The sequence below is a fragment of the Bos javanicus genome, chromosome 16 (assembly GCF_032452875.1).
Source record: "Bos javanicus breed banteng chromosome 16, ARS-OSU_banteng_1.0, whole genome shotgun sequence".
NCBI lineage: Eukaryota > Metazoa > Chordata > Mammalia > Artiodactyla > Bovidae > Bos > Bos javanicus.
This window is the reverse complement of record NC_083883.1, coordinates 30,059,996-30,123,303: the sequence shown is the minus strand read 5'-3', so window position 1 is coordinate 30,123,303 and position 63,308 is coordinate 30,059,996. Positions and strand designations below refer to the sequence as shown.

General features: G+C 46.9%; 1 protein-coding gene across 2 annotated transcripts; it reads left to right on the top strand.

Annotated features, from left to right (window-relative positions):
• The first annotated feature begins 17,371 nt into the window (after nucleotides 1–17,371).
• PARP1 (poly(ADP-ribose) polymerase 1) lies at nucleotides 17,372–58,846 on the top strand. 2 transcript variants are annotated; one of them, XM_061382403.1, is made up of 23 exons: nucleotides 17,372–17,685; nucleotides 23,085–23,250; nucleotides 30,152–30,276; nucleotides 31,788–32,002; nucleotides 33,421–33,520; nucleotides 35,364–35,480; nucleotides 36,078–36,254; nucleotides 38,940–39,084; nucleotides 40,849–40,989; nucleotides 41,632–41,874; nucleotides 42,137–42,205; nucleotides 42,323–42,455; nucleotides 44,597–44,792; nucleotides 47,808–47,936; nucleotides 50,764–50,847; nucleotides 52,513–52,635; nucleotides 53,178–53,306; nucleotides 54,751–54,849; nucleotides 55,353–55,505; nucleotides 56,392–56,519; nucleotides 57,280–57,341; nucleotides 57,905–58,019; nucleotides 58,298–58,846. In XM_061382403.1, the coding sequence occupies exons 1-23, from the start codon at nucleotides 17,566–17,568 to the stop codon at nucleotides 58,377–58,379; spliced, it is 3,051 nt and encodes a 1,016-aa protein (XP_061238387.1). In that variant the 5' UTR covers nucleotides 17,372–17,565; the 3' UTR covers nucleotides 58,380–58,846. The 2 variants fall into 2 exon arrangements, with proteins under 2 accessions (XP_061238387.1, XP_061238388.1); XM_061382404.1 differs by having other exon boundaries at nucleotides 17,427–17,685; nucleotides 30,161–30,276.
• Nucleotides 58,847–63,308: the final 4,462 nt, after the last annotated feature.

Below are 63,308 nucleotides of genomic sequence, written 5' to 3'. Positions count from 1 at the left end.
CGGTGGTCATGCAGAGGAATTCTCTCAGTAAAAATCCATCAAGCTGTTTGCTCAAGACATGTGCACTTTACTGTATGTATGTTATTCTTCAACAACATCATTACAAATAAAATCAGAAAATCATTAGAGTCTCAAAATTCAGGGGACTGTACATTTATCCACACATTCACAACTTCCACCAGATATTAGTCTCAAATGCTGCTGGAGGGAGTATAAATCAGTATAGCCTCCTCAAGGAGCAATTTGCCAGATTCTCTAAAAATTTTAAATTCATCATCCCATCTCTAGGACTCTGTCTCAGAAATCATAGCAGAGGTGTACAAAAACAAATGTGTAAGGGTGGAAATGGCAGCACTTTTTTTTCCAGTTCAGTTCAGTTCAGTCGCTCAGTCGTGTCCGACTCTTTGCGACCCCATGAATTGCACCATGCCAGGCCTCCCTGTCCATCACCAACTCCCGGAGTTCACTCAAACTCATGTCCATCCAGTCGGTGATGCCATCCAGCTATCTCATCCTCTGTCGTCCCCTTTTCCTCGTGCCCCCAATCCCTCCCAGCATCAGAGTCTTTTCCAATGAGTCAACTCTTCGCATGAGGGTTTTTTTTAAGAACAACAACAAAAAGTAAGTAACAATCTAGATTTTTATAAAAGCCAAGTAAATTAAGGGGAGAGAGACTGACTGAGCAGCGGATATCATGTAACATCCAACCCACCCCAAATCCCATGAAGCCAGAGAATAAAAAATATTTTTAAATTTATTTGTGTATTTATTTATTTGGCCGTGCTTGGTCTTAGTTGCGGCACTTGGGACCTTCCATCTTCATCGCAGCATGTGAGGTCTTTCTAGTTGCGGCATGTGGAATCTAGTTCCCTGACCAGGGATCAAACCTGGGCTCCCTGCACTAGGAGTCTGCACTAGGTCCAGTGGAGTGTTAGCTACTGGACCACCAGGGAAGTCCCCAGGGAAGAAATATGTTAAAGTAATTAATAAGCCCATAACAGCACAGGAAGACAAGAAAGCGTGCAGTCGGTGTGTTCTGATCACTCCCTCCTCACCCCGTTAGTGAGGGAGTGATCCCTGCCCTAAATAGTAGGACATGACAGCTGACACTGAGCAGATGAGGGTGACGGGAGCTTCTTAGTTACCTGTATCACAGCGTCGGGGGGAGGGCACACACACCAGGAAGGGCCACACCAGGGCTGCACTTGGGAGCAGAGTGAAAAAGCACTGACTGTTGGAGGCAGGCTTTGAGGTGACAAGGAGATGGGCTGACCCTTGGTTTCCATGGTGTGGGGATGTCATTGACTTGTTTGAACAAATGTTCAGGCTGGCAGGAAGGTAAAACCCCTTTGATTGAGGCTGTGGACCAAGAATGTCACCTGCTGTTTCAGTGAACAAGGATGCTGTGGCCTTCAAGTCCTCAGCCACTGCAGTCACCGCTGATGGTGTGTCCTGAGGGAATTCAGAGTGGAGAAAAACAAGATACTGGCCCTAGATAATTAATACACATATCAAAGCATAATTCCATCAAGCCCAGACTTTTGCATCTTCCCGTATATAGAAAAGCTCTACATTCACTGATTTGATATGCTTTTTTAATTACCAGTAATTTTTGATGTTTAACTACCTGTTTTTTGTTTGCTTTTTGTTTGGTTGATTTTTTTTTTTTTGCAAAACCTCCTGGCTCCTTCCTTGTCTCTTTCAAACAGGCCCTCAGAGTTATATGAGAGGCTGCCTCCTGGGCTTAAGTGCTCAGTAATGCAGCAAATAAAACATAAGTCTCAACTTTTCAACAGTGTATTTTTTCCAGTCAATGAGATTCAGGTGGGTAGGGTGCTGTAGCCCAGTTGATACAGGAACTAACCCGTGGGGAGCCTTTCCTAATAGGAGAGGGGCACGCTGGTGAGAGCCAGGGAACACAGGGTTGGGTCCCGTGAGGCCCAGAGATGGGAAGGCAGGACATGGCATCCCAGGTCTTACAACGTATGGTGGGCCAAGACCTCAGAAAACCCCAAACGACAGAGCAGACAGGGTGGGGCGTGTGGGGAAACTCCCAGATAACACCACAGCAGACGGTGCCGCAGGAGCAAGGCTGGGTGTTGGAGGACGGAGGGAATGAAATTTGCCCACTGAACTCAGAAGGCATCTTAAGACTGAAAAAATGAGGCAGGCCACTCCTTACAATCAATGGATCGGTTTATTATAGAGTCACTTACTCACTTGGTGGGAGCATAATCAGGTTGATCCGGAAGAATGTGCAGCTGCTCTCCACACCTGGGACAATTTTATAGTTAATCTAGGAAATGAGGGCAGAGGCTTAGAAACAGCACATGCATTCCTAAGTCAAGACTTACAAATGACTAACTAGTCTCATGGGCACCAGAAATATATCAGCGAAGGTTTCCATCATTGTCTGGGGAATAACAGAGCATAGAGGCTACATGGTCCTAATAATTATTAAACAATATCTACTAATTACAATGCCCTTGACAACAGAGAAATGATTTTCTGCACAGTACAGTCCTGGGTAGGGTCAACAGAAGGATAGGAGAAACTGTAAGTGCCCAAGATGGAGTCAGTTATGCTAATAGCTGACTCCATCAGCTACTAGTGGGTAAGAAAAGCTGCACACCCAGACAACAGCTAAAAGGGGAAGAGGAATTTAGGGGTATTAGTCAAGGCTATGAGGGCACATCCAGGTTAGGTGTGGGAACTGGAGAGCCTCTTGTGGCTCCTGACTTCTGCTGTCTCCAGGAGGGGTAAGAACTCCTGCAGGCAGAATAACCTACCAGCACCCCATTGCAGGAGCATGCACCCACTCTCACCTCCCCACCCTGCTCCCCACAGACTAAATCACCAGCCATGACAAACAAAACCAGAGATGAACACATATATAATCTCTAATACACACATCAGCAGATGACCAAGAACGACTAAAGGTTTAAATCCTGCCAACACTACAAAAGTCACACACAGTAAAACCCAGAGACAACTCTGGTTCAGAGTTCAGGTGATCGGTTACAGTGTGCTTCCTCCCCACGCTTGGTTCTCAAATAGGGGCAAGATAAATTTTATCTTTGGAGGAGACGGAGGGCAGGGCATATATAAAACTCTTTGGAGAAAACATAGAGGAACAGCTTCATGATGCTGGATTTTAACAGCACTTTTTTTTCTTTTTGGATTTGACCAAAAGCATTGGCAACAAAAGTAAAAACAGGTAAGTTAGACTACAAACTAATTAAATGTTAGTCAAAATTTAAAACTTCTGTGGATTAGAAGACATATACAACACAGTGGGAAATCTATAGAATGGGAGAAAATATTTGCAAATCATATATTTGATAAGGAGGATTATGTTAAATATATATATAGAAGTTCTACAACTCAAGAGTAAGAAAACAAACAACTCTACTACAAAATGGCCAGAGGACCTGAGTAGACATTTCTCCAGACGTACAAACACCGACAAGCATGTTAAGAGATGCTCAACCTTACTAATCCTTTCAATTCAGTTCAGTTCAGTCGCTCAGTCGTGACCGACTCTACTAATCATTTAGAGAAATGCAAATCTAAACCACGTTGAGACACCATCTCACGCCCATTAGAATGGCTACTATAAAAAGAAAAGAAGACCACAGAAAATTACAAATATTGGGGAGGATGTGGAAAAACTGAAATACTTAAGCAGTGTAGATGAGCATGTAAAATAGTACAGCTGCTGTGCAATGGTGCCCCACTCTAGCACTCTTGCCTGGAAAATCCCATGGACGGAGGAGCCTGGTAGGCTGCAGTCCATGGGGTCGCTAAGAGTCAGACACGACTGAGCGACTTCACTTCCACCTTTCACTTTCATGCATTGGAGAAGGAAATGGCAACCCACTCCGGTGTTCTTGCCTGGAGAATCCCAGGGATGGCTGAGCCTGGCAGGCTGCCGTCTATGGGGTCGCACAGAGTTGGACACGACTGAGGCGACTTGGCAGCAGCAGCAGCTGTGAAAAGCAGCATGGTGGTTTCTCAAAATTTTTCAAATAGAATTACCATATAATCCAGTAATTCCACTTCTGGATATGTACTCAACATAATTGACCATAGGACCTCAAGTAGAGCTGCATTATTCACAATAGCCAAAAGAAGGAAGCAACCCAAGTGTTCATGGACAGGTTAGTGGATAAAATGTGATATACACATACCATGGAATATTATTCAGTATTAAAAACAAAGGAAATTCTGATACATACTACATTATAACATGGTTGACACTTGAGGACATTATGCTGAGTAAAATAAGCCAGACGCAAAAGGACAAATACTATAAGATTCCACACTTACATGAATACCTAGAACAAACCTCCAATTCATAGACAGAAAGTAGCAGGGTAGGTGCCAGGAGTTAGAGGAAGGAAGAAATGGGGAGTTGTTTCATAAGTATACACTTTGAGTTTTACTGAAAAGAGTTCTGGAAAGCGGTTGCACAACAGCAGTAATGTATTTAACACTACTGTTGAATACATTCTCTTAGAAATGGTTCACACACTTAAAAATGGTTAAGATTATAAATATTATGTGTGTTTTATCATAATTAAAATAAAATTTAAAAAACTTTCGATTAGTTGATATTTTCTATTTTACCTTCTTTCTTATTTCACTGATCACTGATTTCTGCTCTTATTTATTTTATTCTGTCTTTATACTTAGAGTTTATTGTTTTTGTCACTTCCTCTTTTTTACCTATTTTCTTTAAGTTGGAGTATAGGTGATTTATAATATTGTGTTAGTTTTAGGTGTATGGCAAAGTGATTCATGTATATATATATATATTCTTTTTTCAATTAATTTCCATTACAGATTATTAAAGATATTGAACCTAGTACTCTTGTTGCTTATTATCACTTCTTGTTTTAAAAAATTTTTATTGGAGTATAGTTGATTTGCAATTTGTGTTAGTTTCTGCTGTACAGCAAAGTGAATGAATTATATGTATACAAAATGATATATCCACGTCTTTCTAGATTCTTTTCTCATATGGGTCATTGCAGAGTATTGAGTAGAGTTCCCTGTGCTATATATTAGGTCCTTATTAGTTATCTGTTTTATGTATAGCAGTGTGCATATGTCAATCCCAGTATCCCAGATTATCCCTCCACCACCCACTTTCCCCAGTGGTAACCATAAGTGTTTTTTCTATATCCATGACTCTATTTCTGTTTTGTAAATATGTTCATTTGCATCATTTTTTCTTTTCACATATTAGTGATATCATATGATATTTGTCTCTGTCTGACTTATTTCACTTAGTATGGTAATCTCTAGGTCCATCCATGTTGCTGCAAATGGCATTATTTCATTCATTGTTTATGGTTAAGTAATATTCCATTGTGTATATTTTATATATATATATATATATACACACACACATCTTCTTTATCCATTCATTTGAACATTTATTATCACTTCTTAAATACGGACATTAACTCATTTTGAAAAATGGGCTTTCTTCTTTTTTTAATATAAGTAGTTAAGACTATAAATTGCCCTTAGAGGGCCAATCTTGCTGGATTCCATAACTTTGAAGCAAAATGTTTTCGTTATCATTCAGTCCTGGGCATTTTAATTTTTTTATTTTGTCTTTTTTTAAAAAAGAATTACTTTTAAAAAAAAAATCAAGGTATAATTTACACGCAATAAAATACACAGATCTTAAGTATTCAGTTTGGTGAGTTTCAGCAATTGTAAACCCCTAAGTTATTAAAACACAAAATAACAAACAAAACATTTCTATTATCCCACACCTCTTCCAGTCCATAGTCACCCACCCACGCCTGCTGCAATTACCGTTCTGATTTCCATCACCAGCATTAACATTCTGTAGTTGGCTTCTTTTGCGCAATATGATGTTTTAATATTTATCTTTGTTATCAGTAGTTTATTCCTTTGTATTGCTGAGGCATAGTTCTTTGAAAGAATGTAATATAATTGGTTATCTATTATCCTATTGATGGGTGTTTGGATTATTTCTAGTGCTTGGCTATGTAAATAAAGTTGCTATGATTCTTTTCTTTTTACAGAATATGTTTTCATTATTCTTGAGTATCTAGGAATGAAATTCTTGGATCATGGCGTAGATATATACATAATTTTATGAGAAACTGTCAAAGAATTCTCCAAAGTAGTTGTTCCATTTACAATCCCGCCAGCAATGTGAAGGAACTCCACTTCTGCCACATTTTCACCAACACTTGGAATTGTCAGCCTTTTCAATTGTAGCTGTTCTGTTGGGTATGAACTAGTACCTCATTATGGTTTTAATTTGTACTCCTGCTGACTCATGCTCTTGAGTTCCTCGTTTTCTTCCCTGAGATGTCTCTATTCTTTTACATGTCTTTACTAGGTTGCTTTTTTGCTTAATATTAACATATATTGATTTCAAATTCTTTTTCAGGTACACCTGTGCAAACGTAGTCTCAAATTCTATAGCTTACTTATTTAGCATCTTCATAGTGTGTCTTGAGAAGCTCAAGTTTTTCATTTTGATGAAGTACAATTTATCACTTTTCTTTCACAGAAGCTCTCTTTATTGTAGAGACTTATACTCAGCTTTTTAAAAGATAATGCACATTCTTTCTCGCGTGCTTACGCCTCTGTGTTCAGACCGTCCACAAACGCTACCTCAGATGTTTCTCCAGATTGAAGCAGTCTAAATTATGGGTGACTCCTTCAAATTGGTGTTTGCTTTACTAGCATGTGGGGTTTTTAATTATAATAGTATTAGCACAAGAGGAGTTCCTTTGCCAGGCCCATCAAGATGTGCAGTTTTCACTTCCACTGATACCTCAACTTTCTCCCACTCTGTTCTTGCCTCCTTTATTGTGAGACCAAAATGTGGAAGGCATTCTGAGACCTTGCCTGTTTTCTCTCTTAAGGCCTATTTTGTGTCTTTCTCTCTTAAGACCTAGGGGGCTTCCTGGCAGCTCAGTTGGTAAAGAATCTGCCTGCAATGCAGGACACTGTCTGCAATGCAGGAAACCCAGGTTCGATCCCTAGGTTGGGAAGAGCCCCTGGAGAAGGAAATGGCAACCCACTCCAGTATTCTTTGTGTTAATTTTCTAGCTAACCTTGATGTCTTTAGCTTTTCCCATAAAAGATATATTTTCCTCTGGAATCTCTCTGACCAATACTACATGGTTTTGCTGTTGGAAAATCTGGTGGCAAATTGATTCTCGTTCTTTTGCGTGTTCTGCTCTTTCTTTATATAGGTTTTGCCATTTTCTCTTTATTTTTGGTATCCTTACACTTCTGTATGAGTCTATATGTGGGTTTTTCTTTTTCTATCTGAAATTCTATGGATCTTGCAATCAAAGGTTTTTCATGTTTCTTTGTTTGTTTTAATTTTGAGGAAATACCATCAGTATTTCTTGAAATAATTCCTTCTCTCCATTTCTATTCTTCTCTTTCTGAGATAGAGAAGAATAGGGATTTCTATTATTCAGATATTAGGATTTCTATTTCTTGTCTTCAGTTTGGTAAGTGGCAATGCCAGTACTCAAAACAATGCATCTTGGAGAAGGATCAGGGTTGTGGAGAAACCAGAAGAGTTTACTGTCTTTATTTTATTTGCAATTAAGGTATTTATTTATTTATTTTAAATATTTATTTGGCTACGTCGGCTCTTAGTTGCGGCTCTTGGGATCTTTAGTTGCAACATCTGAACTCTCAGTTGTGGCATGTGGGATCTAGTTCCCTGACCAGGGATCGAACCAGGGCCCCCTGCACTGGGAGCATGGAGTCTTTGCCACTGGTTAGTCAGGGAACTTCCCCTAAGGTATTTATTTTATTTTATTCTATTTTCTTGGCCACATGTGTGGCATGTGGCATCTTAGTTCCCCAATAAGGAACTGCAACCCTGTCCCCTGCATTGGAGACACAGAATCTTAACCACTGGATCACTGGGGAAGTCTCTGCAATTAAAGTATTTATGAAAAGTAATAGTATAAACTTTTTCAAAGACAAACAAACAAAAGCACGATATACATACACAATCTGAAGAATATGGAAAAAACATAATTCAGGATAAAGTACAAAGTCTTAAAATACATATTGGAAAGCAATAAAAATCAGTAACAACTTAGGGAGGCAAGAGGTTAGATTATGAAATTGAATTTTCATCTTTTGCTCTGTACACATTTATTTTCTCCAAATCAGCTCTGCCCAAAATAAATATAATGCAAAACGCTTATGTAATTTCAAATTTTAGCCATTAAAAAAAAGCATAAAATTGATTTTAACAATATATTTTATTTAACCCAATATTCCAAAACATTATCATTTCAACATATAATCAATATAAACAAATTACCAGTGAGATATTTTACTTTAGTTTTTTCATACTAAGTCTCCAAAATCCAATGTGCATTTACACGTACGGCACATCTGAATTCAAACTCACCACATTTCAGGTGCTCTGTAGTCACACATGGAAGTGGCTGCTGTGTTGAACACAGCCCTGTGGCTCAGTTGGTAAAGAATCTGCCTGCAGAGCAGGAGACCTGGGTTTGATCCCTGGGTCGGGACGATCCCCTGGAAGAGGAAATGGCAACCCACTCTAGTATTCTTGCCTGAAGAATTCCATGGACAGAGGAGCCTGGCAGGCTATAGTCCATATGTTGAGTCAGATACAACTTAGCAACTAAACCACTAAACCTAAATATTTTACAAAATGGATGTGTCTGTGTGTCATGTGTGAAATATGAAAACTCAGTACAGATAAACATAAGTAACATTAGCATCCCTCCAAACAAACCAACGAAAGTATGGTTCATCTATTTTATAAATGTGCAAGCAGCTGTTGAAAGGAATGGTATCTCTGGGATACTAAAAAATGTAGGGTACAGTATGTATTCAACTCATGCTGTGTGTGTAAAGAATCTTGCAGGTTATAGGCTGAACCATAAACAATGATGAGTGATGACCTCTGAGCTGTGGGAACAGGTGTAGGGACAGCTTGAGAGTAGAAAGGCTTCCATTCTTTATTCTATTCATACCTGTGTTGTTTAATTTATTGTTTGTTTTTGTTGTTTAGTTTTATCAAAGAAAAACCACCATACGTCCCTTAAATTCAGTCTCTCTCACACACATACACCTCTCCCCAAAACAATAATACCTGGGCTCTGAGCTCCTCAGGCATCTCTGGAGGTCCTGAGAGACGGTGAGCAGGTGGAGATGTATTTCCTTGCCCCTGGTCAGTTGCCCATCCCCACATACAACAGGAATTGAGGTTCCTGTGGAGCTAGCTATACAATAAAAAGAAAATTGAGGGTACTTGAAAAATATGGATTTGATTAAATAAACACTTTCTGAAGGCCAGCTAAATGCCAGGCATCTAGCTGTCATACAGAAATAATGTTGAGCAAAAGAAAGTTTCTGCCAAGGAAGAGCTGAAACCTAGTGAGGGGCCAGGTCTGGCCACAGCCGGCTGCAGTACAAGGAAGAGTCTAGAAGACACCGGCGCTTTCATCAGAGAGAGAAGGATGGAGGAGACAGTGGCGTAAACTGTAAATTGAGAGGGAAAGGCAGAGGCTCAGTTCTCTTCCTGGCTTTAATACCAGGTGACCTTGAGCTGTCCATTCTTCTCTGCTTATCCTCATTTTCTTATCTGAAATGAAAACAGCTCCTGGAAAGAATGTAACTTAAAAAGTGAACACATAGCATAGAGACTGAGTCTTCCCTGAGAAGAGAGGGCAGCTGCCATGCTGTGAGGGAGCCCAAATCACAGCGAGGCCATGTGAAGGGGCTTCCGCCTACAGCCCAGCCAAGAGCCAGCTGCAGCCACCAAAGGAAGCCTTCCAGCTGACTGCAACCACCTGAGACCCTGGGTGAGACCCATCTGGTAGAAACCAGCCAACCTCCAGGAACATGGCTGGTAATGACTATTTGAAAAGACCCTGATGCTGGGAAAGATTGAAGGCAAGAGGAGAAGGGGACGACAGAGGATGAGATGGTTGGATGGCATCACTGACTCAATGGACATGCGTTTGAGTAAACTCCAGGAGTTGGTGATGGACAGGGAGGCCTGGCGTGCTGCAGTCCATGGTGTCGCAAAGAGTCGGACATGACTGAGCTACTGAACTGAATGACCATAAGTGACTTTATTGCTTTTCACCTCATAGTTTTGAGTGGTTGATTATGCAGCAATAGATAACAGGGAAGTAGCAAGAGGTGAGAGGACAACGACAATTGAGTACCCCATTTTAAATGAGCAACACCCATTCAGCTCCAGCCAATTTTTGCCACATGAGAATTCGAGATCCAGGGTTCCCACATTTCAAGTTAAAACAGAAATCCAGGCTTTTATGAGAAACATTCAGGTTTTGAAATGTTAACAAACAGTTCAAAACCATCTTAAGCCAATTTAAGACAATGCTGTGGGCCAAATGTGGCCTTCAGGCCACCAGCTGCCTGGGTCTGGTTGGGCAAAGTGGAGTAACTATTGTCTGCCTAGCCCCTTCTTTCTCTGGGAACCCACCCCACCCCACCCCACCCCATCTGAGTAGCTGCTATAGAGAAGCTCCATGTTCTTACGTGACCAGACCTCTGAGTCCCTGTTGATTGGCTCGGGGATAGGCATCTGACCCACACTGTTTTCATCAGAATTCCCACCTGAAATGTCTTATGCAAAACAGAGGGGAAAAGACCCTCCCCCTAATGATACAAGCTATAAAAAAAAGAGAGGTCAAGAGACATCTGGGGCCTTAATCTCTGCTGTATGTAGCAGAAGCCAGTCTTCTATAAGAAACATGTTCTGGAGAAGTGGCAACAAGAAGCGGAGATAGTCCCAGAGGCATCTCAGTCCCTGGATCCCACCGTCTCTATTGCCATCCACATTCCATCCTTCCCAGGTTTGGGTGATTCTTCCTTCTCTTCTTGGGGCTTCCCTGGTGGCTCAGATGGTAATCTGCCTGCAAGGCAGGAGACCCAGGTTCAATCCCTGGGTCAGGAAGATCCCTTGCAGGAGGAAATGACAACCCATTCCAGTATTCTTGCCTAGAGAATTCCATGGACAGAGGAGCCTAGCAGACTACCGTCCATGTGGTCACAAGAGTTGGACAGGACTGAGCAACTAACTTTGACTTTCCTTCTCTTACACAACTACTTCAGTATTCCCTCCCTAAATTGCCCTTCTGATCCATCTTTCTAGCCAGATTTCTGTCACGTATAAGCAAAAAGTATTTTTTTTTTAAATTTCACTATTTATTTTTGGCTGCACTGGGTCTTCATTGCTGCACGCAGGCTTTCTTTAGTTGCAGTGCGCCAGCTTCTCATTGCAGTGGCTTCTCTTGTGGATCACAGGCTTATCTCCCCTGAGGTCTGTGGGATCTTCCAGGACCAGGGATGAAAACCATGTGCCCCTCTTTGGCAGGAAGATTCTTAACCACTGGACCACCAGCGGAGTCCTAGAGTCGAAAAAATAATTTTTTTTTCCTTTTTTTAAAAATGTATTTTTAGTTGGAAGGTAATTGCTTTACAATATTGCATTGGTTGTCAACGTTTTGATACGGAAATTCAAGAGAGGGTTTTGAGCAGAGTAGACATCATGATCAACTTCATTTTTTAAAAAAGTTAACTTTGGAGGTTTGACAGAAAACAGCAAAATTCTGTAAAGCAATTATCCTTCAATAAAAAATAAATTTTAAAAAAAGAATCCAAAAAAAGAGGTGGGGGAGATATGCATAGCTATGGCTGATTCATGTTGACGTTTGACAGAAACCAACACAATTCTGTAAAGCCATTATACTTCAATTAATAATAAATCAATTTTTAAAAAATAAAAAAGACAAATTTGGCAACGGGTGTATTGGAAGAGGGTGAGCAGAATAACACTGAGGGGCAAGGTGGTAAAGATGATGGCAGAGGGAGGCAGAGGAAGGGCCAGGGAGGCAGCAGACAAGGCTTAAATGACCAAGGAATGAGCTGTCACAAGGCCTTTCAGGCTCATGCGCTTATGTGAAAACTGGGACTCAGAAACCCCCGGAGACACTGCTGAGGCAAGTGAGAGTGAGGGGCGCTGAGCGGCTCTGCCTCCCTGAGGCAGGGCAGAGGAGGCCCTGAGAAGCCTGAGGTCAAATGTCATCATAGGCTCTTTGCATAAACTTGCCAGAAGGAGCCCAGGAAAATCCATCCAGATGCTTCAGTCATTCTCAAGTTATTCTTTAAATGCTCAGAAAGGGGACTCCCTGGCAGTCAAGTTAAGACTTCACCTTCCAATGCAGGGGGTACAGGTTGGATCCCTGGTTGGGGAGCTAAGATCCCACATGGCTTATTGCCCAAGAAACCAAAACATAAAACAGAAGCAATATTGTAACAAATTCAATAAAGACTTTAAAAATGGTCCACACCAAGGGGGGGAAAAAAAAATCTTATAAAATGCTCAGAAATGTGGAAAGCCTTGTCTGACGAAGAGAAAGGAAAAAGTCAAGAGTGGACAAGGCCCCTTATCAAACAGATATGAAAACTTTTATTCCTCCCAAAATGGAAACAAAAAGTTCAGGGTTTCCAACCACCCAAAAAGCCTCCTTTGGCCGGTTTCTTGTGTTTGGTGTACCACCCCAAAACCAAAGAGGATCCTGGTCCGTCTAGTGGCAATGATGCAAAGAAACCGGGAGAGATGTGAGAGACAGTGCTGCAGATGGCAGGCAGCCTGAAAAGGAGTCTGCACTGTGGCAGGAAAAGTACCGAAAGGATCTTGCTGCATCCTGAGCCAAAGGAAGGCTGATACGGCAAAAAAAAAAAAAAAAGATGATGTCAAGGCTGATCCAAACAAGAAAAAAAAGAGAGAGAAAGACAATGAAGGAGAGATAAATGAAGAGGAGGAAGATAAAGACAACAAAGTCGAAGATAATGATTAGTGATGAATGAAATAGTTCTAGGGCAGCTTTTATTTTTTTTTCTTCTTTCTTTTCTGTCAAGCAGTTAACCTCCCTGGACACAATTCATTCCTTTTAAATTGAAAAAAAACTGAAATGTAAAACTGTAAGATTTTCTTTTAAACTGCCCCTTTTGGGGGTGGGGGATTATTGTTAACAAGAATTCCCCAATAAGTTTTTAGACAGCCCTGTACTGGTGCTATTTTTTATGGCCACCAACCTCACCTGGTATCACTTTTGGTTGTAAATCAGCATGGGAATTCAAACCAGCTTCATGTTGGCGCCCAGGACAAATTAATTATATAGGTGCATGGTTGTTTTTTCAGTTGTCTCTCATGCAGCTTATAGGAAATAGTTGTTCTGTTACTGAATTGTCCCCTGTAATTGGAGGTAGGGGGAGTTATAACAGTTTCATGACAGTCTAAATGCTTCTAAGTAAATATAATAGTGTATTAATTAAAACAACAAAAAAAAACTTTTATGGCATTATCAGTTCAGTTCAGTTGCTCAGTTGTGTCCGACTCTTTGCGACCCCATGGACTGCAGCACACCAGGCTTCCCTGTCCCTTGCCAATTCCTGGAGTTTACTCAAACTCATGTCATTAAACTCATTAAACAGGTGGGCTCTGCAAAGGAAGTACCAAACGTGCATTCATTCATTCACTCAACCAATATTTTGAGTGCTTGTGCACTCAGGATATTACAACAGGCAAAATCGCTGCCCTAGTGGAGCTTACATTTTGGTAAAGGAGACAGACAATAAACATATACATGTATATGAAATATGCTTAGAAATAATAAGTGCAAAGAACAACATAAGCAGGGCAAGAAGATGAAGATAGCGTACAAATGAAGTATCTTAGCTGGGGTGGTCACAGAGACATGTGAGCAGAGGCTGAATGAAGACAGGGAGTGAGGCTTGTGCTCACTGGTAAAAACTTTTGGGTGGGTGGGGGTGGGCTTGAGGAACATGCAGGAAGCCAGAGTGGCTGGGACAGTGGGAGCCCTCAGGAGATGATGGCAACAAAGTCAGGGAAGCAGCCAGAGCTCAGATTCAGCCATAAGAAGAACTCTGGATTTTATTCCAAGTGTGATGAAAAGCCTTTAGGTTTTGGACGTGGAAGTAACACAGGATGAGATCTAAAGTGACCTCACATGCTTTCATGGGCAGAAAAAGAATGTAAAAGGGCCAGCATGGAAGGAGACTCTCCCAGAACCGCCAAATATGCAGGCGGTCCTGAAACCAGTGCTATGTTGATGGGAAGATACTGAGAGACTGTGGAGGTCAGGAAGTCAACATTCAGCGACGGATCGGATATGGAATAGAAAAAGAATCAAGTCTGACTACGAAGCATTTAGCCTAAGCAATGCAGAGGACCATGGACCATTTGCCGAGGTAGAAAGCACTGGGGGAGGTTTTGGACATTACTGGATGTCCATGTAAGATATCCAAACAGAAATATCGAGTAGAGGGGTAGAATATACCTGGCTTTCCTTAGTGTTCTTGGGCAGGAATTCCTCTCACCTTTTTGTAAATTGAATCAACCCCATGGAGTGCAGCCCACCAGGCTCCCGTGTCCACGGGATTCTCCAGGCGAGAGTACTGGAGTGGGTTGCCATTGCCTTCTCCAATAGTTGATTTACAAAATTGTGCTTATTTCTTCTGTACAGCAAAGTGATTCAGTTATACAAATTTTTTTCATATTCTTTTCCATTAGGGTTTATTACAGGATATTGAATATTGTTCCCTGAGCTATCAGATAAAATCTTGCTATTTATTCAATCTATATATAACAGTTTGCATTTGCAAACTTCCAATCCAACCTCCCACTTGGCAAGCATAATCCCTTCTCTATGTCTGTGAGTCTGTTTCATATGTAAGTTCATTTGCATCATATGTTAAGACTCCACATGTAAGTGATATATGGTATTTGTCTCTCACTTCACTTCATATAATTATCTCTCCAGTATTCTTGCCTGGAGAATCCCATGGACAGAGGAGTCTGGCAGGCTACAGTTCATGGGGTTGCCAAAAGTCGGACACGACTTAGCAACTAAACTACTAAACTACTGCTAGGCCCACTCACGTAGCTGCAAATGGCATTATTTCATCCTTTTTTATGGCTTATACTCCATTCCATTCATCTGTCAATGGATATTTGGGTTGTTTCGACGTCTTGACTATTGTATACAGTTCTGCTACGAACATAGGAGCGCGTGTATCTTTTCAAATTATAGTTTCGTTCAGATATATGTAAGGCAGGGATTCTTAACCTTTGTGTGTGCACCCAAGGCCCATTTGTCAATCCAGTGAAGTCTATGAGCCTCTAATGCAATAGTAGCTTCCAGATACACTATCAGGCAAGTTATCTGAGAAGTCACAGAACAGAAAGCTCCACAGACTAAGATGCTTGAATTGCAGGGCTTATTAAATCAATTTGAAACACCTAATTGACATCTTCTGCAGCAAGGAGAACAACATGGGGTGGACAACATACCCAGGACAGGCTGGAGGAGAGATGGAGCACGTCATCTAAACCTGGGATCTTGCAATGTTCATTTGTTCTGTCTCTCTCTGAGACTGACAGTGGGGTTATGAAGACTGGAATTGAAGATATTCAAAGTTATTCAACAGAGAGTAAGTACCTGGAGCCAACCCACAGTCACCTATCAGAAAGACACAGGGGCAAGCACACCTGGCCGCAGACTTAGCTCGCCAATAACCTGCTGAACAGACGTGGGTTTTATCTGTGGTTCTTGAGCAGAGCACATGGAAGCCAGAATGGGATCACAACATTATTACCAGTGAGTGGCTATTAGGGATGACACACTTGTCAACCCAGAGGTCAGATGATGATGCCTGTTGATTTGGTTACCCTCCAAGTAAAATTCTTTTATTTGTTGCATCGTATATTCCACTTACTCTATTCACATGTAACATATCAAACAGGTCACTACTTAAGCTTCTTGCCTAGGTCTGTCTCACAACCTACTAGCCTACTCAACATCTGCATCTCAAAAACTTCTGGCTTTTTCTTTCTGTATGTTTAACAAGTTTTGTTTCATTCATCTTGTTTATTTTTCTTTTCCTCTATAGAATGGAATATTCTCAAATAGAGCATATTCCATTATAATCATGTTTTAGATGAATAAAATAAAATGCATAGAATTGAAAAAGAAACCAGGTATATACAGTTCTACATTAAATAACAAGACCCAAGGCAATGGCAACCCACTCCAGTACTCTTGCCTGGAAAATCCCATGGACGGAGGTCCATGGGGTTGCTGAGGGTCGGACACGACTGAGCAACTTCACTTTCATTTTTCACTTTCCTGCACTGGAGAAGGAAATGGCAACCCACTCCAGTACTCTTGCCTGGAGAATCCCAGGGATGGGGGAGCCTGGTGGGCTGCCTTCTGTGGGGTCACACAGAGTCGGACACGACTGAAGTGACTTAGCAGGGAGGCAGATCTTTCAGTGACTGAAATTTAAGTAGTGATGAGCTTAATACTGAGTTCTCCCTGTTGACTAAAAAAAGATGTACAACTTGAGAGTTGTGAGTTAAGTTCTATTTGGGGCAAAATGAGGACTGCAGCCTGGGAGGCAGGATCTCAGATAGCTCTGAGACTGCTCCAAAGCAGCAGTGGGGGAAAGTCAATATATAAGGTTTTGGTGAAGGGGGAGTTCACTGCCATGAAACACTCATTTTACAAAGGGTTTTTGTTAGTCATGAGGATCTGATGTCACCATGAAGGGATTTAGTGCTTCTCTAGATATGAGGAGAGGCAAGGACTGAGATCATAAAATCTGTTCCTCAACACATCCAACTATCTAAAGACCTGTCCCATCAGATTCCCTGGAGCACAGAGTGCCTCACTCCACCCTGAACTCCCTCAGGGCTGTTGAAGGTCAATAGCTTTAGCAGCATGGGGTTCAATCTCTGTTGTTGTTGTTGTCATTGGCAATGCTCTTGGTAAGTGCCAATTTGTAGTTTACATCCCCAACAACTGTAAAGTGACATGACAGTGCTGTGATAACTATTGCTGAGACTCCCGAAATTTGTATCCATGCATTAAAATCCATATGAAGGCGATGCTAGACTTCAGTTAGTATTCGGTCCCAATGGTCCGCAGACTGCAGTCAAGCCCAGGCAAAGGCCTGCCCAGGTCCTCTGGCTGCCAAAGGACTTTCCCCAGCTAGTCCAGCCCCTTCCAGATCTGGCTGGAATCAGCTGTGAAAACACTTAAGCCTTCCTGGGGACAAACAGTTAAAGGGGACACATGGTGAAAGGACTGGCACCCCGTCCTTCCCAGGGCTGCAGGCGAAGGGTCTGCCGGGCCTCTGCCTCCAGCATCCCGGGGGCAGGTCGCGCAGCCGCAGGCGCCGGGGAACTACCGCCCCCACCCCCGGCCGGCAGGGGGCGCGCGCGCCGGCGGCCCCGCCCCTGCGCACGGGCGCCGGGGCGTGCCCGCCGCCAGGCATCAGCAATCTATCGGGAGCGGCGGGTGGCCTACGCGGCGTGTTCGGAGGCGGCGGCGGTTCTAGGCGCCTGGCCACCGGGTAGCGGATCGGTGGTTGAGACGGCAGTAGCAGCAGCGGGTCTCCAGGTCGCGGCGTCGGGCTTCCGGAGCTGTGAGCGGTAGAAGGATGGCGGAGTCTTCAGACAAGCTCTACCGGGTCGAGTACGCGAAGAGCGGGCGCGCGTCTTGCAAGAAATGCAAAGAGAGCATCCCCAAGGACTCGATCCGGATGGCCTTCATGGTGCAGGTGCGGGCGGATGGGGCGCTTTGTGCGCGGCCGGGCCTTCGCGCGTCCGAGGAGGGTGGGGGGAGGGCCGGCCCGGAGCCGTGGGCCTGGCCGACCGCTCCCAGCCAGCGCGGGGCCTGCGGGCACAGCTGCTATCGCGGGACAAGCCCGCCGGGTGGACCCTTCTTCCGTCAGGTTTTGCTGATCTTGCAGGAAAAGCCCGGGAAATACGGTCTGGAGCCGGTGGGGCCTTTTACTTTGTGAAAATTGGGAGCCGCTTCTGTCCTTAATTCTGGGTTTATTTTATTGCCATACGTTTCGGGAAGGAAACTGACTCGTGGTTTTTTGAGGCTAGTCTGTCTGGTTTTGACCTACCTTGTTTTGGAAGATATTTGTCCTGCATTGACGGTGGCGACTGGCAAGTGACGATTTGGATTTTTTTAAATCTATTTTTGGCTATCATTTCAACACCCGCTCACTCTTTTTTTTTAATTAATTATGCAAAACTATGCAAGTCGATGTCATTTCAGTACAGTGCGTTCACTTTTGGCTTACGTTATGGTTTAACATTTCCCCCCAAACTTTCCAAGTTCACAGAACGTCGTCTTTGTAGCTATCCGGTTTGAGTAAGAGTGGTTCGTAGTGATTCTCATCTGGGCTTGTTAATAGAGTCAAGATTCCCTCCGGTGGTCCCTAAGGCTTCGGAGCAGGCCAGGAGAGTTGTTGAAGTGAGGTGGTGTGTCTGAAGACCCCTCCCAGGGCAGAGAGATTCCTGCCACTTTCAGCTTCCAAAAAGCTCCCGTCTGTCTGTGTAATTCTAGTTCCCACCTGCCCTGTCCTCCCCACCCCAAGGTAAAGCTTTTGTCCAAGCTTAGTGCTCATGGTCAAGATAGCTTGATTTCCCTCCACCGGTGAGGCAGTAGGTATTTTAGGAATGACTAGGTGGTATTGCTGCATTTGCTGTAGTTAGGTGGTGTAGGGGAATGGGTACCAGTGTGTACTAAGGCTATCTCATTTCATAATATTGTTACCAAGTCCCAGCTCAATTTGCTTACTGCCCGACAGGCTAATTGAAGCAAGGAATACGAACTTCATTATTTGGAAAGTCAACTGACCGAGAAAATGGCAGACTGTTGTCTTAAAGTCAGTTGTCTTGTTGGGATCTGGATGCCAGCTTCTTTTATAGGACACAGAGGGGAAGGAGTTCAGAAAGTAAAGATCATTTTCTTGCAAATCTCTCCTGAAATGGCCAACCTTAGGGAGGGGAAAGAAACTGAAGTTGCTTAGTCGTGTTCAACTCTGCAACCCCATGGACTGTAGCCTGCTGGGCTCCTCTGTCCATGTGATTTTCCAGGCAAGAATACTGGAGTGGGTTGCCATTTCCTTCTCCAGGGGGTCTTCCCGACCCAGGGATCCAACCCTGGTCCCCGGCACTGCAGGCAGATTCTTTACCATCTGAGCCACCAGGGGAGCCCTTAGAGAGGGGATGTATGTGTTAATCCCTTTAGGCAGAGGGACAGGGTGCCCGGAAGCAGATTATTATATATGATTATAGTAACGAACAATGAAAAACGAAGGTTAAAGTCCAATAAACAGATCCTGATCCATCTGGGAGTTAGAATTAGCAACAGTATGTCACTTCTCAGGTGGCACTAGTGGTAAAGAACCTGTCTGCCAATGCAGGAGACCTGAGAGATGCAGGTTTAATCCCTGGGTCTGGAAGATCCCCTGAAGAAGAAAATGGGAACCCACTGCAGTATTCTTGCCCGGGAAATTACATGGACAGAGGAGCCTGACAGGCTCCAACAATATGACAGGGGTTGGCATTGTCATCTTAGTATCATTCTCAGGGCCACCTAGCTCACTACTGAACACTTATCACTTAGTAAACACTCACTGAGCACCAGTTAGATTCTAGGCATGGTGTTAAGTACCAGGGGCACAAGGACAGACTCCATTTCCGGGAGCTCCCAATTTGGTTAAAGGGGTGATGACTGGTAAACATTGCTGTGCTGGGGTGAGTGCCACCTGATGGGTGCCCTTGGCATGGTGGGTACCAAATTGGAGCTCACCACAGAAGTGGCAGAAAGTTGAGGATGGAGGAGTAGACAAGGCCTCCTGTTTGAGGAGCCTTATCTCCCCCAGAGCGTCTTTTCATTTCATCCTAACGTTTGGGTGGCTTGCTGATCTTGTGAAGTCCCCATTAATGCAGGGGCTCTTAACCTGGAGTCTGTGGGATGGCACGTAGAACTCAAGAGGTCCATGAGTTTCAATGAGAAAAGATTGCTGTCTTCCCTGGACTTCGGTTACAATTCATTACTTTCTGCAGTTATGAATGTAAGCCCCAAAGCAAAGGCACAGTGACAGTAACTGCGGTTTCTGTCATCAGCAGTAGTTATTTTCATATCATTTACAGATGTTGGGGATTTTTAAAAATAATCATTTATACTCATCTCAGCAAGATTGTGGGCTTCCCTGGTGGCTCAGACGGTAAAGAATCCACCTGCAGTGCAGGAAACCTGGGTTCGATCCGTGGGTTGGGAAGATCCCCTGGAGGAGGGCATGGCAACCCATTCCAGTATTCTTGCCTGGAGAATCCTCATGGACAGAGGAGCCTGGCAGCCTACAGTCTGTCGGGTCACAGAGTCGGACATGACTGAACAACTAAGCGTGGCATAACATGGCAACAAGATTACAGTAGTTGTTAGCAATAAGATTATAGTAGTAATTAAAGCGGTACTGTATCTTGTTATTTAATGCTTTAAAGTTTGTGGTGAAGGACAGGGAAGCCTGGTGTGCTACAGTCCATGGGGTTGCAAAGAGTTGGACTGAGCGACTTGTAGATTACTGTATCCCAGTAAACTTTTTAAATGTTTTCATAATTATTTTAATACCATTGATTTCCTTTGTGAACTTACGTATTTTATTGTGCATTTTAAAATGTTAGTCAGAGAAAGGGACATCCATAGGCTTCACTGGACCGTCAGAGAGGACCCTGTTCTACTGGGACATGGGTGAGGAGTGAAGAGGCTGGTTGGCTCTAGTCCAGAGGGTTCCACTGAGTAAACACTTCTAAACTAAACAAAGTGTAACATTCTGGGCTCTCCTGTTTACTTTTAGTGAAGGAATTAAAATTAAGTGTGATTTTTTTTTCTCTAATGGTAATTGAGGGTGGAGTTTTAACACAAATGTTTTGTAGGTCCTGTAGGCTGAGCTGGTGAAGGCCAGAAAAAAGAAGCCTTTCTTCCCCCACCCCCACCCCCTTTGGATTTAAATACCTTCTTTTACATTTGTGTGGGAGGATTGTTTGCGGAGGAGTATCCAATACCTGATACTTTAGCTGGCAGGCCCTGGGGCAGCCTGGAGGGGAATGAACCGGACCTTGCTGTTCTTGGGAGGGCCTGCAGGAAACCCTGCTGACTTTCTTCCTGGTAACAGTGGTTCTGCACTCTCTGGGGTAGCCTGGCCCTGGTGTGGCCTCTTTTTTATAGCCCATTTCTCAGGAAGCAGCCTGAGGTGGCTGGGTAAGGACCCTGGTGCGTGGTGGGCCCTCATGTTTGCTGAGTCTACAGCCAAGGATTCTGCTCCTTACAGCAGCCGGGCGGCTGCCTGGTGAGGCAGTAGTCTTGTGACCTTGGTCTGGTTAGTTTCTTGCCATCTCATCCTCAGTCCTGAGTTCTTAAGTATAAAGCTTTGTGTTGATCAAGGGTTCTTTCCTCTGGAGGGAGACCAGCGGCCTCAGCAGTCCCAGAGTTTGTGCCATGAGTATATCCTGGTGGAGACTTTTTATGTTTGGCACTGTGCCGGTGGCTGGGGACACAGCACTCAGGCCAAAGTTAAAGGAGCAAGTGTGGGGGCCTCAGAGAGCCAGGAAGAAATTGTGGCCGTAGGTTCCGGGGTGGGGAGGCGGTGGGCAGAGCCATGAGTTAGGGCCCTCCCTCTGCACTTAGAGGAGGCTTAAAGAGGGGTTCCAGGGCATGCAGAGCCAAGTCAAGGCCACTGCAGATGCTGTAACAAGACGTCCGGTTGCTTAAGGATATGCTGGCTGCCTTGGTGAACGTTTGAGAGCCAGGACACGAGTCTGTTCTCTGAAATGCCATTTGTTGACTGGGTGTGGATGGGGAGGGCTGTCTTGGAGTGAGCATCTTTCCCACAGCAGGAGTTCCTCCATCCTTCCTTTCTTCCTCTTCCCTCCAGACCTGGGGCACCCCGCAAACGTTCTGAGTGCCTGCCATGACTGTGCTGGCAAGACAGGCGTTGCATAGCGCCTCTCTGGCAGCTCCTGACCCGATGCAGGGCACAGACCTTGATCAAATAATAGCCCAAATGGATCTTAACTCTGGGGAGCTATGGGAAGGGGCATCTGTCATGGGACCTGAGGAAGTGCTGTTGGCTCTGGTTAGAGCTGGGAAGCCCAGAGGACAGCCATTGCTGCTGTAAACCCAAGCTGCGCGACCCTGAGTCCTGTGCCCCAGCCATTATCCCTGTATTTTATTCAGTGCTGTCTATAAAACCCAGAGAGAGGCTGCTCACCTAGTAGGAGAGGGCCAGTTGGGAGAGCTCATCCCTGCTTTTCCCGAGCACTTTCTGTGTCCGCATAACTCCATCCTAAACGTTTTGCTTGGTGTTTATTTTTAATGCTGTTTTATGCCATCTGCTTGACATTTAGATTTATGTCCTATCAAAGCAGATGTTTGGGGTAGTCAGTCAGAAGAACCGTTTGTGTATTTTTAAGTACCTCTTCCTGCCAAGAGACGTAGAGCAGCGTAGTGGAAAGAACGGGGGCTGAATCACCTGCTGCATGTCTGACCGCACCCCCATGAGACTGTGAAATGAGGGTGCTGGTTCCTCAGACAGCTGTGGGGTGTCCCATGGTGGGTGGTGGGCAGCAGGGTCACTCCAGCTCCTGGGGGTGGGGCGCCCCTCAGCCGGTCCCTTTGAGTCTCCCTCATGGAAGTCCTTCATTCCGTGCACATCTGCGTGGCTGCTGCCAGCATGACACTTCTCTGACACATCTGCTCAGCCTGGCGCTTATCAGGGACTCATTCCCCATTGTCCTAGGTGCACAGAGCCCTGGGGGCTGTGCAGGCCCTGGCGGTGACGGGGCCTCTTCCGCTTGGGGGGGCCCAGGATGCAGGACTGGCATCTCCTGTGCCTTCACCGAGTTCTGAGCTGAGTTTGCGACTGAAACGCAGTGGCAAGTTTGGTATCTGCGCTCAGGGCTGAACTCTAAGCTGAAGTGCCGGTCAGCCCCACGGGATGGCCTGGTGCCTGTCCCATGGCAGGCAAGGCAGCTTCCTCAGCTGAGGGGTGGGTGCCGTCCTCTGTTGACAGATAAGCAAGGGGGTTTGGGATGTCTGGTGCTGAGGGCCGCACCTGAGGCTCACGGCTCTTTTCTGCTTCTGATTCCGCCCTTCTAGTCGCCCATGTTCGATGGGAAAATCCCGCACTGGTACCACCTCTCCTGCTTCTGGAAGGTCGGCTTCTCCATCTGGCACCCTGATGTCGAGGTGGAGGGGTTCTCTGAGCTCCGCTGGGATGACCAGCAGACGATCAAGAAGATGGCCGAGACTGGCGGAGCGACAGGTGTGTGCGCAGTGGGGAGGCGCGGGGGTCGCCCCAACCCTGGAGCTTCCTGGGTAGGGGCCCGCTCTGTGAGAGCAAAGAGTAGGTCCTTCAGCTCACTCTCCCGTTACTCCAGCAGCATTCAGTGACCCAGACTTGTCCTGTTGGGTGCGGGATATGTTCCTTCTAGATGCTTGAAATGTAGCCTTTAAATTTGCTGTGGTTGTTATCTTACTAGACCCTCTTTTAGAGTAGTTTCAGGTTCACAGCACAATTAAGCAAAAAGTATGGAAAGTGGAGAGTTTCCACAGAGGTGTGACCTCTTCCACCATCAACTTGCCCCAGCAGCTGAAGTTACATTGACACATCGGTTCAGCCAAAGTCCAGAGTTTATATTAGCCATCAGTCGTGGTGGTGTACATCTTTCCTGTAAGGGTTTGAGCAAATGTATAATGACAGATATCCATCATCATAATGTCATACAGAGTATTTCCATTACTCTATAAAATTCCTCTGCATTCTACCTGTTTGTCGCTCTGTCTCCCAACCCCTGGCAACCACTGATGTTTTTCCTATCTCCATAGTTTCATCTGTTCTAGAATATTGTGTCATTAGACTCACACAGTATGTAACCTTTTCACATTGGCTTATCTCACTGGGTAATACACACGTAAGGCTCCTGTGTATGTTGTCACAGGTGGATAACATTTCTTTGGGGCACCGAATATTCCACTGTCTGGAAGCACCAGTTTATCCATTCGCCTAGTGAAGGACACCTCAAGTGCAGCCCGTTCTAGCAATTATGAATAAAACTATGTCCCCGTGCAGGGTTGTGTGTGGACATAAGTTTTTTAGTCATTGGATAAATACTAAATACCAAGGCACACAGTTGCTGGATTGTATGGTAAGAGTATCTTTAGATAGCAAGCTGTCTTGCTTGACCATTACATTCCTACCAGTAATGAATCAGAGTTCCTATTACTCCACGTCCTTACCAATGTTTGTTACCAGTGTTTTGGATTCTGGCAAACTAATAGATTTGTAGTGGTATCTTACTTTAATTTGCAATTCCCTAGTACCATATGGGCAAAGCTAACACAATTCTGCTAAGAGAACGCACTGGTCATAGCAGACACTCTTTTTCAACAGCATAAGAGACACTTTACACCTGGATAACACCAAATGGTCAACACTGAAATCAGATTGATTACATTTTTGTGGCCAAAGTTGGAGAAGCTGTATACGTCAGCAAAAACGAGACCTGGAGCTGACTGTGGCTCAGATCATCAGCTCCTTACAGCACAATTCATGTTTAAATTAAAGAAAGTGAGAAAAACCACTAGGCCAGTCCATTGCGATCTAAATCAGATCCCCTGTGATTATATAATGAAAGTGATGAATAGATTCAAGGGATTAGATCTAGTATACAGAGTGCCTGAAGAACTGTGGACAGAGGTTCGTAATATTGTACAGGAGGCAGCGAACAAAACCATCCCAAAGAAAAAGAAATGCAAGAAGGCACATTGGTTGTCTGAGGAGGCTTTACAAATAGCTGAGGCAGGAAAAGAAGCAAAAAGCAAGGGAGAGGGGGAAAGGTTACCCAACTGAATGTAGAGTTCAGGAGAATAGCAGGGAGAGATAAGAAGGCCTTCTTCAGTGAACAATGCAAAGAAATAGAAGAAAACAACAGAAGGGGAAAGACTAGAGAGCCCCTCAAGAAAATTGGAAATAGCAATGGAACATTTCATCCAAAGATGGACACAATAATGGACAGAAACGTTAAGATCTGATAGAAGCACAAGAGATCAAGAAGAGATGGCAAGAATATACAGAACTGGACAAAAAAGATCTTAATGACCTGGATAGCCACAATAGTGTGGTCACTCACCCAGAGCCGGACATTCTGGAGTGTAAAGTCAAGTGGGCCTTAGGAATCACTGCTGCCAGTAAAGCTAGTGGAGGTGATGGAATTCCAGCAGAGTTATTTAAAATCCTAAATGATACTATTAAAGTGCTGCAGCCAACATGTCAGCAAATTTGGAAAAGCCAGCAGTGACCGCAGGACTGAAAGAGGTCAGGCTTCACCCCAGTTCCCAAGGAAGGCAGTACTAAAGAGTGTTGACACTGCGGGGCAGTTGCGCTCATCTCCCGTGCTAGTAAGGTTGCGCTCAAAATCCTGCAGCCTTCCACAGTACGTGAACCGAGAACTTCCAGATGTTCAATTGGGGTTTAGAAAAAGGCAGAGGAAGCAGAGGTTAAATTGCCAACACTCATGGATCATAGAGAAAGCAAGGGAATTCCAGAAAATCATCCACCTCTGTTTCACTGGCTATGCTAAAGCCTTTGACTTTGTGGTTCATAACTGTGGAAAACTCTTAAAGAGATAGAAATACCAGACCATCTTACCTGTCTCCTGAGAAACCTCTATGCAGGTCAAGAAGCAACAGTTAGAACCTTATATGGAACAACTGACTGGTTCAAAATTGAGAAAGCAGTATGACAAGGCTGGTTATTGTCACCCTGTTTGTTTAACTTATATGCAGAACACATCATGCAAAATGCCAAGGTGGATGAGTTATAAGCGGGAATCAAGATTGCTAAGAGAAATATCAACAACCTCAAATATGTAAATGATACCACTTTAATGGCAGAAAGCAAAGAGAAACTTAGCCTTTTGAGGGTGAAAGAGCAGAGTGAAAAAGCTGGCTTAAAACTCAACATTTAAAAAACCAAGATCATGGCATCCGGTCCCAGCACTTCATGGCAAATAGAAGGGGATGAGGTGGAAGCAGTGACAGATTTCCTCTTCTTGGGCTCCAGAATCACCGTGCACGGTGACTGCAGCCATGAAATTAGAAGATAGTTGCTTCTTGAAGACAGGAAGGTTACGACAAACCTAGACAGTGTATTAAAAAGCAAGGACATCACTTTGCCAACAAAAGTTTGTATAGTTAAGGCTGTAGTCTTTTTCTAGTAGCCACGTATGGATGTGAGAGTTGGGCCATAAAGAAAGCAGTGCCGAAGAACTGATGCTTTCAAGCTGGTGCTAGAGAATACTCTTGAGAGTCCCTTGGACAACAGGAAGATCAACCATTCAATCCTACAGGAAATCAACCATGAATACTCATTGGAAGGACTGATGCTGAAGCTGAAGCTCCAGTACCTTGGCCACCTGATGCGAAGAGCCGACTCATTGGAAAAATCCCTGATGCTGGGAAAAATGGAAGGCAGCAGGAGACGAGGGCAACAGCAGATAAGATGGTTGGATGGCATCACCAATTCAATGGACATGAACTTGGGAAAACTCCAGGAGATGGTGAGGGACAGGGAGGCCTGCCATGCTGCAGCCCATGGGATCACAGAGAATCAGAAACAACTTGACAACTGAATAGCAAGAAGTACCATATGATTTTGAGCATCTTTTCACGTCATTTTATTGAGTTCATCGTATAGTTTGGACAGCAGTCCTTTATCAGATATGCCTTTTGCAAGTATTTTCTCTCAGTCTGTGGCTTATATCTTTTATTCTCTTGGTGCTATCTTTCACAGAGTAGACATTTTTTATTTTAATAAAGTCTGACTTATAAATTATTTCTTTTATGTACTGGGTCTGGTACCATCTATAAAAAGTTATCACCAGGGGCTTCCCTGGCAGTACAGTGGTTGAGACTGTGCCTCCAATGCAGGGGGCACAGGTTCAGTCCCTGGTCGAGGAAATAAGATCCCACATGCTGTAAGGCACAGCCAAAAAACTTTAAGAATAATAATAATTGATAAGTAAATAAAAAGTTACCACCATACCCAGATGGTGCTAGTGGTAAAGAACTCACCTGCCAATGCAGGAGACTTAAGAAACACAGGTTCAATCCCTGGGTTGGGAAGATCCCCTGGAGGAGGAAATGGCAACCTACTCCAGTATTCTTGCCTGGAGAATCCCATGGACAGAGGAGCCTGGCAGTCTCCTGGCAGTCCATAAGGTCACACAGAGTCAGCCATGACTGAAGCAACTTAGCACCATACCCAAGGTCATCTAGATTTTCTCCCATGTTATTTTCTAGAAGTTTTATAGTCTTATGTTTAATCAATATGTTTAAGTCTGTGATCCATTTTGAGTTACTATTTGCCACAGGTGTAATCTGTGTAGATTAAATTTTTTTGCACATATATGTCTTATTGTCCCAGCACCACTTGTTGAAAAAGCTGTCTGTTCTCCACTGAGTTGACTTTGCTCCTTTATCAAACATCAAGTGACTGTGTCTGTGTGGGTATACTTCTGGACTGTGTTCTGGCTTATTTATCAGTTTCGCCAGCATCACACTGATTTGATTATATAGCTTTACAGTGAGTCTTGTTGTCAGGCAGTGTCAGTTCCCTGACTTTGTTCCTCTTCAATATTGCGTTGGCTGTTCTGGGCTCCTGCCTCTCCGTATAAGCTGTGGTCAGTTGGTCAGTATCCACAAACTCAACTTGCTGAGATGCCTTTAAATTTTAAATGGTCGATTTTATTTTTTAATCATCCTTTGAAGGCTATCTCCCGAGACTCTATTCTCATTTCTCTGCCTTCTTGTGAACTGACCCAGTTTAACCTATGATTGTGACTCCAGGCTGTTTTGGAGAACAAGAAGTTTTAAATTGTCCCAGATCCTGTAATTCAGAAAGAACTATCATTAATATTGCAGGGTGTCTTATTAGAAAATGTTTTTCTATTCAGACATTGATGCTTGTGTGTTTGTGGGTTTTTACTCCTGCAGAAAAAGGAGTATAATACTTAAGTATAATACTTTTTTTTTAATGTTCAGTCACCTTTTCTTTGTGATAAAATATACATAACACAGTGCTTACCACTCTGAGTGTACATTTCAGTGGTGTTAAGTGCAATTCACACTGCTATGCAGCCACACCATCATCCTTCAAAACTTTTTCATCTTCCTAAAGTATTACTTCATACCCATGAAACATGAACTCCTCTTTTCTCCTCCCCCTACTCTCTGACAACCACTGTTTCTGTCTCTGTGAGCTTGATTACTTCTAGGTACCTCATACATGTGGAATGACACAGTATTTATCCTTTTGGGTTTGGCCTATACTGTATTTGTCCATCTGTGTCTGACTTTTTACTTCGCATGTCTTCAGGGTTCATTCATGTGGCGTCTGTCAGAATTTCCTTCCTTTTAAAGGCTGGGTAAGAATTCTGTGACATGGCTATTCCACATTTCATTTATCTGTTCATTCTTTGGTGGACATTTGGGTTGTTTCTGCCTTTTGGTCATTGGTGAATATTGGTGTGCATTTATCTGATGCAGACCCTGTTTTCTGTTCTCTTATGTATATACTCATAAGTGGAGTTATGAGTGAAATTATCATAAGTGGAATTTTCATATCAATACTCTACGTTTTTTTGTGTAAACTGTAGTACTGTTTGCCACAGCAGCTGTGGGTTTCTGATTTCTCCACATCCTTATCAACACTTTTGTTTTCTGGATTTTTTGGTTTTACAGGAGTTTTTAAAATATCCTTAATGTTTTGAAGTGATATTTCATAATCTTGATTTGTATTTCCCTGTGGTCTACACATTGCATTTTATAGTTTAATATTTACTTTTCTCACATTAAAAGTTACAGATTTCCATCATTATTGTTCAAGATAACATTGTATTCATTTATTCAGATCTTGCTAAATTTTGTGCATCATTTAAGTATTTGGCATATATTACAGTAATTTGACTGAATCCTTGTCATATTGCTTTATCAGTTTTTCCAGTTGAGCTGAGACACCTGAAGGTTAGTTGAGTGGCCCAAGGTTAGCATGGTGGTGAATGTCCGTGGCGAGATTCAAGTCCACACTCTCTTACTTTTGAAACTAGGCTGTAAACCATTTAGTTCTGTTACAAACAGAACTGTCACAAATTTCTCATAGATCCTGGGCATCTATCCAGTTATTTCTTTAATTCTAAGAGGAGGAAATATTTCTAAAAGAGATGAACTGTTTCACGGTGTGTGTGCCAGCCTGCCTTTTAGAAGAATTGTATCAGTTCTACCTGTACCAGCAATGTGTGATGTACCCATTTCTCCACTTCCACACCATCCATCCCTAAGTACTTTTCATTTCGCTGGACATGTGTTTCATCATAATGAAGCTTCATCTTTGAGTCAGTGTTCTTGTTGTAATATCTGTTTTCTCACAATACCTGTTCTTAGTATTTTGAAATTTTTCATCCAGAATTTTTAAAATAATACACAGTTATATGCACAGACTTTACACATACAGTTCAGTGAATTTTGGCAAGTGCATGCATGCATCTAACATTTAACCCATCAATAAGTAGCCCCAGAAGGGTCCGTTGGGTCCTTTCTGAGTCATCTTTCCTCTCAGCAAGGTAACCATTGTTCTGATTTCTGTCCCTTTGGATTACTTTTGTGTGATTTAGCATTTGGGAGAGAAAGCAATAGTATCTTTTTCTCTTGTAAACTGCTTTTGCTCAGCATGTCTGTGAGATTCATCCAGGTTGTCTTATGTGTCATCAATTCTTCTTTTTTTAATTACTGAAGAGTAGTCTCTTGACTATATCTCAGTTTGTTTGTTCATTCTCCTGTTGATCTACTGTCATACGTCGTAGTAAGCACTTACTAAGTTCTTTCCAAAGTGAGGAAGGGGGCTGCAGAGGAGGAGCCAGCATGGGAGTGGTAAGACCACCACCAGCTAACATTGTGCTGTTTCCAGGAGCCTGAGAAAATTTTTAATTTCATTGCCAGAGAAGAAATTGTTACCCAACCACAGTAGTTAGAAACGAATGTAGAAGAGATGGACCAGCTGCAGTTGCCCAAAACACAAGGTGTCCTGGTAGAGGAATCTCAAGAGGTAGAGGAGGACTGGGCTCTTTGGAACTACACTGAGGCTGTTGAACTGAGCGTGGCTGTGTTAGATGTTTCAGGCAAAGGCCAAGATGGAGTTGGCAGCAAGACCGAGAAGACGCTGATTGACTTCGGGGCAGGGTACGCCAAGTCCAACAGAAGCACGTGCAAGAGCTGCATGGAGAAGATAGACAAGGTGAGAGCCTGGGGCTTGGTCTGTCTGCCTTTCTGGATTTCTTGCACTGGATGTCATTGGATAGCTCAAAAGAAAAAGAAAATAGGGCTTTAGGTGCTGGGTAAAACTAAAGTGAATCATCTTAGTAGAGACAGGAGATAACCGTGACTTTTCTTGTGGGCAGATCTAGCCCTGATCATTCACAGTGCTGTCCTTGTGTGTCACTGAACCTGCTCTTAGGAAACGTGGGAGAGTTTGGAAAACATGCACACAGTGGGTCTCTTCTGGCCCCCCCAAAGGGCTGCAGGAAGCTGTTGGTTGTGTTTTATGGTAGACTCAGTTTAAGGAGTGCATTTGCTCCCTAGTGTCAGCCTCCAGGCTTTCTTCCGCTTAGTCAGGAACTCTGTCCACCCTCCTTCCTTTCCAGCTCTCACCCCTGTAGAATGACAGCTGGTTGGGTGGAGTGACGGCCGTCTGAGTAGCTCAGACGCAGATCGAGGGGTTGGCCTGTGCCCTTTAGCCTCGTTACCAGAGATCCTCTCATCTTAGGCAAACATTCTGGTTGATTAATTTAAGGCATTGATGAGAAGTTTCTACCTCCTCAGTATTGTACAGGAAATTGAGGAGAGTCAGTGAGTGTTCAGAAAGGAAAAACATGGAGTTGCTATATCTTCTCCAGCTGCCTTCTACCACAGGAATTTGAGGCACAAGTTGAAAGTTTCAAAGGGAGTGCCCAAGGCCGCGTGTCATGGAGCATGGCCGGGCCTGAGGTGGAGTTGTGTCAGTGCCATTTGGTCCGAGTTTCCCCGTCTGGGGCTCACAGGCCTGGAACTCACTAGGGATGTCAGACCTGGGCAGGATGGCAGGACTGGATGCTAGCTTACGGGTTTGCTACCGCATTTTAGGGAGCCTTCATCTGTGTAAAGAGACTGAGGAGGCTGGGTAGGAAGTTGCAGAAGATCCCTGCTAGGATTGAGGCCTGCTCTGTGTCCCTTGGGGGCTTCCCTGGTGGCTCAGATGGTACAGAATCTGCCTGAAATACAGGAGACCCAGGTTCAATCCCTGGGTCAGGAAGATGCCCTGGAGGAGAAAACAGACAACCTGCTCCAGTATTCTTGCCTGGAGAATTCCTTGGGCAGAGGATCCTAACGGGCTACAGTCAATGGGATTGCAGAGTCAAATACGACTGGGCGACTAATACTTCTCCTTCTGGCTCCCATGAGCCTGCAGTCTAGCGTCCCAGCCATTGTTCTTACCTCTGCACCGGGGTCTGCAGAGCGTCCTCAGGGTGATGTTACCACTTTATCACTTGCCCAGGCAGCTGGGTGGGCAGGTAGCTAGTTGGACTTAACCTTACTTAAAATTAGGGAGCAGAGGCTTCAGGGTAACACAATCCTTAATGGCATAAAAGAACCAAAACCTTCCAGCAGCCCTCCCATCACCTTCATTGTGGACCTGGTCGCCCCTGGGCCGCCCTGATGTTTGACCACCCTTCCTTGTCTCTCTTTTAACACGTGTGGATTCTCCTACAGGGCCAGGTGCGCCTGTCTAAGAAGGTGGTGTACCCTGATAAGCCCCAGCTGGGCATGGTTGACTGCTGGTACCACCCAAAGTGTTTTGTTCAGAAACGGGAGGAGCTGGGCTTCCGTCCCGAGTTCAGCGCAAGCCAGCTCATGGGCTTCAGCGTCCTCACCGCAGAGGACCAAGAAACCCTCAAGAAGCAGCTCCCGGCCATCAAGGGTGAAAGGTGGGTAGAGGGCTGGGGGTGGGGGGTGCCCATGGGGCTTCAGGGAAGGGCTTCCCTCAGGCCCAGAGTCTGTATCAAACTGCTGCACCCTCCTTTCTGCCCCGTCTGAGCGTCCCCCTGACTAGAGTCCGCCACCACCTCTCACTCCATGGCCCGCTCTCACGTCCCCGTGGCATCCTCAAGTGCAGAGGCATCCTTTAAGCACTATCCCAGCTCTAAATGCGCGCGTGTAGGACTTGCCTGGTGGTCCAGTGGTTGAGAGTCTGCCTTGCAGGGCTGGGGACACGGGTTCAACCCCTGGTCTGGGAAGATTCGACATGCTGCGGGGCAGCTAAGCCTGTGTGCCCTAGAGCCCATGCTGTGCAACAAGAGAATCCACCACAGTAAAGAAGTCCTCGCACCACATCTAGAGAAAGCCCGCACGTGGCAACAAAGACCCAGAGCAGCCATGAGCAGATAGTAAATTTTAAAAATGAAATAAGTGCACAAGTGTATGGTATAGCACATGTGGTTCTGGAATGTTAAAGAAAACTAGCAAGTCAGAGGCATGGATTTTAAAGTCCTCAGGGCGCTTTGACACTCAGTATAGGTGTAAGAAGAATGCATAAGCTTCCATTTATGCCGTAACCACCAGAATGGGTTGAGCGTTCTGGTGTGCTGGGCGCTATGCTAAGCCTTTTACAGGATAATTCATTTAACCATCACCATGATCCTACAAGGCAGAGGGTATTCTTTTCCCCACTTTAATGAATGAGGGAAAATCCACAGGTTCGATCTCAGGCCAGCGTGACAGCTGAAAGCATTAACCACCATGGCTGGCCTCCCCTGTTTCTAGGGGCTACTGATGACCCTCAGTGCCCTCTCTCAAGTCAAGGGTGATGCTCCTTGGTCAGCACTATTTGCTGACCTGGCTGAGGCAGACCGGCTGGCGGCGCCTAGACTACTGCTTCTCGTTGGGCTTGAAATGATAGCTCGGCCTCCCGCATTTGAGATCAGCCTTTTGGCCTCAGGAGCAGCCCTGTGTCTTAGCTTGAAAGACTCAGTGCCTGACACTGGTGCTTTGTCTTCTGCGGTCCCTGCCCTCAGCCGTGGCCTTAACCTGTAGCATAGTCCCTGCCAGAACCTTCCAGGCCTGGTCTATGCCAGGAGATGGGTGGCATTTTGATGTCAAATGGGGCCTAAGCCCTAGGTGCTGCGCCAGGTTGTTCCAAGGCTCTGGAGCGACCGCTGGCCCATCCTCACAGTGGAGTGTGTCATGAAGTGGCAGCTGCAGACCTGAGCAGACGGCGAGCTCCTGAGTGGGCAGCGCCTGGCCGGGCCGAATTAGAGTGGCGTGAGGATGCTGTGTCACCCGAGGCATTGGCTTTCAGGGTTTCAGTGGTTCTGGTTCTTTCTCTCACATTCTTTGTCTCTTTCAGAAAGAGAAAAGGTGATGAGGTGGATGGAATAGATGAAGTGACCAAGAAGAAATCTAAAAAAGAAAAAGACAAGGAGATTAAACTTGAAAAGGCCCTTAAGGTGAGTCCTGAGCTGTGTGTCTCCTCTCGCCATTCAGTCTAATTCTCTTCCTCATTCTGGGGAGAAAGTTAAAGGAGGTGCGGGTATCCTGCTTTATAAGAGCTTTTAAAATTCCCAAATCGATAGTTGTTGTTCAGTAGCCTGGCTTTCCCCCCAGGCTTTCTTTCCTCCTCCCAAAGCAACGCGAAGGCATCCACAGTGGGCTCTCAGCGTCAGACCAGTGGCCAGGCTGGTGGGAGCCGAGCTGTCGCTTCCCACTCAGCAGCCTCGTGCTGGGATGGGCATGTCACGCCTCAGCCATACCGTGCATCACCGCATCCCAGACCTGGAGCACATTGGAAACTGGGTATTGAATTCAAGGATGCCGAAGGTTCTTGGCACAGAGAATGGCTGAAAGAGATAAAATTCAATTTTCTTTTTATGAAAATCTCTTCTTGGGGAAGAAAAAACTAGAAGGCATATAGTAAAAGGAGAAAACTGCCCGTTAGATCGGTGGTCATTGAACAGAGACATTCGTCACCGTGTTGGTAAACGTTGTCAAAGCAAAGTAAGAATTATTAACCAGAAAATGGTGAGTGTTTGTTTGGGAAACTAGGAGGGGGCCGTCGGTCTCTTCTTGGGGGTGTGATTTCCATGCTTAACACGAATCACAGATTCGGTGTGGGTTGTCCTGCATTTTAAAACGTGTCTGCTTTGTGCCAGCCCTGGCTGCAGGGCCACTACAGTGGGTTTGGTGTTCTTCCTTCCGTGCTCCACACGCTCCCCAGCCCGGCACATCCGTTTGTGCTGGCCTCCCGTCCTTGGTCACGTAGGTGACCTCATCCTGCTGCTCCCATCTCACCTTGCGCCCTTAGACTTCTTCCTTGTCCTCCCTCGTTCCTTATGCTCTCTCATTCCAAGGCTCACCACATGGTCCTGCAGGGGTGGATTTTTAAAATTGTATATTTTATTTTTAAAAAATGATGCATACTAAATTCATTTTCACTTTGTTTTTGGACCACACCGTGCAGCATGTGGGATCTCAGCTCCCCAACCAGGCCTCGAACCTGTGCCCCTTGCAGTGGAAGCACAGATTGTTAGCCACTGTACCACCAGGGAAGTTGCAGGGGTCACTATTACTGAGAGGCCCTTACGGAGGTGGGGCAGGGGAAGCAGTGTGTGTGATGCAGCTTTGTCACGCTAAAGCCCTTCTCACCCAGTGCTGAGAGAGCTGGCATTTCCATCTGTCTTGCAGAGGTGGGGTCTCAGGGCATGACCCGCCCAGTCCCCTAAAGCGGGAGGAAGCGCTCCCCTGCCCTGACTCTGCTGTGGGGAGGCCACTGCCTTCCTAAGCAAAGCACGTGTGAGAATAAGTGCAGTGACGGGAAAAGTGCCCACGAAGAGTAAGCACTGCATAAATATTACCACAGAGATTTACAGTTCTGTTTTCAGAAGACCTGAAGTCTGTTCACAATAGTGAGCATAATGCACAGTTGAGGCAGTCGGGGTGTTTAGGGCTTGTCCCTGCTCCCTCGCAGGTAGTTGGGGAGCCGACCCTCCACCCTTCGGTGCTGGGTGTTGGGACAGATAAACCCGGTGCCTTCTTGCGTGCATGTCCTGGGATTTGTCTCTGAGGGGCTGGTTCCAGGGACTCCGGTGCCCAAGTGCCCAAACCCCAGGCCGACTCATACGCGGCGCCCCGTGCTAGGAGCAGGGTCCTGGGGATGCGGCAGCTCCGCTCAGTGCAGGGCTGTGAAGCAGGGCTATGATGGGAGCCAAAGCAGGGCCAGGGTGGAACCTTCCTCTGGTTGGGCTTCTTTCTCTGAAAAGAGCCAATCTCTCAGCTGCTGGCTGTTGTACGCAGGCCCAGAACGACCTGATCTGGAATGTCAAGGACGAGCTAAAGAAAGCGTGCTCTACGAACGACCTGAAAGAGCTGCTCATCTTCAACAAGCAGGAAGTGCCCTCTGGGGAGTCGGCGGTGAGCTGCCCTTGTGTTACGGGAGCCGCGAGCCAGGCGGCCAGGCCGTGTGCGGTGACTGTCCCGGTGGAGTGTGGGAGGCCCTCCGGTTGAACACCTGCCGGTATTAATTGGGAGTGACATTCCACAGTCGTGTTGCATGGTCATCGCCATCAAGGTCGCCATTTGCGGGGCAGGAAGGGGCAGGCGCTCAAGCACTGAGGTGGGCCGCACGTCTGCCTCGTGTGTTCATGCCACACCCTTGGGCCCAAGGAGCTCTCTCTGCTGCCTTCCTCCCGGACTCCCCGGGGGCCATGAGGGCTGTTTCCCCAGCAGGCCCTGCCGTCACTCCGGTGCACTCAGAAGCAGTGGATTCTCTGGGCTCTCGCTCTATTTCTCAGTCACCGAGGGAAGGGGTAGCTGCAGGAACACTTCATGCGTGGACATAAGATCCAAGCTCCAACCATGATCCACCTGCCCTGGGGAATGTTAGGGAGCCTCAGGGCACTCCCTTTTTTAGCAAGTGAAGTCTGTGCAGATTCTTCATCCCACATTGGCAAATGTCCTCTGAAGGCCCCCCGCCTTTCCTCCCTGATGTGTTTTCTTCACTGGCTTCAGATCTTGGACCGCGTGGCCGACGGTATGGTGTTTGGCGCCCTCCTTCCCTGCGAGGAATGCTCGGGCCAGCTGGTCTTCAAGGGCGACGCCTATTACTGTACCGGGGATGTGACTGCCTGGACCAAGTGTATGGTCAAGACACAGACGCCCAACCGGAAGGAGTGGGTGACCCCAAAGGTAAGTGAGGTGGGAGGTAGGAGCAATCCTGGGATCCGTTTACAGAAAAACCTGGTCCCACCTCCCATGCTTGTCCACACTCACGGCCACCATGACTGCAGAGTAGAGTGTCTCAGACCTCTTTACATTGGGGCCCTCCTCATAATCAGAATATGAAATTATGTCACTGGTTCTGTACATTTGCAAACTACACAGATGGAGAACCAATGCGCTTCCAGCCGGAGCACAGGTTTGTCCAGCTGGTGTAAAATGTGGAGACTGAGTCATTTTTAATTTCTGTTTCTCAAGTGCCTCCCCTCTGCCAGGCACTGTTCTGGGCACAAGGGACACAGCGGTGAACCAGTGGCGATTCCTGCCTTTACGACAGGAGGGTGCTTCTCAAGGACATTTCTCTGCCTAGGTGCTGGAGGAGGAGTAGGACCCAGGGTTCACGTGTCCCCTGTCACCTTCTCTCTGCTGAGTTCTCAGAATGCAAAAAGCCTCAGTTGGGGCACCTTGTTAGGAGCTGTGCTGCTGGGGAGCCAGCAGTGTCAGGGGGCGGGCTGCTGGAAGGACTCAGCACCACCGGGGACGGTCGTGGCCCTGCCGCTCACTGGGCTTTGGGGTTGGTGTCTGTCAGGTTGCCTCACTGCCTGTGTCTTCTCCTGGGGGAAGCATTTGGACCAGCAGCGTATGTAACTGTCACCTGCATTGGGGCTGATCGCCGCTTTCCCACGTTTTCCCCTTTTGCACTCATTCTTTTCCTGCCTTCTCTGTCCCCTACCGTAATTATTGAATACCTCTTGTGCAGCTGCTCTGAAACAAATCTGACTTTGTCGCTGCCCCACCCTTAAAACCTCAAAGTGATTCCCCGTTTATTGCAGAAATATTTTCCCAGTTCTTCTGAGAATGCCAATGTTATGAGCCCATTTGTGGTATTCGTATCCCTTTCAGTATCTTGAGTGAGTGATGTCGCTCAATCGTGTCCGACTCTTTGCGACCCCATGGACTGTAGCCTACCACGCTCCTCTGTCCGTGGGATTTTCCAGGCAAGAGTACTGGAGTGGGTTTGCCATTTCGTCCTCCAGAGGATCTTCCCGACCTAGGGATTGAACCCAGGTCTTCTGCATTGTAGGCAGATGCTTTACCGTCTGAGCTACCATAGGTTGGGGAAAAAATAAGATTGTTACGTGAACTATTTTGTGCTTGATATGCCAGTTGCACTGCATCTATGTGTAGTTTTTTAAAGGTTGTTGTAAAAGGATACCTGGATGTGCAAGACATTTTGTCAGGTCAGCAGTGCTTGCTGCCCAGGCAAACTCATGGACTTACAGGCCCTGTGTAGGGACTGCGGCCACCAGGGGCTTGGATCCCAGAATCAAGGGCATCTCCTTGGCTTGACCCCCTTTCCCAAAGCCCTCCGTGGTCTGACTCCAGCTGCCGTCTGCAGCCCCTCTCTTGGCTCTTTTATTCCTCCTCACATCCTGCTCTCACCACTTGACGCACGTTCTCTCCACCTCCGTCTCACCCCTTCCCCAGTCCGTCCTCATCTGTGTCTCTTTGATCACGCACTCCACAGTGGGGAACCAGCTGCAGTTGTGTGTTCTCAGTACATCACAATACCCGTCCAGTGCATTTACCTAACTGCCTGCTTTCCAGCTTGCAGCCAGCTGAGCAGGTCCCTGCCTCTGAGGAGCCCTCCCAGCGTTGGCATCACTTTAGCACGCCTCTGGTTTAGAAGCCAGCTCCTATCTGGAAGTTGCCTCCTTACATCTGACTCTCAGTCAAGGCTGAACTTGTTTCTCAAAGGCCAAAACTCTCTTAAACCCACTGTGACGTGTGGCACATGTTAGATGCCCAGCATATGTCTTCTCCACTGGGTGGTCATTAACCATGGATCCAGCAGGAAAGGACTGTTTCTTTTTTTAACTTTTTATTTTGTATTGGAGTATAGCCGGTTAACAACATTAATAAACAGTGAAGGGACTCAGCCATACATATGTACATATCCATTCTACCCCAGACCCCCTCCCATCCAGGCTGCCACGTAACACTGAGCAGAGGTCCGTGTGCTCTAGTGGGGAAGGACTCTTTGTTGGTGGGATGAATACTTAGGAGAGTAGGGAGCTGGTAGCCCTGAGCCTCGTGCATGTGATGCTTATTGTGTGACCACTTAGAGCAGAGCCCATGGTGACACCTGGGGTGCAGGTGGACTGTGCTGGACACTGACCGGTGTCGGGCCGCCTGCGTCCACGGCCGCTTTTTCTAGGAAGGGAAGAGAATTGCCTTGATTTCCTTCTAGGTAATAACCTCTCTCCAGGGATGTGAAGAGTCTGAGGGGCTTTTGGTCATGGAAAGGACATATGACCCCAGGACAACGCCTCTCGACCCTTAGGATTGCAACTCGAGAGTGAGGGTTGTAATCAGGTTCCAGCAGAGGTCCCCTGACCAGATAATCAACAGGTTTTTTCCTTTTTTCTTTTTAAAGAAAATATTTTTCTTGTTAAAGCGTCACAGTACCAGCTCTATTATAAATGTAGAAGCACTAGTCATAAGTACTATATCAACAGTATTTCATACCCAAAGCCTCCAGTCTTCCTATTTTGTTATTCTTTATTGTAAGAAGAGAAAGATTCTCAAATTCTTTGCTCTGTCAGTTGGTTATTTCGTGGGAGAACTGATTTAACTATAACTTACGTTCTTTAGGAATTCCGAGAAATCTCTTACTTCAAGAAACTGAAGATCAAAAAGCAGGACCGTATATTCCCCCCAGAGAGCAGCACCCCGGTGGGGGCAGCAGCCCCACCCTCTGCAGCTTCAGCGCCTGCCGCTGTGCACTCTGGCCCCCCAGGTACAGCTCCGGGCCCAGCCTGGGTAGGGAGGGCTGGGGCCCTGAGCTTAGCGGGGAGAGGGGAATCCGGCTGGGTTCTTCTCCTGTTGGCTGATCCCACGGGGAAACCCTGCCCTCGTTCTCCCCACCCCACCGCCAGCAGGAGGAGGAAGGCTGGGGAGGGGCTTCTGAGAAGGATCGGGGAGACGGTTGCCTGTTGGGGCGTTGTCCTGCCTGCCTGAGTCTGCACTGCTGAGCAGAGGCAGTCCAGGTCTCCCCTTTCCGCCTCTGGGCAGCGCCCCCCCCTCCACCCCACCATTCATCCCGAGCCTAATGTGACATGGGCTCTGTCCCCTCAGAGACCCGCTGTATGTACTGTGATCGACGTGAAAGGTATTCCACACCAGCAAAGACAGTGAGATCAGTCTGTTTTCCTGGCAGAAAGGGGCTGCTGTCTTTGTTTACTCAGATATGTGGCTTAGTTGTGGCCACCATGTGGCAGGTGGAGGATGAGGATTCATCTGTGAATGTCAGCCCACCAGTGCCCTCCCTCCATCCCCTGGGGAGAGGTTGTGTGGTCATCCCGAGTCACCCTGCTGTTTGCAGGTGGGCTGGCTGGGGTTGGCATCCGGGCCCTGCGCTGAGGGTCCCCTCTGCTTTCCCCTCACTTGCAGTTCACAGCTCAGTGGTTCTGTTTGCTCTGGAGACCTCAGCCAGCTTTCAGTTAAACCCTGTGGGTGTCCCTGGTTGTTTCCCCCCTCACAGTTCAGTTTAGTCGCTCAGCTGTGTCCAACTACTTGTGACCCCATGGACTGCAGCACGCCAGGTTTCCCTGTCCTCACCAACTGCCAGAGCTTGCTTAAACTCATGTGCATTGAGTCATTGATGCCATCCAACCGTCTCATCCTCTGTTGTCCCCTTATGTTCCTGCCTTCAATCTTTCCCAGCATCAGGGTATTTTCCAGTGAGTCACTTCTTTACATCCGGTAGCCAAAGGATTAGAGCTTCAGCTTCAGCTTCCAATAAATATTCAGGACTGATTTCTTTTAGGACTGACTAGGTTGATCTTGTGATCCAAGGGACTCTCACAGGGATGGCTTAAAGGATTCCACTGCATCACTTGTGGAAATGTGTCACTAGCTCTATACGTCTCCATTTGCAACAAATAGAAGGCACACACCTAATCCAGGTCTTCCTGGCCTGGGGTTAGTGCTGAACACCTGAAATGCCAAGGTTCTTGGTGCCTGAATCCATCTCAACTCAGTGTGGTCCTGCTGACCAGAGCTTCCAGTGGTGGATAAGACTGATTTTTTTAATGGGGTTGATTAATAAGTATCCTGTGAGAATTGTAGTTTGTTTTTAGTTGTGGAATGGGGGGAAAAAATAACAGAAGGAATTGCAAGTTAATATGATGACTCCGGCTGCCCACCCCTGCCCAGACCCCTGGTCCTTCCTTGTCTGTGGTGCAGACCCAGATGCCCCCAGACATCCCTGCTCATGGCCTAATTGTAGAACGGTGTCAGTGCATGGCTCATGCCCAGCTGGCCCTTTTTGTGCCGAGGACGGTGTGGTTTGCTGTCCTCTGCTTTCCTGGTACTCTAGCTCTTTGCTGTTTACGTGGCCTTTTCCCTAAGGAGACCCATTTCTCCCTGGTCAGAGAGGGTGCTGAGGCCGTTCAGGGGCCTTGCAACCTGGCTGACTTTTCCCTGGGAACTACTGCCTCGTTTTCTGCTCTTCCCCACCACAGGCAGCAGCCCTGTCTCATGATCCTGTTTTCCATTCCAGACAAGCCATTATCCAACATGAAGATCCTGACTCTCGGGAAACTCTCCCAGAACAAGGATGAAGTGAAGGCCACGATTGAGAAACTCGGGGGGAAATTGACAGGGACGGCCAACAAGGCCTCCCTGTGTATCAGCACCAAAAGTAAGTCTCACTGGCCCGAGAACCAGGGGGACCCTGTCTGTCTCTCCTGATTGTGTTGGGCCCAGTGTCCGACACACACAGGGACCCTAGAAGTATGTCTCTTACTGCGGGCGTGGTTCAGGTTCTCTGGGAAGGGGAACGGGCTCTCATAACTTGGCCTTGCTCCCTGCTGTGGTCTGTGCTCGCTTATCTGAAGACCAGCCCACTGTTGTCACTTAGCACTATTCACAAGATGTTGGTAGATTTTCCACTAGAACAAACGTTCACAGCTTAAGCAGGCTTGAAATGCAGAGTTCAGAGGGTACACAGATTTTTTTGCAGACTTATTACACCAATGACCATCTTAAGTCTCCAAGAGCAGAAAGTACTACACCACTTTTCCCATACAAACCTGACTCGCCTTCTGTGTGAAATGCTTGTTGACATCTGGTTCTGTAGAATGGTTTGGAGAAAGCAGCTCTCATTCATCACACCTTAGAAAAGGAGGCTTGTTGCTAGTGGCAGACAGTTGTCGAAGTGAGCGAAGTTCCTGAGTGCTAGATTTTGAAGGAAAAGAAAACTGAGTGGGGAGGAAAGTACTAAGCGAGTAACGACTCTGGAGTAATCTGAGATTTTGCTTTTTGTTCCTTCCAATTGGAACAGAGGAGGTGGACAAGATGAATAAAAAGATGGAGGAAGTAAAAGAAGCCAACATCCGTGTCGTGTCTGAGGACTTCCTCCAAGACATCTCCGCCTCCACCAAGAGCCTTCAGGAGTTGCTCTCCACCCACCTCTTGTCCCCCTGGGGAGCCGAGGTGAAGGTGGAGCCTGTTGAAGCAGTGGCCCCAAAGGGGAAGTCGGGGGCCGCGCCCTCCAAGAAGAGCAAGGGTCCCGTCAAGGAGGAAGGTGAGGCCCTGAGTGGCCCCATCGAGTCCACCCGTGCAGAGCCTCTCCCTTTGTGCCCCAGTGGTCTGATGAGTGCTGCCCACACCGGCTTTGTCAGTTCGTTTTCCCTTGACACAGAATGGCAGCAACTTCAGGTGGTGAGAGGCAACACACACATCCCCTGTTGACTCTGATACAGGCAAAGATGACTCACCTGCCCTGCCTGCCACCTTCCCCTTCCTGGTTTATTTTTAATGTTTGCATTTCTCTGTTTCCTTCCAAGGTACCAACAAATCTGAAAAGAGGATGAAATTAACTCTTAAAGGAGGAGCAGCTGTTGACCCTGATTCAGGTGAGGAAATGGGAGTGAACAGAGTGGGCTGCCAGGTTCCCTGGTCCTGGGGAACCAGAAGGGTCCCCTCCCTCCCCCTACCATGGGGGCAGACTCTCAGGAGCTCTGTCCTGACAGGTCTGGAACACAATGCACACGTCCTCGAGAAAGGCGGGAAGGTCTTCAGCGCCACCCTCGGGCTTGTGGACATCGTCAAAGGGACCAACTCCTATTACAAGCTGCAGCTCCTGGAGGATGACAAAGAGAGCAGGTGCGCCAGGGGGCGGGGAAGTGTCCAGAGGAGCGCGCTCCCGAGAGCAGGGCCCCTCGGAGCTGGGCTGTCCGTGCACCTGGGGACCAGCCGCCTCTTGAGGATCATAGGTGTGCGGTGATGTCTTCAGTGAAGGAGGGAAGAGGCCGTGGCCCCTGGACAGCCTTGCTGTCCTCAGTCATCTGTGTCACATCAGGCTCCTGGGTTACCAAAGGTGTTTGGGATGGCTTCTTTTTTTTTTTTTTTCAATGTAATGGAGCCAGGTAAGAGCTGGTCCTGGCGTGCTGAGAGACAGGGCTGGCTTGACTGCCCATACTTATCTAATCGGAGTGGTCTTCCAACGAGCGGATGGGCTCTTGCTCTTGTTACAGCCGCTGTGGAATGGGAGCTACATGTAAGCAGGAGAGGTGTGTGAAAGGAACTCTTGCTAAACCCTAATGGCGGCAGAAAAGCACTTTGTATTTTGAACTTGATCTTTTCTTTTTAGTAAGTGGAAACAGTTTACCCGTTAAAGTCCAAGAGATTCAAAGAGCTTTACTCGTTGAAAGGCAGACCCCTGAGAGAATGTCAGCACCTGGCAAATCTCTGCAGCTGCCAGTTGTAGGCACTGGCAGGCTCAGGCCCTTCCCATTTCTTCAGCTTCTCACAAACCTGTCATTTAAAATGTGAACCTCAGGGACTTCCCTGGTGGTCCAGTCATTAAGACTCCATGCTTCCAGTGCAGGGGGTGTAGGTTCAATCCCTGATCTGAGGAACTAAGATCCCACATGCCGCACAGCACACCAAAAATTAAAAGACTGCCAAGTCTGTCCATATGAATGAAACAAGGTTTTAAAATGCGAACCTCAAAGGTGACCTTACAAGGGCACTTAACATCTGTGTGGCTATTCAAAGTTTGTAAAGAAATAAAATCCTACGTCGTTTAGTTTACTGCTGACTCTTGTTGGAGATTTGAAGATAGGGTTTCTTGCTTGTAAAACATAACCTTCCAGAAGCTAGCTGTGTATCGGAGTGCAGGAGGAGGAGTAGGGTTTTTGTAAAAACACAAGAGTACTATAGTTCATAAACTGCAGGCGATGAGAACAGAACTGTCTACTACCAACACACAAGAAGTTATACTGGTGATTTCAAATGGGTGGCTTATCCTGGTGGCCTTGATTTATTGGTTTTTATAGGGAAATGGCATTATGGGCTGTTAGAAGATTTTTTTCAAGTTAGGTCCATGTGGTATCTTCTAAACATTTCTAGAGGGGGGAAAAAAAACAACAGAGAAGGAACTTAAATGCCTCTGGGCAGTAGCCCAGAAAACCAGCAGGAAGCACCAGCTTTTCTGATTTTACTGCTATATCTGTACTTACTGTGGTGTGAGATTTAACTTCTGCATGATTTTCACTAAGAAAAATGCACTCCCCCAAAGATAGGCAGCCCTGCCCCTAGAGTACCTGGGATTTAGCTCTAGCTTGAGATGGAGAAACTGAGGATATTAGCCTAGGTCTGTAGGTGGCTGACCCTGGGACCACTCTCCTGCCCCCTCCCATTTCATTGTATCTCAGCCTCTGATCTGAGCCAAAGGTTCTTCATTCTTTTTAGTACCTGTTGTTAATGAATCCATAACTTCCAGGTAATACTTGCTGTGTTTATTTGGGGAAAGGAATTGGATGTTTTTATGTAAAGGCCTCTGGAGAAGGAAATGGCAACCCACTCCAGTATTCTTGCCTGGAGAATCCCATGGGCAGAGGAGCCTGGCTAGCTACAGTCTATCGGGTTGCAAGAGTCGGACATGACTTAGTGACTAAACCACCACCACCACCATGTAAAGGCCTCAGGATTTACTCCTCAAGTTCAGCTGCCAGATCCAAGGTTAAACTGTTCTTTGGTACTTTTTTAGCTCACTTGCCAGTATGATATGGAAGGGCATTTTTTAATTACTTTAAACTTAACAACTCTCAGTTTTAATAGAAATTAAAATAAAAGTTGTTTAATACTGGTTCCTTTTGTTCCTCTTTGTCAGTTATCATCATTTTGGGGTGTTTACAACTCTTTTCTCCCTCAAGGGAAATAGCAGTGAGAGGAAGCTCATCCTGAAATACGACCGGCTGACCCGCAAAATTGTATCTGATGCTCTTCTTCTCTTCCCACAGGTATTGGATATTCAGGTCCTGGGGCCGTGTGGGCACGGTGATTGGTAGTAACAAACTGGAGCAGATGCCATCCAAGGAGGATGCCATTGAGCATTTTATGAAATTATATGAAGAGAAAACCGGAAACGCCTGGCACTCTAAAAACTTTACGAAGCATCCCAAAAAGTTCTACCCTCTGGAGATTGACTATGGCCAGGTAATCATGCTCTGACACTTGCTAGTGCTAGTAAAAGATTTTCTTTTAAAAACCTGCCATGAGTCAGATGACATCATTGATGAATTCCACCAGATATTTAAAGAATCGATACTGGTCCTTCGTAAACTCTTCCAAAAAACAGAAGAGGAAGGAACACTTTTCAACTCATTATACAAGGCCAGTATTATCCTGATAAGCACAGATGGATAAAGACATTACAGGAAAACTACAGACCAACATAGTTATGAATATAAATGCAGAACCTTCGACAAAATACTAACAAACCGAATCTAGCAGCACGTGGGGATTTAGACACTATGATTGAGTAGGATTTATCCCAGGAATGCAAGGTTGGTTCAACATGCAAAAATCAAATCAGTGTAATGTAACCTGAGTAGAATAAAGGATAGAAGCCACACAGTCATCCTAATGAACACAGAAAAAGCATTTAATAAAATCCATGCCCTTTCATGAATAAAATCTACTCCATGAAGTGTGAGGTGAAGCTTATAAGAACAGTGTGAGCATTTTCAAGACTCACAAAGGAGCAGTCTTTGGAATTGCTCCCTAAACACAAGGAGGGAGGAGTTCATAGAGGTTGCTTATCTGAAGGTCATGTGACTTGCTTTATCATCAAGATAGAATTATAGTGACTACACTGGGTCACAGTTTTTAGTCCTAAATTATTTCCTGATAATTTCCCATTATTTTTATTTGTAGCTTGATCGTCTCCCTTTATATTACTAGGCAACCTTCCAGTGTCTCTTGACTGATACTATTGAGGCCATTTGTTTTTGACAAAATTCTTACATTGTTTCTATATGAAAACCTGTTGCTTTTATAATGAGGGGTGGTGCACATTTATTATGCAGAGGGAAAGAGATTTACTGCAGTGGAACAGGTTTTAACTCGAATCTTTGAGGTCTAATGTGTCAAAGGGGGATTTGACGAATTTGTAAACTGTAAGTTCTCTAGTTTATAGAGTGTCATGAACTTTACCATTAAAAACAGAAATTAACTCTTATATAATGTTGGGGTAGAGAACTTGGACTTGAGTGTTGGACATACTTGGTCTAACTCAGCAGTGCTCCCTACTGAGTTTATTTTTTGCATTTCAAAAAGATGTACAGTTGAACAACACAAGTTTGAATTACATGGGTCCACTTACATGTGGAATTTTTTCATTGTAAATACTGCAGTTCCTTACGATCCATGGTGGTTGAATCCACGGATGTGCTGAGGATAGAGAGAAACTATGTAAATTATATGCACATTTTCAACTGCAAGGAAGGGTGGCTGGCACCTGAGGTGTACAAAGGTACAGAAAAGTTAAGCTCAAGGTATACGTCTGTATATTCTTCTTTTCAGTTGACAGGTACTTTTAGCCACCGTAGACCTGGAGTCTTTCCTTACGCACTGTGTTGCCACCACCCACGTTTTGCCTTAATGTTCTAGGAGTATTTCCCCGTGTCCTCTAGAGCGGTGCTGTCCAACAGAGAGATGCAGCCACTTATGCAGTTTTAAATATTCTAGTGGCTACATTTTATGAAGTAAGAAGAGTGACATTAATACTAGTTAACCCAGTGTGTCCGAAATATTATCATTTTGATATGTTGATATCGAAATAGCTTTCCTTTTTTTTTTTTTTAACTCAGTCTTTGATAGCTGATGTTTTTCTAGCTCTTAAAACATATCTCAATTCAGAATGACCACATGTCAGAACCAGGGGCTACTCTGTTAAATGGTACTGAACTAGAGCATCATTTCTAAAGTCTGTATAGAATTCCATCCTCTGGTAGTAATAATAGTGTTAGTTGCTCAGTCATGTCCAACTCCTTGCAACCCCATGGACTTTAGCCCACCAGGCTCCTCTGTCCATGGGATTCTCCAGGCAAGAATACTGGAGTGGGTTGCCATGCTGTCCTCCAGGGGATCTTCCCGACACAGGGATCAAAACCCAGGTCTCGTGGGTGGCTGTAGTTTGTAATTTACCAAACAACATTCTCCCATCCCCCAGTTAGATGTTTAGATTATTTTTAGATATTCGCTATAATGATGCTGATGTACATATTTGTATGCCTTTTTGCTTACTATCCTTAAGAGTTCCTGGTTACAGTATATGCATATAAATAAGGCTTTTTAACGTATTAATAGTTTGCCTTCAAGTAAAGTTACAGCTGGAAGATAAGAATGCATGCAAAGACGTGTGTTTCAGCATTGAGAGTAGATCCACCGTGACACTGACAGCAGCACCCTGAGCACTAGCACACGGGTTCTTCTCTGCAGCTTCATTAAGCCAAGCAGATTCCAGGAGCAAAGCCCAACACCAGTTACCCTCATTCAGTCAGGGTCTTGGCTCAGCCTGGGATCCCCAGCTGGCTGGAGTTAAAGTCCTGTGTTGTTAGTATATTAGGAAGAGCAATCCCGGGGAGCAGGGGTGAGGGGTAGGGATGATGCTCGTATGTGCTCTAACGCTGTCAAGCTGCCTGACAGGAAGTGGGACTGGTTGCTTGATCCTTTGGCACTATAGAGAAGGCTGTGTGAATTCAGCCTTGGGTGAGGCAGTGTAAGAGAAGAAAGGAGGCAGAATTTGTCCATCAGTCCAGTGTGCCTTGGGTTTAAGGTTTGCCCTCATAGGTGCCAGCACTTCCACGTTGGGCATGAGTGGGCACTGGGCAGGTTCCCAGGCACAGGGCACCAGCAACAACAGCGTGGGAGGCAGTGCGGGTGCCTGCAGGTCTGCCTGTGTAGAACTGGATGCTTCGGTGGTGTCTGGAATAAGAATCGGGAGCAGCTGAGAGGATCTGGGGCACATAGGCAGTCTCATCCTGTCCATACTCAACATCTTCCTCCTGGCAACTAATGCCAAACCTTTTTGATGAACACGCAGCCTTTTTTTTTTTCTTTTTTTAACCTTTTGGTGGCACTCCATCCTGTATCCTTTCTCTGCCAGATGACACTACCACAACTTTGCTTGGGTTGTTTAATTGGGTCTCTTCCTGATTTTCCCTACAGGATGAAGAGGCAGTGAAGAAGTTGACAGTAAACCCTGGCACCAAGTCCAAGCTCCCCAAGCCAGTGCAGAACCTCATTAAGATGATCTTTGATGTAGAGAGTATGAAGAAAGCCATGGTGGAGTATGAGGTTATTGCACTTTTGTTATATTTATGAGCATTTGCTGGGGTGGATGATTGGAGTGCTGAGTTGGCAACGAGTTCAATGGCTGGTCTTCAGCCTGAGACATACAGGAGTTCTGTGGCCTGGGGTACCTACACTTTCACAGAGAATCATTGGCCTGTTGTGAAATAGATGGTATGTTGTCCCCATTGCAGTTTTTCCCTTGAAGTTGCCATAAAGGAGTGTGGGGCATGGTTCTTCTGTGGCTCAACCAAATAGGCCACTTGGAGTTGTCATGGAAGTCCAAGATGGAGCCCATTTACAGTGAAAGAATTGCTGTGACCAGCAGAGAGCTTCTGACACTTGCTTCATCAGATAAAATTCATACCAGCCAATCATAGGGTGGAGGGGAGGGGGAAGTGATGACTGGAAAAGTGGCAGGGACCACCAGCCAGGGCCAGGTGCTCTCTGTTTGTCCCCTGGGAGATGAATGTTCTCGCTGCCTCTAAGCTTGGAGCCGCTTTGAAAAAGAAGCAGGGACTAGCAGAGTGCAGGCGTTGCAGATTAGCCTTGACCATTCTGCCCCTTCACCAGCTTGCTTCCTCTCTGCTTCTTCCAGCCAGCCTTAAAGAAAGCAAGACAAATCTGGGTTGTAGAGACCACTAGCAGCTTCTCTTCCTCAGCCCTGCATCTCCCTGTCTTAAGCCCAGCCTGGCAGGACTGCTGGGGCTCTGCTGTTGTTACAGTGTTGGGTCATGACTTAGACACCCCTAACAGGTGTGAAGATAGCTAGGGCTTCTGCAGATATCTTGTTCAAGTAGATATACAACCAGGCTTCTTGCTAGGAGGTCTGACAGGTTTGAACAGCTTATGGGCAGGCTCAGCAAGAATGCCTAGAGAAGAGGTGTACCAGAGTGGGCAGGGGCATCTTCATTTCATGAATCTTTCAAAAGAAAGGTTCCACATACCCTTTCTGGCTTTCTGTACTCTGGTTTCTCTGTGATTCATAGAATTTCTCAGCTGTCATCAGACCCAGTCTCTCTATGTGAAATGACTTTTTTTTTTAATATTGTTTTATACTCTAAAAAGGGCTTTCCCTGGTGGCTCAGACGATAAAGAATCCACCTGCAATGTGGGAGACCTGGGTTGGGAAGATGCCCTGGAGGAAGGCATAGCAACCCCACTCCAGTATTCTTGCCTGGAGAACCCCATCACAGTGGAGCCTGATGGGCTATAGTCCATGGGGTTGCAAAGGGTCAGACATGACTGAGCAACTTAGCACACATACACTCTAAAACAGCCTAGAGACACGGAACTAAGTGGGTTGGGCATGTGGAGAGTGGGGCACCCACTCCCAGCCCAATGGACTGCACGTGAAATGGGGTGACCAGGTAGATAAGGAAACATAGTAACCAGGGGCACTGTGTGCTCCCCGGGAGCAGGTGAGTCCTAAGACCAGAGCAGAGTCCGAGCCAGGCCGGGGAGGGTGTGCGCTGAGTCCAGAGCCCACGCTCCAGCTTTGAAGCCTCCTTCCCCACTGCAGCCCACAGTCGCGAGTAGAGGTGGCTTGTGCTGGTTGAGCCCTTTCCTTGTTCTTGTGGGCTGTGTCTGTGCATCTGAGGGTGTGGGTTAGAGAAACCAGGTCTTTTTAAAACAAGCACCAGAATTACCCAGCTCAGGGAAGGGCTTCCCTCAGAGTCTCTGCTGTCACTCTGGTCACACTGTTCTTGGAGTATATCTTCTGGAGTTCCCTCTTTAGAATTGCTTTAGAGCCAACTCACAGTCCATGCTTGGGTCACTCTGCTCTTTTACTATACTGTGTCCTTGGCTCAGAATACATTACCCATCCTCTTCCCTGGACTGCACTCCAACTGTTTAAACTCTTCCCAGAAAGCAGCTCTCCCGGGGATGGGCGGATGGGCAGTACTGAGAACGCAGACGCTGTCACCACTGGCCCCTAACTGGGGCCTGTTGGGTGTGAGCACTTTCACATCCTCTTAATATTTCATCTAATCAGATAGCAGTTCCACTTCTTGAGCGCTTGTCCAGCTCCATCTTTGTTCCAGGCCCCGCAGACACTAGCCCCAAAGATGGGCTAAGTGCAGTCCCGGGGCCAGGAGCTCAGGAGTTCTGCTGGAAACAACCCTAGAGACAGCGGCTCAGGATTCAGAGCAGGGGGCCCCGTGGGGGGCTGATAGAGGAGGGGGCCTAGCCAGCATTCAGGCAGGTCGCTCCCGTAGGGAGTGGGTGCCTCGCTGCATAGCTGGTGACCAGACCCCTGGCCACAGAGTTCATGCTTCTCCCACTGCAGCCAGCTCCCTGCCTTCCTGCTGGTTCCCAGGGTGTTGTGAGCAGCACTGTTGTAGGGACAGATGTTTAACCTTCAGGGTGACTGATTTGAGGGGTACATTGTTAGCTTGATGTCAGTATGTGTGTTCAGGAGCGTGTCGTTTTAAAAATAATTTTCACCACTTTATGGTTATTTTCTGGCTGGGGATGGCCTTGGCTCTGAGACCCCAGGGAGGGCCTCACTTGGGAATTAGATGAGAGTCCTGCTGTGTTTTCTTCCAGAAGTGTGGGACTGTTTCAAACCCAGTACAGGGGTGGGGGCTTGGCTTATCTCTGCCATAAATGAACAAAGAGTCTTCTCTCACAGACTCCCATCCACTGCACTGGGGGTAGGGCTGCAGAGCCTGTGGAATTGGGTCACCAGGTCTCCTTAGGAGGGCCAAACAGACTGTGTCTGCTTCTTTTGGAGCCCAGAAGGCCTGGGGTGATGTGCAGTCCGGCTCTCCCATCATCACGCCGGACAGTGCCCAGCTTTCAAAGGGAAAAAATCCCCCTGTCTCCTCAGATTGACCTTCAGAAGATGCCCTTGGGGAAGCTGAGCAAAAGGCAGATCCAGGCTGCATACTCCATCCTCAGTGAGGTCCAGCAGGTAAGACCCCAGCCTCTCCTCCAGCTGCCCCGTGTTGGGGGCAGGGGCATCTCCTGGGCTGCCTGTCATCCTCTGGTGGGGAATGCAGCAGTACATTTACTCAAGGTTAAGAAAATAGGCCTACTGATTCCTGCTGATTTAGATGGTTTTCAGTTCACCAAGTATGACAAAGAAAGTAAGGTGATCACAATCCTAATGAATTAGCAGTGTTTTCAGTTGTCAGATATGAAGTAAACACTTTATGCCTGATGAGGAATTTCATTCTCCTGCCTCATAAAAACGTTCTGATTTTATTCTGTGTGTCCTTAAGAGAGGCTGAGTTTATTTGGCAGTTACTAGGAAATCATCAAGTAGCATCATCACGCAGTTAAATACTGCTTTGCTCTTGTTCATGTTCATTCCACGTCCACTTGGCTGAGCATCTCCCAAGGTCCCCCGTCCCCAGTGTCTTCCAGCCTCTGCCCTGGAGGGTTCCACTTGTGTTTGGGGATGGCACATGAAAGAAGAAAACCACACAGGACGCTGAAGTCGGACCAGGGCAGGGGACTCTGGCTGATGCTGGAGAGGAGGCCCTGAAATGTAGCGGTTAAATCCGGTTACAGCCAGTCCTGATCAGTTGACCTCTTTCTTTGTTACCCACTGCCAGAGACCTGAAAGCCTGCTCAGCCTGAGCTCTTTCCCGTTCCAGAATGTCCAGGCGGAGGGGCTGGGGTGGTGTCCTTTGCCTGTTGCACAGAGCAGCCTGCAGCACAGGCAGAGGTTTACAACGAGGACAAGCCCGAGTCACCGTGAGAAGCCAACCTAGGGCTTCAGGTGCTGACTCGTTGCCCCTTTACCCTCCTGTAGGCACCGAGGGTGTCTGCCGAGCGTGCACTGACTAGGGGTCCAGCTCCTCCGTTTCTTTGTGCGTTTACTGAGCACGTTCTGCGTGGAGCACTGACTAGCAGTGCGGCCTGGGGAGGGGCTCACCTTTCTGTGCTGGCCCTGGCCCACCCCACCCCGCCCCCGCCTTAAAGATGAAGGTCAGTGGCCTAGGCGGCCGGATTGAATTTTATAGCAAAGGGTCTTTTTTTCTCCCCCTCAAGGTGTGTGGTTTTTTTTTGTTGTTGTTGTTGTATCAGGCCTTAGTTGTGACCTGTGGGTTCTTTGTGGCAGTGCACAGGCTTCACCGTAGTTGGTGATGCTCGGGCTTAGTTGCCCCATGGCATGTGGGATCTTAGTTCCCCAAACGTGGATTGAACTCACGTTACCTCCATTAGAAAGCAGATTCTTAACCACTGGACCACCGCAGAAGTCCCCGACAGTTTGTTGTGAAATCTTTTCAAACATGCAGAAAGTTGAAAGACTTCTGTAGCAACAGCCAGTGTGCCCACCATCAACATGCCCCAGTGGGTATTTTGCATAGCGGTGCGGGGTTTATGGGTATATAAATGCACAACTGTCTGTACAAGTGAAGTCGTGTACAGGAAGCCCATGTGTCCAGAGCCACCCGGTTTGAGGATGGGATCCTGCCGCTGCCCAGCTGACAGGCGCTCCAGAAGGTGGTTTCCTGGCCTGGCCACATAGACTTGGCGGCAGCACCTGGCTTCCAGAGGAGAGAGTCCGGCAAAGTGCTGGGAGCTCAGCGGTGCCTCAGGCTGTTCCCTCTGTTCCCTCCCCCCAAAGGCACTGTCCCAGGGCAGCAGTGACTCTCACATCCTGGATCTCTCCAACCGCTTCTACACCCTGATCCCCCACGACTTTGGGATGAAGAAGCCCCCGCTGCTGAACAACGCAAACAGCGTGCAGGTAGCACCGCGGCCCAGGAGGAGCCACTGGTCTGGGCTGTGCAGGGCTGGGTGTCACTCCCTCATCACTGCCCCTCTGTGTTGTGATCCCCGAGGGTGGTGGCCAGGCCCACCGCTGGGCTCTCATTTCAAAGTAGGGTATCTCCCCATATCAGGAGCCTGATCATGGGTAGAACAGTTGGGTTTTCCTGCCCTTGCTGAACCACGTCAGTCTGGGGGAAAAGAACTATAGGAGAGGGGGGGAGCATCTTTGTCTCTGCTTTCCCTTTCTCCTTCATTAGGCAGCCAGTGAGAGGTCTCCACCTGTCACCAGTGTGTGGGAGAGAAACCCCACACATAAAGCCATGTGGTTGCTGCCTCTTCTGCCCTGGAGAGCGAGCCTCCTTAGCATTCCAGAAATCCTTAGGCGTGTACCCTGTGAACAGAGAACAGGCTGTCCCTGGACACCTGGGAGGGACCTCGTCACTGTGTTAGACATTGTCTGGGTTCTGGGTGAGTTTCTCCCTCGCCTTGTACTTAGCTCTAGGTTTTCCTTTCCTCCAGGCCAAGGTGGAAATGCTAGACAACCTGCTGGACATTGAGGTGGCCTACAGTCTACTCAGGGGTGGTTCTGATGACAGCAGCAAGGACCCCATTGATGTCAACTATGAGAAGCTCAAAACTGACATTAAGGTAACAGGGCCTGCCCTTTCTGAAGCATCAGACCCTCTATCCCAAGAACAGTGGTCCCCAAACTTAAACATGCATCGGGATCTCCTAGAGAGCTTGTTAAAACAGATTGCTGGGGTCCAAGGATTGACCATCCTGATAAGGTTCCTCGGTGTTTCTGCTTGTGGTCCTCTGAGAACCTCAGAGCCTTCACCTGTAAAGAAGCACCTTGTTTGCGAGGCAGGCTTCCAAGTGAAGGCAAGCGCTGATGGCAGCCGTAATAAAGCTGCGGTGCCTAGATGCATGTCCTCTGGGGTCAGAGTGGCTGTGTTGGTGAGCACAGTTCTTGAACTTGGGTCTGTTGGAGGCTTGGGCAGAAATCACCCTGCCTTGGCCAACCGGAGAAATTTTTGCCCTAGCTACAGGCTTGCCCTGGCTTTGAGCCTGGTCTCACATCTCACATGTGCCTCATTTCACAGCCCATGTCCTGCCCTGCAGTGTGAGGAAGTTCAAGTACACTGGGATCTGTTCAGCCTGGTGTCCTGTGTTTACATAACTAAAAAGAGCCTTTGCTCCATCCTTAGGACAAACTATATGTTTTGTGTGGTGTGTGGGTGTATGCCGGTAGGATACCAAACAGCCTAGTTCTTCATGAAGGGGTTTGTTAATGTCTCCGTTAATGATTGTGAAGCCATTTAATTAAGAAGCAATGAGGAGAACTAGAATTTCTGCATTCTCTGAACTTTGGATTAGACTGAAAATATAAGTCCCATCACACACTCATTGATTTAGGCAGAGATTCCATTATCTGATGGTTATTTAGTGCACATTTGCTCTGAGCCACGATGTGCTGTCCCTGAGGATTCAAATGGAGCACCCATCACCGTCGTCAAAAGCCCTAGAGTCTGTCGTATCCTCACTGCTTTTGGTTGCAGGTCTTGGCTGCAGGGTGTCTCCTGGCCCCGGGGCTTTAAGTCATGGTTCAGTTCAGTACACGCAAGCAAAGTCATTTCCAACTCTTGGTGACCCCATGAACTGTAGCCCGCCAGGCTCCTCTGTCCATGGAATTCTCCAGGCAAGAATACTAGAATGGATTGTCATTCCCTTCTCCAGGGGATCTTCCCGATCCAAGGATTGAACCCAGGATCTCCTGCTTAAGTTATGGTTAAGGGGACTATTACCTGAGAGCCAGCTAGCTCCTCATTGTAGAGGTTCCCCGCTCCCAGTGAGCCCCATGTTCTTAGCTTTCGTGATGGCCCAAAGCATAGGGTTCTAAGGCAGGAGGGAGGCTGGGATCATGCAAACAGGTGATGCCCGAGGAGATGGGGGGCCTGGAACACAGGCTGGCTCTCTCCCACCCGGGCTCCACGTGAGCCATGTATTACTTGTTCGTCAACCGAGCCTATTGTTGTTCTCCCTGCCTCTGTGTGGCTCTCCTTGCTCTGATTCCAAGATGCTTTATTTCTAGGTTGTGGACAAAGATTCCGAAGAAGCCGAGATCATTAGGAAGTATGTGAAGAACACTCACGCGACCACACACAACGCGTACGACTTAGAAGTCGTCGACGTAAGGCTCTCTCCTCCCTCTGCCCGCTTTGTGTCCTGTCAGCTCTTCCCTGCCCATTCCTCCGACCTGGGCCGGGTAGAAAAGAGCAGTTGGCTTTGCTTTAAATAACCAGAGGAAGTGACACAGTTGTTTGTGGGACACAAAAGTCCATAGTCTTGTGGTTTGGGGTTGGCTTTTTATTCTGTTTTAAAGGACATTTCCTACCTACCATTCCAAAAACCTAGTTCTCGCCTAGTTTTGGAATCAGAACTATTATGAGAGATCCAAAATAAAGGGCCTCAGGTGTGCCTCTGCTGCACGCAGTATGCATTCAGCTGCTGGTCCCTACTGGACGAGACCTTGAGTGTCTGTTGGTGCATCCCAGCCTGATTGGAACACCTTACGTACTGCAGAAGGCCTCACGTGTCTCAGCTCTGTTCCTGTGTCTCTTCGGATCTTCCAGTTCCCCCACAGTAACCTGTGGCTCCTTCCACCTCTCTCCTTTATGTAATAACTCCGACCAGATCTTCAAGATAGAGCGCGAAGGGGAAAGCCAGCGTTACAAGCCGTTTAAGCAGCTGCATAACCGGAGGCTGCTGTGGCACGGGTCCAGGACCACCAACTTCGCGGGCATCCTGTCCCAGGGTCTCCGGATAGCCCCACCTGAAGCGCCTGTGGTACGTGCCTGGCCCGGGAGCCATAGCAGGAGAGGGGTGGACTCTGCCCATCTCTGCAGCCATCTCCACTTGAGCCCTGTGGGTACTTGTGTGGGAAGCCTCTGTGTGCCTCTGTGACCACACAGCCTTGTTTAAAGATGAAGGCACAACCATGGTGGTTAAGGTGAGCGTTGCCGCACGGCCCTTTCCTGACCTTACTACCAAGCTGCACACAATTTCTGGAACAGAGGAAGTGAAATGTTTTGCAGACCCTGCTGTGAATGATAATTGGGTGTTGACTGGCAGAGAGCACAGACTTTGGCCACGGGCCAGGCTGAGTCTCAACCTACCTCTCCCACCTCCCAGCTGGGGACCTCCAGTCTGCCTTGGTAGAGTCTGCTGCTCAATTATAGACGTGACCTACAGGCAGGAACTTAAGAAGGGTCTGCCAGGCCCCTTGTTCTGTAGTTGTAGAAAGCAAGGAGCTTAATGACCAGACTTGTTAGTGTGGCAGAGTCCGCTGTGCCGTGCAGCAGCAAACACTCTAATGTCTCTTAACTCCATTTTCCCTTAAAGGAATAAAAAGTATAGCTGTGTTTACCGGGTGTTCACATGTGCCACACCCTGGTCTAAGAAGCCGTTAGTAGCTCATTTAATTTTCACAGCAGCCCCATAGGGTTCTTTTCCCCAGTTCAGCGAAGAAAGTGAGGTCCAAAGAGATCCCAGTGACTTCTCACAGCCCCTAGGCAGCAGTTGGAGCTGGGATCTGAACAACCTGCTCCTGAGCGCAAGCCTCTGCCCTCTGTGGGGGCTGCTAGTAACCTGTCAGGGCTGTTTTCTTGGCACCCGGCTCACAGTCAGCGCTCCCATTAGAAGGTTTTCAACTGTCCCTTTTCCATCTCTCTAGACGGGCTACATGTTTGGTAAGGGAATCTATTTCGCCGACATGGTCTCCAAGAGTGCCAACTACTGCCACACGTCCCAGGGAGACCCAATAGGCTTGATCCTGTTGGGAGAAGTTGCCCTTGGAAACATGTGAGTAACCCCAGCTCTGGGGCTGGTGGCACTTGATGGGGGTGGATGGGGTGAGCTGCAGGAAGGAGCTTCCCCTGGATAGGTGTGATCCTGGAAATTCCCCACCACAGTTATAGGACCCACCAGTTCGGCGGTGGGTGTCAGACACCAATGCAAGTTAAGTGAATGAGGGAGGCACAGAAATGCTTCACAAAACCAAGACAGGAAGACAGCCAGGCCTCAGGTACTGGCAGTTCTGTTCTTCCTGTGGACTGGGAAGCACAGAGGGTGGTCACTTCATTGCCCCTGTCCCCCTACTGATGTTTAGATTTCCTTTCTGAGACCAACTCAGGTTGAATTGGAATCTTAATCCCAGTTGCAGATTCCTTGCAGAGAAAATCTGATTGGCCTAGCTTGGATTGGTTGTCCACCTTGGCCTTATCGACTATAATCCAAAGAGAGCAGGGTTATGTAATAGACCAGGAGGGGTCTCAGGGTCCTGGACTGGACAAAGTTCCACAATGGCAGCTACACCATAGCTCTAATCGGGCCCTTTCCTGGAAGCAGCCTTCTGGCAGTGATCGTTGGCACCAGCTGTTCAAAGGGGGCTGCACCTTCCATGTCTAGAACCAGAGCAGAGGGGAGCTCCTAGCAGGGAACGTGGACTGGGCTCTCTGAGTGGTGGTCTCAGCAGCTTCTGTGGCCTTGCTTTGCTGTTTGTACTGTTGGTCTGAGAGCCCAGTGACTTTAGAGGCTCTTCTGAAACTACCTTCTCTTATAGGTATGAACTGAAACATGCTTCGCATATCAGCAAGTTACCCAAGGGCAAGCACAGTGTCAAAGGTAATGTGTTTCGGAAGCTGCTGCTGCAGGTACCCAGGACGGCACAGGGAGGGGGCTTTGTTTCCCCCAAAGTCATAGTTTCTGTGGCTAGCTGTTACAAGTTCTTTTTTTTTTTAAAAAATGTTTGACTCTGGCCACAAATGACCCTGGTTTTACAAATGCCATAGAAGAGTTCTGGTTCCCGCTGCTAATTACCAGGTGCACTGACTTTGGGTTCTAACCTGACTCCTCGCTTCAGTATTGAGGGCCTTCTGGTGGCATAGTGGTACCTGGAGCTTCTTGAATTGCTATAGCTCATAGCCCGTAATGATTTAGGACTTCCTTCTGCCTAGGTGAAGCGAGGGCTTTGGAATTCTACTTAACGGAAAGCAGGGTGGGGGCACTACTATGCTGATGAAAATCAGTTAGGCTGGAACTTGCTGTATACCTACAGCTGTATATCTGGAAAGAGGACACAGTATTGGGTTTCGTATGTCTTTTAAATGTATATACAGATCTCATCTCTCTGGACCGTTTTCGGCATGTTTCCACAAATCGTATCCCGTCTGCCTTCTGTCCTGCAGGTTTAGGCAAAACTACCCCTGACCCATCGGCTAGTATTACTGTGGATGGTGTGGAGGTGCCTCTCGGGACAGGGATTTCATCTGGTGTTAATGACACCTGTCTGCTGTATAACGAGTATCCTTTTACGAGTGTGCTATGCATGCCTCAAGCAACGGTCTGGGGCTGTGAAGTCACTTAAATGCAGCCAGTTCACCCAGGGGCGGGCTGGCTCAAGACTGTCCCGTGGTGTGTCTCACGGGGAACAGTTCCCCTCAGTGGTCTCCCCGGTCAGGATGAGAGACCCAGCCCCCGACCTGGGAGGGTTTGTGGCGTGTGGCCGTAGGCCAGCTTATGGGCAGCAAGCATGCCCTCCTTTGTGGAAGCGTTTGTACCTTGACACACTTCCCCTCCAGGTACATCGTCTACGACATTGCTCAGGTCCACCTGAAGTACCTGCTGAAGCTGAAGTTCAACTTTAAGACATCCCTGTGGTGAGCTGTGAGGTGCGCAGGCTGGTGACTGGCGTGCTTTGCACTGACTGGCCAGGCAGAAACCTCAGCTGAGTTGCTGAGGCATAGTAGCTTCACTCAGTCTCCTTAGAAGGGATTTTATATGAACACTTGGTCACATGTTTCAGCGATTTTCCCAGCTTTTCAAATCCCTTGATTGTGTTGGGCGGGGGAGCGGGCGGGGGGTGGTTTCGGGGTTTTTCTCCTGCCAGCCATAACCCTGGTAGGTGCAACTGACAATAGCGGAGAAGCTGGGGAGGGTCTTACCTGTGTCTAGATTAGTCCAATGAAAGAGCCTCGCAGGCCACATTAGAACATCTGCCTTACTGGTTTCCCCAGGGAAGGAAAAAAATAATCTTCTACCCTTGTTTTTAAGTATTCATCTTTAGTTTTGGAAAAATGTTAAGTGTTTATTTTGAGGTCAAAATAAAAACTAATTTCATACTATTTAAATTTCCTTTTTTTTTTTTTTTTCACTTTGTATTTGTTGTCACCCTTTCAGCCTCTTGTTTTTTGGTGAGAAGTGTTGGGAGACCACAGGGAGGAGCTTTAACAATTTCTCATACTGAGAAACAAAAGGCACTTTCCTTTTCTAGAAACTCGTGAACGTGGAAGCTCTCGGAATACGTAGTAGTTTTAGATTGCATTTAAAATTCTGTTTTCCTCTGAGCAATTTTGTCTTCTAAATTAAGACTAGCATCACCAAAATACCAAAGGGCTAATAGTAATTCTGGATTAAAATGGAAATGGCTTCTGTCGTTATGTGTGTTTGGTCTCCTTCTGACTGCGGATCTGTTCATCTTCACAGTGCAAGGTCCACAGAGACTGTAGGGGGATTGTTTGCACCCGTATCCATGAAACCCCAGAATGTGCCAGGCAACATACAGCAGTGGCCAGTAGGAAAGCCCCATCTGAGTAACAGAAAGCCAAGCATAGGAGACCATGCTTCTTTCTCTTCAGTTTATCAGATAGTTGGCGGTGATAAACCTGTGTCAGCATGCACTTCCTTTCTGTGGAGTGTTATCTTACATATACTACGTTGCCTCCTGCCACTGCTGTATATTGGAGCATAGTGCTTATTAAATATTTACAATTAAGTTCCCTGAAAGCCAGAATGGTATCTTGTGACACTTTATTAAACCTTCTACAGAAGGAGAATGGGAAGTGAGGGCTAGAAGGTGGAGTCACAGGTAAGAGAAGGCCTCAGAATGAGCTGCTGTTGCAGCCCCAGACACACAGGTGTTCTGGGTCAGAGGAACAAAGAGCAGACTTCATTCCAGACAGGAAAGAAGAAAAACACATTTTCTCTGAGTTGTTACATTGAAGTGATGATAGCGGCAGGTGCAGTTATGAGCTGTGACTGTGTGTCTTGGTAGCCATATTTGTGGCTTTCTGCAGTTAATAAAATTTAAGGGCCACACAAAACCCAAGTTAGGGTGTCATATTTCAGAAACAGGCAAACCAGCTTCTTTATCTTTTGTTTGGTGTCCTTAACTTTTGATGAAAATCCTTAGCAAAATCAACCTGAGGCCCCTCTCCTGGTTAGCTGGCCACTCAGTAATGCTCTCAGCCTCCCTAGATCCTGAATATTCTGTACTCTTCACCATTTTTTTTTATCAGCACAGAGAAGGGCAATTACCAGCCCCCACCCCTCCCTGCACCACAGTACCTGATTAAACAGAGTATTTTTAGATTGGAGTGATTGCTTAATGGGTTTTCTATAATCAGAAGTGATTTCTTTCTTTAAAAGAGATTCTGATTCCATACTTTCTTGCTAAAAGAGGGAACCTGCCATGTTATGTTTCAATATTCATATTTTTATTTTCTTCCTTCACTTTACAAAAATTGAGGTTAGCAGCTAAAATGTGTATAGTTTAAAATTGTAAATCATACAGAAGCACAGGGTGCCTGGTGAGCCAAGGTGCAGCCCTGGGCCTCTGCTGGGAGCTGCCTGCCCTCCTGCCTTTGCCTGGAAATGCCCTTGAACGGCCGCAGCTGCCAGAGACAGCATTTGGCTCACGTTTCAGTCCACACTGTTCACACAGCGTGGCACATGCCCGTGGTTTAAATGTTCTAAGCAGAAGCACCACCCATCACTCCAATGTGTTAACCAACAGGGTTTGCATTGGCAGTTCTCTCTTGCTGCCCTCTTTTGGAGGCTGAGAACAGCGCCTCGAACAACCCTGTGAGAGCACTCCTGTGAAGCTGCTATAGTGATATGATGACTGGAGTTTCGCACTGGGGTAAACCCCCAAACTGTGCTTTTAGGGTCCCCTGAGTTAAGCCCAGTGGCAGCTTGGCCATGCAGAGTGTGTTCTGTGTTCAGTGTTCACGCTGAAAGCCCTTTGACCTGCTCCACACACCTTGTGTCTTCTCTCCATGAGGATCTGAATATCAGGGATAGGTTTATCTCCAACCTGTTGGGCTGGTTTTAATTACTCTCCTTGTCACCCAGCTACTTTTAAGGATTTCATATTTCCAAAGTAGCATCACTTCCTCTTCAATTCCCCAAATACTGGGAGTTGTTTTTTTAAAGGAATGGTGTTCTAAGTAAGGCTTTTCGTATTGTGGCTCCCTGGGAGCTTATAGCTGGTTTTGTGGGGTCCAGAGTAGTGATGACCAACATCCCACCACCTGCCTCACTTCTGCCCAGTAACCTTTGCCTGAAAGATCATCAGGCAGGTCCTGTTTGCATTTCTCTGGCTTAGGAGAGCAAAGCCAGGCCAGGATCTAGGTTATAAGCAGGTACATTTTTGGAGACTCATTTTGGAAAATAAAAAGATAACGGCCTGCAAACATTTTCCTCAGGTAAGAGGTTGCCGACTGGTGGACAGGGCTGGAGATGGGGACACCTGGGCATTAGCCCTGTTCCACCACTGTGCCTTTCTGGGCAGGGGGTCTCACCTTGCAGCAATGGGCTCGTGCCCGTAAGTCAACTGGGTTTGCCACGTGTCCATTCACCCAGATGTGGCCTCATTGAAGGTGGAATGGGTCCTAAAGCTGAGCCAGTGTGCCAAACGGGGTGAGGCTGCACCACAGGGCCTGTGAGATCTTAGTTCCTCGATGGGGTCAAACCCTCGCCCCCTGCATTAGAAGCATAGTCTTAACCACTGGACTTCCAGGGAAGTCCCCCAGAATATGTTTTAGATCAGATACTAGCCTGTGGTGCTAGAAGCAAGGGCTAGAGTGGGCATAGCTCCTGACTCTTGCCACGTGTGACTTCCCCTGGAGCTCTGCTGGTTTGGAAGTCCAAGGCCTGAGGGAGACATGCTTCCCTAGGGGCCACGACAGTGGTTCCACCGACTTGGAAGATAAGGCTGCCACTTTAGGGCTCTAAAAACCACCATCTCCACAGGCAGAGAAAGGGGTTACTCTGCTGGCTAATGTGACATTACCCAGTGGGAGATTGGGACGCTGGACCTTGGAGGTGGAAGGACAGTCTGCAGCCCGGGGGCTTCTCAGCATCACCTTGTCCATGGCGTAGTTGGACGGGGGTGGGGTGGGGAGCGGAGCTGCGGTCAGTGGAAGTCCGCAGCCTGTTACAGTGGTGGGGCTGTTGGGGACCTGACCCTCAGGAACGATAGTTTGGGCACTTCACCAGGTCAAAAACATCAGCTAAGGTTCAGACTGAGGACAGAAGAAGTAGGAAAGAAAAAGCTATAGGTAACAATTGTGGTTTTATGACCCGAGCATAAACAACTGAAATAACCAAGTACGGGGCTGTAGACAACTGGCCTGAGTGGCCTGAGCCTAGGATGTGAGATGATGGGTTAGAAGGGCTATAAATGTAAAATTGTTTATAAAGTGTCTATAAATGTCATTGTGGGGCTTCCCTGGTAGCTCAGCTGGTGAAGAATCCTCTTGCAATGCAGGAGACCCCAGTTCAATTTCTGTGTCAGGAAGGTCCCTGGAAAAGGGATAGGCTACCCACTCCAGTATTCTTGGGCTTTCCTGGTGGCTCAGATGGTAAAAAATCCACCTGTAATGTGGGAGACCCAGGTTCGATCCCTGGGTTGGGAAGATCCCCTGGAAGAGGGCATGGCAACCCACTCTAGTATTCTTGCCTGGAGAATCCCCATGGACAGAGGAGCCTGGTGGGCTACAGTCCATGGGGTCACGAAGAGTCAGACACAACTGAGCGACTAAGCACAACACAGGCAGGTGTTAGTAAGGTTACATTTGTGTACCCCCAAGCTCCCATGCATAATTCGGTAGATCCTGAACTCAGGGATGCTGTTGCCTGAGAACTGGTGGTGGGTTCAGCTTGGGGGAAGCAAGGTTCAGGGCCCAAAGGAGAGAACCCCTGACTTCCCAGGGTCATCTGAGTCCTTTCAATCAGGGCTTTTTCTCTTGACTGCAGAAAGATGAATCAGGGCTTTACTGGTGGCTCAGTGGTAAAGAATCCACCCACCAATGCAGGAGACACGGGTTCAGTCCGTGTCTGCATGCCACAGGACATCTAAACCTGTGAGCCACAACTACTGAAGCTTACACACCAAGAGCCCGTGCTCCGCAACAAGAGAAGCCACCGCCATGAGAAGCCAGTGCGCTACGACTAGAGAGTAGCCCCTGCTCTCCCCGACCGGAGAAGGAGGGCCCGTGCGCAGAAGGAGGGCCCGTGCGCAGCAGCCAAGACACAGTGCAGCAATAAATTTTACAAGGAGAATGTCAAAAAAAGGAAAAATCTAGCCATTCTGAATGCCTGAAATCTGTTGGTACCAACCTCTGAGTTGCTCTGAGAGTGTGTGTGCTAATTCCTATAAAGTACTTGGCATGGTTCCTGACCTTGGTATGCCCTCAGTAAACTTCAGCCATTATTGTTGAAATCCTAACGGATACCTTTGCCTGGGGTGTGAGTTGAAACAGGAAGCTCCAGTTTAAAAAAAAAAAGAAACAGGCTTCCCTAGTGGTCCAG

Bases quoted from the DNA above. Each gene is read 5' to 3' on its own strand.
- PARP1 (XM_061382403.1), top strand. From the start codon at position 17,566: ATGGCGGAGTCTTCAGACAAGCTCTACCGGGTCGAGTACGCGAAGAGC. The intron at 35,481-36,077 runs GTGAGCTGCCCT...CACTGGCTTCAG, and splicing joins TGCCCTCTGGGGAGTCGGCG to ATCTTGGACCGCGTGGCCGA. The intron at 58,020-58,297 runs GTATCCTTTTAC...CTTCCCCTCCAG, and splicing joins ACCTGTCTGCTGTATAACGA to GTACATCGTCTACGACATTG.